Source organism: Mytilus galloprovincialis, chromosome 6 (assembly GCF_965363235.1).
Source record: "Mytilus galloprovincialis chromosome 6, xbMytGall1.hap1.1, whole genome shotgun sequence".
NCBI classification, from domain to species: domain Eukaryota; kingdom Metazoa; phylum Mollusca; class Bivalvia; order Mytilida; family Mytilidae; genus Mytilus; species Mytilus galloprovincialis.
The window spans coordinates 16,441,622-16,513,710 of NC_134843.1; the positions used below are offsets into that span (position 1 = coordinate 16,441,622).

At 31.9% G+C, this 72,089-nt stretch overlaps 3 protein-coding genes and 1 long non-coding RNA gene across 5 annotated transcripts; 3 read left to right on the forward strand and 1 right to left on the reverse strand.

Moving 5' to 3' along the window:
* Nucleotides 1-5,467: 5,467 nt before the first annotated feature.
* LOC143079064 (uncharacterized) lies at nt 5,468-29,297 on the forward strand. The gene is made up of 5 exons (XM_076254218.1): nt 5,468-5,592; nt 6,278-6,430; nt 7,016-7,456; nt 22,600-22,668; nt 26,183-29,297. The coding sequence occupies exons 1-5, from the start codon at nt 5,535-5,537 to the stop codon at nt 28,705-28,707; spliced, it is 3,246 nt and encodes a 1,081-aa protein (XP_076110333.1). The 5' UTR covers nt 5,468-5,534; the 3' UTR covers nt 28,708-29,297.
* Nucleotides 29,298-34,296: 4,999 nt separating this feature from the next.
* On the reverse strand, nt 34,297-37,502 carry LOC143078007 (uncharacterized). Its single transcript, XR_012978989.1, has 2 exons — nt 37,366-37,502; nt 34,297-34,508 (listed from the first exon to the last, which is right to left on the reverse strand). It is a non-coding gene; the product is annotated as an uncharacterized LOC143078007 (long non-coding RNA).
* A 1,957-nt stretch (nt 37,503-39,459) lies between these two features.
* LOC143079065 (uncharacterized) lies at nt 39,460-47,652 on the forward strand. Of its 2 annotated transcripts, XM_076254219.1 has the most exons (3): nt 39,460-39,571; nt 42,113-42,178; nt 44,484-47,652. In XM_076254219.1, exons 1-3 carry the CDS (start codon nt 39,520-39,522, stop codon nt 46,685-46,687), a joined length of 2,322 nt encoding a protein of 773 aa, XP_076110334.1. In that variant the 5' UTR covers nt 39,460-39,519; the 3' UTR covers nt 46,688-47,652. The 2 variants fall into 2 exon arrangements, with proteins under 2 accessions (XP_076110334.1, XP_076110335.1); XM_076254220.1 differs by lacking the exon at nt 42,113-42,178 and having other exon boundaries at nt 44,484-47,651.
* An 11,451-nt stretch (nt 47,653-59,103) lies between these two features.
* On the forward strand, nt 59,104-62,815 carry LOC143079066 (uncharacterized). Its single transcript, XM_076254221.1, has 2 exons — nt 59,104-59,249; nt 60,914-62,815. The coding sequence occupies exons 1-2, from the start codon at nt 59,192-59,194 to the stop codon at nt 62,572-62,574; spliced, it is 1,719 nt and encodes a 572-aa protein (XP_076110336.1). The 5' UTR covers nt 59,104-59,191; the 3' UTR covers nt 62,575-62,815.
* Nucleotides 62,816-72,089: the final 9,274 nt, after the last annotated feature.

A 72,089-nucleotide genomic window follows, 5' to 3' on the forward strand; every position in this document is an offset into this window, starting at 1 on the left:
ATATTTGATCAGAAATCAACTTTTAATTTTTGAAACAGTGTTTATGTTCCAGACCATATGAGTATTTTTACTGACGCGTACGGTCCGGACTGTATACGTATACTCGCATGGTTCGACCATACGCGTACGGTCGGACTGTATGAGTATACGCGTATGGTTCAGTATTAGCTGACTATACATGTGATTGGATCATATGTGGGTTATATTTAAACAATATATCACAATCTTTATTTTTAGTTTTACAAATTGTTATTATTACAATTGGACAAACTGAAAAAACGAATAATTGAAATAAACATTTGTTTAATTGTATATCTGAATCCTATTTTGTTACACTCGCCCAACGTGACACTTGCTACAACAAGTAGCGTTATATTTTTTACATTTAAAAATGTACTTGTTTGCAGTTCATGTATGTTCCTTTGCATTTGTATTTTTTGTAAAGTTGCTAAACATTCTAACACAACTGTCCTCCCATATTGTGTTTAATTCAGATATCTTCAATTTCAGTGATCATATTTGAATTGATGTATAACTGATCAACATGCAATACAAGAGATTAACAGTTGATTAGCGTGATTTTTTTAAAAATAGTGAGAATATAAAGTTTTTATATTAATTAAAACTTAACTTTTTTATATTAATTTGAGAGTAAAGTTATGTTGATCTGTAATATGCATTTGTATCTAATAAACTTGATCAACTTATTAAAATTAGTCAGACCGTATGCGTACGGTCCAACCTAAGTATTTTTAAAAAGTACCCATACGGTTGAGACCGTACGCGTACGGTCCAAATACTCGTACGGTCTGGAACATTTATACTCATGATATATTATCACATTAAAAATGTATTATTGATATTGAAATTGAATAATTACAACACCACGTACAGTTTTGTGAGTCCTTATTTAGTATTGGGATAGGTGATAGATTTCTCTTGGAAGAAATTTAAGGGTCCCAGTAAATAAACTACACAGGGACAATAGCTATTTTATTTGTTTGATGTGACAAAAGAATTTACAAAAGTTTACTGGACAGGTAACTTGCAGGTGAACCTGTGGAAAAGTATATGATTGGGTTCGCAATAAATGAACTGAATTTATCATAAATTTCACGCGTTCGAGCGCTCTAAAGGATAAACATCCACCAAGAACGCTTTAATTCAAACATTGAACGACAACGAATGTATAGGAAATACATTTGTGATGTTCCTTTGGTCTAAAAGACCTACAAAATAGCACGATTTCTTTAAGGTCAAAATATCCTTACATGTTAATTCCATAAAACATTCAAAACATAAAAATGATGAAACAATACATCAAAATTGTCTTCAACAGAATATAGCACTGAAAAAAAATGATTTAATGAAAATATGCCGTTGAATTCATATTCACATGTTTTATCAAATATACCAAAAAAGATAGATGTAAGCATTTCACATTTCGACGAACAATGTACGGCATTAAAAAAATAGTGAAAACCATACTACATGCTTAAATCATAAAGGACTACGACATTACAAAATGTTTAATAATTCAAATTAGAAAATCCAGCTTCCAGACTTATAGTGTCTCTTTCTATGTTGTGTGATGGTAAACGAGGGTATTACCACCCCAGTAGCCAGTAATTCGGTACTGGCATGATAATACGGATTTTTTGTTTTATAAAGATTTACTGTTACAAATTATTAGAAATTATTATAAATTAAGGAACGTATCTCCCTCATGCAAAGCTCTGATTTCTTTTACTGATTTGGCTATACTTTTTTGACCTTTTAGATTATAGCTCTTCATCTTTTATATAAGCTTTGGATTTCAATTATTTTGACCACGAGCATCACTGAAGAGACATGTATTGTCGAAATGCGCATCTGGTGCAGAAAAATTGGTACCTTTCATGTTATTACTACTACTGGGTCGATGCCTCTGCTGGTGGACTGTTAGTCTCCGAGGGTATCACCAGCCCAGTAGCCAGTACTTCGGTACTGGTATGAAAATACGGATTTTTTGTTTTATAAAGATTGACTGTTACAAATTGTTAGAAATTATTATAAATTAAGGAATGTATCTCCCTCATGCAAAGCTCTGATTCCTTTCACGGATTTGGCTATACTTTTTGGACCTTTTGGATTATAGCTCTTCATCTTTTATATAAGCTTTTGATTTCAAATGTTTTGGCCACGAGCATCACTGAAGAGACATGTATTTTCGAATGTGCATCTGGTGCAGGAAAATTGGTACCGTTCATGTTGTTACACTATTGTTGCAGATATAAGGAGGCGGTTTGGGAAAACGTTAAACCCCGCTGCAATTGTTTGCACCTGTCTTAAGTCAATTTGATGTGCATTAGTTTTCATTTGTTGGTGTGGTTCATAAGTGTTTCTCGTTTCTTTTTTTAATATAGATAAGACCGTTGTTTTTCCCGTTTGAATGTTTTTACACTAGTATTTTTTTTTAGCCCTTTGCAGCTTGCTGTTCGGTGTGAGCCAAGGCTACGTGTTGAAGACCGTACCTTGACCTAAAATGGATAACTTTCAAAAATTGTGACTCGGATAGAGATCTGTCTTATTGGCACTCAAACAACATATATATAACTATATCTATTAAGTCCAAAACAACAAACGAAAAACAAATATGATATACAGTATCAAACGACAAACACTGAAAAACAGGATCCTCTCTTGACTCATACATAATGTAGAGGGGATAAACATTATTACGGGCGCTTAACTCTCTACGCAACAGTGTCAATGGTGAAAAATAACATAAGAAGAACAACTCATAAAAACGAGTTGAAAAGGTATTGACTTATTATTTCCGACCGTTGATTTTACATGGTTTACATGTTATATGACATTAAAAACATGTTACATAAAAAGCAATACTATTAGTAAATATAATATCAATTTAAATTTGCATTGTACGTGCTATTAATCACATACATTCTAAATCAAAGTTTGGAAACCGAATATTGTACAAAGGAAAATGATTTATATTGATAAATTCTCTTGGATCATTTTTCCCTTTTCGACTGAGTGCGACAACAGCTTCAAGGTTTATGACAAACTCCGTGCAGGGATCGTTTCATTTTCGGAACTATTTTTCTGTACTCTATTAGTTTAGCGAAGTTTGCGAAGTATACAATTGTTTTGTTTTTTTTCGTGTTTGAAATACTAAAATAATCAAACTGCTCTTACTTAGTAATGTGGTTTTATAAATAGGTCTTCAAATCTATAATCGAAACTAATTCAATCATATCTAGTCAGATGTGCTAAGATGTTGCAGTATGTAAGTCCTGCATGTCTGAAGTATGTTGCTTATGCATAGCGATACTTCCAGATATTGAAGAAGGATGGGTATCACTTAGAGAAGAACTGAATGAGAATACTTTTATATAATAGTTTAATGTTTACGGCATAAGAAAAAGATTTTGCCCATGAAATGGAGAAATAAAAATATAAACTAGTGCAAGCCTCTCACATTTATAAATAGAATAAAAAACTTATAAAATATGGAGAAATAGAAATATAAACTAGTGCAAGCCTCTCACATTTATAATAAGAATTAAAAACTTATAACATATGGAGAAATAAAGATATAAACTAGTGCAAGCCTCTCACATTTATAATAAGAATTAAAAACTTATAAAAATTAATATAAAATATGTAAAAATGAACTATGTACTTAAATCTGAAATTTTGTAGGAAATGGTAACTTTTGACGTCATATACATGTCGAAATTTACATATTTCACCTAAAATAGATATTCCACGTTTAAAGTTTTTGGAAATGAACAGTATCATTACAAAACAAAACAATTACACACATTTCCATATTTATAAAGTATAGTTTGTAGCAAAATTTCGTTTTGATCATATCTTGCTAAAAAAAAAGGTTTAATCCACCCTTTTCTTCACCAAAATATGCCTGCACCAAGTCAGGAAAATACGAAATTCGTTTAATGTGTTTGAAGGAATCAGAGCTTGTCATGAGGAAGATATATTCCCTAATTCTAAATAATTTCAAAAACTTTTGTTATAGAAAATTTCAATAACACATAATTAGTACTTTCATGTCAAAACCATAGTACTGGCTTCTGGGCTTGTGATACCCTAGGGGACTATCAGTCCACTAGCAGAGATATCGACCCAGTGATAGTAATAACATAACATAGAGGTGAAAGATATCAAAGAAATATTCATAACTTATAGGCGAAAACAGACAGACTATTTCATAAAGAAAATGAGGAAAACCAAAAAACATGAATTTCGTCAAGAATCGACTATGATCTCAGGTGGTCCAGAAGAGTAAGAAAATCTTGCTCTACATATGGCACCTATTGTTTGTTCATGCAAGTACAAACTTGGTAATAAGTTTTAATCAGTAGGTCATATTTGGGAAAAAGAAGACAACAATTGAAACATATCCGGGGTCATCTGTGAAACACTGAGGCCTAGGTGGTAGAGTGGTAGAAATAGTACAACTAATGTATAACTATCAATAGATATAGGAAGTTGTGGTGTGAGTGCCAATTAGACAACTCTCCATCCAAATAAAAATTTTAAAAAAGTAAACCATTAGAGGTCAATGTACGGCCTTCAACACGGAGCCTTAGTACAAGCTGTAAAGGGCTCCAAAATTACTAGTGTAAAACCATTCAAACGGGAAAACCAACGGTCTAATCTATATAAAAAACGAGAAACGAGAAACGTTTATAAATTACATAAACGGACGACAACTTCTGTATATCAGATTCCTGGCTTAGGACAGGTGCAAACATTTGCAGCGGGATTAAACGATTTAATGGTACCAAACCTTCTCCCTTTTTCAGGATCACCTCAGATCGCCCCCTTTTTTAAGGATTTATGTTGCTTAGTTGTTAGTTTTGTATGTTATGTCGTGTGTACTTTAATTGTCTGTTAGTCTTTTTTTATTTTTTAGCCATGGCTTTGTTAGTTAATGTTCGATCATGAGTTTGACTGTCCCTTTAGTATCTTTGCCCCCTTTTGAATATTAATCTGTCCTTAAAGTCTTATCATGCACAATCGTTATGTTATAAATGAGATATTTAAACAACCTGTGGTGTGGCAGATGTTATTTCACTAATGATAAATTAGACTTTAAATAGACGTAAGAGTGCACGTTGCACCATTAGACCGTTCTGCATCCGGCACGAAAGGTATTATGTAATCCTTAATGCTGTCGGCTTCCTTCTTACACACAGATGACAAACACTTTGACTCTTCAAAGGCTATATTAATGACACGGTGAATCTATTTTTTGTTTAAACTGATAATGATGTAAATAATGTACCTTGTCACTTAAAGTCTTGTAAAAAGAATATATAGATAGCTTATTAAACCAAAAACTCTAATTTCCTAATAATGGATTCATGTTCCGAACAAAAACAAACAAACAATTGTCAGAATAAATTAATATAATCATTTCAATGAAAACAATTGATGTATGTGGCCCTTTTGATAACTATTGTATTGTATAATACCAGTTAAAAGTTAGAACAGAGAAGGCCACGATGACAGGTTGGAGTGATTTCCTTCTCCTGTGCTTTTTGTTTAATCCAACATGGACTCGTATGTATTTTTTACTTTTATATTTTTTTAATGGTTATTTTATTTGTAGACAAACTATGTCCATTTCAAACGAACTATAAAAATTATTATCTTTTTATTATTTTCTGGTATTTTTATAGTTTTGATTTTTGTTTTGTCTATTTCAATAGTATTTCTGTGTTATTTGTCAAATCTTAACAGCATTGCTTAATCAACAATGTGGATTCATTTTATTCTTTCGATACCAATATTTCTAAATTTGGTTATAAAGTTAAACAACCAACGTATATTTTCGTCACAAAGTATACACATTTTCCATAGGTATTTATGTTAAGTAAAACTATGAAACAAAATGTCAATGGAATTATATTTGTTCCTTAAACTACGAGAAGTAATATCTACGAAAACAAATGAATCCACAGTTATAAAGAAATATATTCTATTGGCGTTTCAGTTGATATTGGACGTAGGATTAAATAAATGTCCCGTTGGTATCTTTTGCTTCTCTTTTGTATCGTTTTCGTAGGTTTTTTTTTAATCTTAAGCTGTTACAATAAGCTAATGGCTACAGCTTTCACGAACAATTTACCATGATATATTAGTAATTTAAGAACAGAGTGACTTAAAGATAAGTTTACTTTTTGAGTGTTAGTTAATCACAGAATTTAAAAAATACACATATAAATGCCAAATTTGTAATTAAAAGGTTTCGTAGTTAATCGAAATGCTAGAGACTTCATAGTTGATCCTAATGCTAGAAGAGGAATTCAAAGCGATGTGTACATTGTCAGCAATAGGGCCAACATTAGAATTCACCATGATGGAGATAGATACAAAGTCAGGAGAAGATTAACACCAGGTATGTTATATTCAACTATAATGACGGTTGCTGCATATTCATATCAAGATCGATGCAAATCTTTCATGTATTTATTATCATTACTTTTTCGGCGTATTATTCTCTTCATTACCTTCCTATTTATCATTGCGGTTTGTATATATATTTTCATATATGAGATTCGAGTAGCCTTTTTTCAAACGGTAGCAATTACTGATTGTAGTTCGATTGGATAACATCAGATAAAACAGCATGCTATGTAAAGTGGATAATTGATACAATTTTTAAATTCAAAGAGAAACAATTGATCATTTAAATGAACATTATCATTAGAATAGAAAATCCATAAGAAGGTTCAAAATAAAAAGTAAAACAAGTGTTCATGCAACTATTAAATTTAGGAAAAACAAAATTTTAAAAACCAACATCGCGTTATAACTTTGTGATTAATGAATTGGAACATTAAAATGGAATTAAAAAATCTGTTATACAGTGAAAGGGAAAAAAGCCAATATTCGCTGAATATTTCTGTGGAATGTTTCATTTTACTGTGCCAATTGCTTTCATTGATTGGTTTTATTCTTTTTTATATTTTTTATTTTCTAGACGGGCTAAGACCTTCTCTTTCTGCAGCTGGAAAAACAGATGTCACAAAAGTTGCCCTCTCAGGAGATGGAAGTATAGGTACCTATAATCAACGAAGGTTAAATGGGGGAAATAGGAACGAACAACCCATCCCAAATGACAGAAACATGGATGTTCAAATCGTTTCAAATGACGACTTTATCAAAAGGAAAACTAATAATAAAGGGAGAAGTGACATTGAACAGCCTGTAGTAGATGACCAGTTGGGTTCTAATAATGTCGCAAATGGTGAAAGTAACGTAATTCAGTCTGCTCTTAAAAATGGTACTGTCAACGGCCATCAGGCGGCTAATATTAATGATATCGTTAGCCAGTCTACTTTTGATGGTAGTTCTGTCAACGAACAGTCAGTTTCAAATGGTGGAACGGATAATGGACTTCAAATTAAGATTAAACAACCAGGTAAGGGGTCTTTAAACTCGTAAATTAAAATATATATATACATGTATTTGGATCAATGGATAGAAATTCCGTATTCATTCATACTTTTAAAACCTTTGCAATAACTACAGTTATTCTCCTGTTAACATTCGTTCGCCGGAATGTTCATATTTTTGGCTGTCCGTTACACAATATGTTGCATGTTTTTCAACAGCCAGTCTCATCTGGTAATTCCATATCATGTGATCAGTTTTTAGTTCCTATTATGGTCTCATTTCATTTTGGTTAAAACTTAAATATTTGAAATGTCACTTAGTCAACATCATTGACGGGGATATAATTGTTAAACACTAGTCCCAAGTACATCTTGTTGTTGGTAAATAATTGCGGTCAATCTTGTACTATGGTAGTTACCACAATGTCCTGGTGCATATTTCACAAGGGTAAAAAACGAAACTCATTTATATATAAAAATAATGAAATATTGGGGAATATTTTACAAGTTATCGTGACTAGCATTATATTAAACACTTTTTACAACGAGGAAACATTTTGCCCTGAATGTCCATTTACCGTCATAACTAACTATGTTTACTTTTTGTAAAAGCTTGTGTCACTTTTAAGACAGACAATGTATGAACTATTGATCAACTTGTTAAAATAACGTGTTATGTCAAAGGTCAACGTCGATTTGTATGACAGGTGTCTTAAGTTCATTCATTTGCAATTTTGATATGGAATTTTAATATGTTTAAAGATGTAAAGTAATCACCAACATGACAGCTATCACTCAAATATAAATGAAAATTAGATATTTGATAAATCTGAATGATTTTTTAAATATAATAATCAAAAGAAACAGGTGACGTCTTAAACTTACGGTGAGAGTTGTATTAGTCCGTTTTGAAGTCCTCACTGTTTCATTGCTACTTGTCTGGTCTTAGCTGTGCATGTACTGATTTTGTGTCGTGAATTGATAACCATAGCATTTGTTAAGGGGGCTCCTGGGTATAAATCTTTTTATTTTCCTAATATAGGATTTCGCTATATTTTTTTTATAAATGAACTTTATCATATACTTAAAAGAAAAATGAAATGAAAAAATGGGGTAACCGTTCATTTAAGCTCACAATCTGCCTCCGGAAAAAGCATACATTTTTGTTAATGTCCTTTGTTTCTGTTGAACTAATAGGAGAAATAGAGGTAATATCGAAATAAAAAGATAACCTAATTACAGAAATCGTTTAAATTTTACAATTATTTAGTTTATGTACAGCTTATTTGAAGACAATAATAAAAAATATAGGTCACCGATGAGTTAAAAAAGATATCTCAAATTTAATGTAAAAAAAATGGCATTTGTGTACCAAAGGGAGATAATTTGGAGCTTTGTCAATGATATAAACATTTTAAAAGTCATCTGGAGCCAACTTGAATCGATTTTTGGGGTTGATTTTTGTACCATATCATAAAGTAATAACTAATAGTGTAATAAATAAAATTTGTAATGAAAAAATAAAAGTTTAATTTTTTGCTGAAATTTTTGTACCCACGAGCCACCTTAATTTAAAAAAAGAAGGCAGTACTTAACTTATAAACTCATCGTAGATACAAGAATTGAAAAAAAGACTCATCAACCAATTGATAAAAATCATACAATCCCTAACTATCGTATTCATGCAGGTTATACGATAGCAGGAGACTTATACTCTGTCGACGAGTTCGGTTTCACTTCTTATGAAGATACATTTGTACCTTCAGTTTTTGTTTCCTTTGTATATTCTTCGTCAATTAATAACACTTGAAAATCGGTTAACTAATGTTGCCTTATATATGAATATAATACTATATATATAATAATAATAAACTAGTACAGTGATGATTAAAATAAAACAGTGTGATAATATCAAATACTGACAAGTTCATATAGGTTATTTTCTATAAATGTAGTTAATTGGTTATCCTTTGTAAAACCTGTCAGATTAAAACTTTCAGTACAAATGCCTTATTTTGTTTACGTGAATCAACGCAAAGATGGACAAATTAGTTCACCTAATTTAAGTACAGCTCTTTGTAAGAGCCAGGCAGAGTGCGATACATGAAGGTTTCAGATTTTATCTATAATTGGCCTAGTAGAAGCAGTAAATGAATACTGCTCAAAAAATAATTTTAAGTGGGAAAATATGAGTGGTTGCCATGGTAAAGGACACTCTATTTTTTGGTCGTTAAGTGTGATAAAATCTTTTAAAAGTCAGCTAAATCACCACAATTCAGAGCCTGATTATGAATACAATCATGGATTTTTTTTTATTAATGACCATATGTAACAACTTGGTTTAAGCTTCATTTTAGTTAAGATTGCATGTCAACCAAATTTGCAAATTGTTTGAAAAATTTTCCTAAAAAATGCATATTTTCAATTATTCTGAAATTTGGATTTTTGCGAATTATCAAATTTTCTCTGGCGTCTTTCAGAAAAGTCCGATTGTGTACAGAATAGTAAGCACTGTAGTTATGAAGTTAGGATACTACCTCACCAAATTAAATAGAAAAATCCGTGGGATTTTCTTTAGTTTTATCACCATAGCAACCAATTTTTTCCTTGGAAACGGACTTTTTATTTGTAGAATATTGCCGTTTAAAAACCTCCAGAAAATTGAGGATCACTCTTTGATGTTGGTGGTGTTTCTTTTGTTCAGTCTTTCATGTAGTCTTTGTTAATTGTTTGTCTTTTTTTTAACGAAACCGAAACGCACGTCTTGAGTAAATAGTTTGATCCTGGTATCTCTGATAAATTTAAATAACAAATAGTAGTAATTTGATAAAATATGACAACGGATGTGCTACAATTATCATAACCGCAACCATGTCCATGCCTGAAGGTGGCCTACCGAATTAGACTTTAACTGGGATTATTCTTATATCAACACACGAGGGTGCCATTTGCGAAGTATGATTTGCTAACCCGTCCAGCACACCTGAGATCAACTCCAGTTTTATTGGGTTTATGTTGTTCTGTCTATTTTTTCTGTGTTGTTTTTTGTGTGCAGTTGGCTGTTGTTTGGTGTTTTACTTTTTATATAATGGCGTTGTAAATTTATTTTCAACTTATGAGATTAAATGTCCTTTTACGTTTTTTACCTCTCTTTTAAATGGTATAAGCCTTTAAATCGCAAGTTTTTTTTTATCTTTTACTTATCTATTTAGCCACGGTGCCTTTAAAGATACACAATAACTTTCGAAGTTCCAATCAAATTGTCTCAATTAAATTAATTTACTAAACCTATAACGCTCCTCAATAAAGTCGATTCCGTTGAGCGTTGATCACATAAATCACCGATAATAATATTATTTTTTTTGTTCTCCTTTATATAAGAAACTCTCAATTCTATAACCTATTTTAAAAATGTTACACAACAGAAGTAAGTTCTGGTTGATCACTCAGGTTCTATTTTCTGAAATAGATAATAGAATTAAAAAGGACTTACGGAAAAGAAAACAAAATATATAGGGAAGTTTAGCATTATGGATATTCGATGCACGCTATTTACAATTATAATGCTTCTAGATCTAGGTTGATACACATTGCTGGATGATACGCTAATGGGGAAGAGGAGGTATCGTTCTATATGAAGGTATACTGTGGATTCATTAATGTTCGTTGGACCCAATTTTCGGGTATTTCGTGGTATCATATGAACTCTGAATTTAAAGTTTTAACGAAGTACAAAATTTCTGTTGTTTTGAATGCAAACTTTGAAAAAACAACGAAATCAAATACTCAAAATTCCCAAAGTACAATGTTTCCTCAAACCACGACAATTGTTACCCACGAAATTAAATGAATCCGCACTATACAAGTATAGGATAACTATTTTAAATAATCAAATATATCAAAGGGCTGAAATTTCAACAGAAAATATAATGAATTTAGATATAAATGCATCAATGGGTCTTAACTTTGTACTTTATTTGGCCTTTTAAACATTTTTTTTATTCGAGCGTCACTGATGAGAGTCTTTTTAAGACGAAACGCGCGCCTGGCGTAAATATAAAATTTTGATCCTGGTATCTATGATGAGTTTATCTTAAAACAACATCGTCTTTAACAAGTATATCTGCTGATCTTTTTAGTAAGGCAATGGTTGTCAGATAGCTAAGAAACATATCAATTTGTAATTATTTTCCTATGCAATGTGTTTATGAGAAGGGACTTTTAGATGAATCAATATTTGATGTTCTTAAACACGATTGGTTTCCCCTAAAAAACACAAAAACTGGCACAATTTTGATACTGTGAAGCACTCCTACCTTTTCAGAAAGGTTTAACATATAATGTGCAATATTTAGTTTAAATTCTTATTATGGGGATAACAGTAGAAAATTCAATAATAAAAAAAAAATAATCGGGAAACTTTTCCCGATATTTTCATTGTACTAATAAACTCAAAATCGTATTACTAATTCATTTTTAAAAATTGTTTGTTATAAAAAAAAAACCGCTACCTGATGACAGCGTTTCTTTGTTTACATTGAATATGACGTCATAATTTAAATAACGTCACAACTAAAATCCCTAACAACAGAACCAAAATCGGAAACGTTAGTTCTTTGTTTACATTGAATATGACGTCATAACGTCACAACTAAATCCCTAACAACAGAACCAAAATCGGAAACGTTACGGTATTTCCGTTTCTCTTTTTAACATGTTTGATTTATAAAAAAAAATCACACAGACTTCGTCCCCATTCACAGGTTATACCTGCCTCATATAAAATGACAAAGCAAATGGCAAAAGTAAGATACTAGTAACAAAGTACCCAATTTAAAGGTAAATTCAAAACGGAAAGTCCCTTTAAGTTAACAAACGGTGAAATCTAAAGATCAAACACGTTTAAAAGAATGGAAAACAACTCATTATTCTTGACATGGTACAAGCATTTCCTTATGTACAAAATGGTGGTTTAAACCTCGTATTATTTTTGTAGTCAACATCATTAAAATTAATGCAAGTCTTAATCATATTTGTTTTACACTGACAAGAACAATTACAGTGAGTCATAAAATCAAGATTAATGTAATATGAATACATAAAGGCAACAGTAGTAAATAAACTTGTCGAGTATGATACATGAATATTAGAGTACAGTTCCGATCTTTTGTTGAGTAGGTTCGGAAATTGACAATAGAATGGTAATGAAAAAGTAAAAGTCGAGAATAGTGTTATAAATTTATACAACACAAACGGAATATATCATAATAAATAGAATACATTATTTAATAATAAAAGAAGTATGGCTATCAATTGGGGATAAAATTCATTCAATAGAACAGACATATTTTGGTAGTGCTGATGACAGCTGGCCTTCTCTGCAGAGGTCACCACATTCGTCATTATCAAAAACACAAACAGCCTTTATATTGAAATAATTTTTTAAAAAATGTGATTTTCATGATTTTGTAGAATTGCTACATGAATCTCTGACAATATTCTCAACAACAACTTCCTCTATTAGACAATATATCATTTTTAACACAAACGTCAATGGTAATTTTCATAATGACTTCAGCAGCATGCATATCAGCTCGAATGAGCGGGCTTGCCAGTTTTTCTTGCTGAGAACGTCCGAATTAAAAACAATTAGGCAAAATAATTACAAGCTTTTGAAATGTACAAAATATGTATACATAACGTTATTACTGTTTTAAAGATATTGAATACAACGTATTGTGAAAGGAAAGACAACTTATAATATAAGTATCACCATTATTAAGTTCAACATATTTAGCAATGAAGCTATTTAAGTATTATAAGCGTCCCAAGGAAGCTATATACGAACAACTTGTATTGCATTATCATTTAACAATACAGTTTATTTTGACCTCACGTGTGTGAATTTGTTTTTGTTCTCTAGTATATAGTATTCATGCTAAAGAGCATTTTTACAATACGACTGTTAGAAGAAAAGAAAAGACTTGAAGAGATGTTTGAATTGAAAGAAAATAGTTCTACAAAGATTGCATATTTAAAAAAACATTACTCATTTGAAAATATCAAAAATGCATATTCTTTAGTGTGATGATCGGATATGGTCACTTGCTAACGCGTCAGAAACATATTTACAAATAAGCATAACAAATTATAGGAAAACAATAAATCTGTAACGACTCGGTTAAAACTAATTTATATCTATAACATTGTATCTGGTACTAGTAGTATGATGTTAGATAGATATATATATTTCTTGTTTGCATTGTTTTACATTTGTCATTTCGGAACCTTTTAAAGCTGACTAAGAGAAAACCAATCATGTTTCAAGCTAAAACCGATGCAACTGTTTGACATGCTCTTGCTTCACGTGAAATTTTACATAAAAGGTACATATGTCATTACGATAAAATAATTGGTGCTAAGATGTCATGAAGCGAGAGATATTTACCTTTTTTTTCGTTTTACATGAACTCGTGTAATCAAGGTTAAAAAAATACCAATTACTCGTGCTACTATCTAACGATAAGTAGATGATAGTTGTGTATGAATCAATAACTCTCTTATGCTCAAAATAGGACTACTAGTATGGAGAAAAAAGACGTTACAACAAACATACATATACTAGTTTGGTAATAAGTGTTAGAAACGCCAATAAATGCAATTAATAGTGAGTTTCCAGAACACATAATGGGTCACTTAGTGATCTCTTACAATGCTCAAAAACATATACTGTATATTAAGCTTTAAAGGACACTGATAAAATGAAAAACTAACCAAAAGAGAAAACATAACTGTCTCATTTATACTTCGTAAACGAAAAACTCCAATTTATACACAAATAGTTCTTAAACGAAAAACTACACAAAGCAAAATGCATCCGATTGGATTCATTTTCTTGGTTTTGGACATGTATATAAAGAGTATAGCGGGTTATAACATATTTGTGTTCACTCAACCATCTTGGTAAAATTAAAATCACCCCTTCGTTAATTGTACGGACGCCATCACAAGTTTGTTGACCGTTATGAGATATCCTTTTCACAGATGATACCGTTCCCTTTTCACGATTGTGACCTACCGAATTAGACTATTTACCGGGTTTGTAATCACATGAGCATTACGACAGGTGCCACATGTGTAGCAGGATCTACTTACACTTCTGGAATGTGATATCACACCCCCCCCCCCAGTTTTGGTTGGGTTCGTGTTGCTAAGTTTTTAATTCTCAATGGCTCTTTTGTACTTTTATTTGTCTGTTTGTTTTTTCTTTTTTAGCCATGGTGTTTTCAGTTTATTTTCAATCTATGAGTTTGACTGTCTCTGCTATCTTTCGCTCCCCTTTTTTCAACCCTCTATGTAGCCTGGTATGGTAGGTTAACACCACAAAATAATAATTTACCGTAATAGTAAGAGATTGGGTCATCTGATAGGTACAAAGGCACAACAATAATAAACAAAAAGTTAAAGCAAATGACAGTGTATGCGTCGACTTGTACTTGACTTTACAGAAGCCTTTCAGATCCCAGTTGCGATGACTAAACATTTTTTGCAGCCTTATTATGTCAAGCAAAAATAACAGCGACAGTTTTGGTGTACATACTTCATAACTAGACCTTGTGGAATGCTTGAAGAAAATTGCTAAATCGATGTGCTACGTTAGTCTAAGATGACAAACTGCAGTGTTCATTTTTGAAGGAGTTTATGTTGTTTAGTCTTCAATTGGGATCTATAAATTTAAAGATATAGTATGAGATAATTTTCCAAATATACGACACCTCACGCCCCGATACTGTTAACACAGCCAAAAAGGGACCGACTTGAGAAATGTTAAGAAACGTCGCAAGATACTGGTGTCACCTAACGTTACACACTGGAAGACGTTATCCAAAATAAAAACGTTAGAATGCACGTTTTTCATATGGCTTTCTAAAATTAACGGATATTATGAGCAAAATTTATGAACTTTAGATCAATGTTTTCTTAGATAATATACTAAGCTTTTTATTAACAAATAAAAAATAAAAATTGAATTGAAACTATTTGTTTTTAATAAACACTGCTAACATGGATAATGCACGCATTTATACACTGCAAAATGTCGAGGCGAATGGTCTACGGTATATATAGTATGACAGTGCCATTAAGTTCTGCACAAATATATAGAATTAACAAAGGAATCTGCGGGAACAATAGCTGTTTTCTTTTCTATGATTTTGTATTGTAGCGGATCGGCCTGTCGATCATTATAAATTCCGGAAAACACTTCATGCAGTTCCGCGAGGAATTATTGCCCCTTCCCATGGATCGGTATTGAGCTTTTACTTCATTTGAAGTTTTCTCAAGAAACAACAAAAATTACCTGTATTCTGAAACGTCTGTGAAAACCGCAATAATGACAATTGACGTAAATTTTGTATATTTTGTTACATCACGTTAAAATCGTATGTGGGGACATTGTATCGGACATTATAGTTTTATCCGATATCTCGTATTTTAGATTAAATTTATGAGAATTTACTATCAAAATAGAGATACCTTTTTGTACTTTTTTTCCCTTATATTTTATTTTATGTAGCGAACAGTACTGTATTAAATAAATATCACGAAAAAACAGAAAAACGTAACCCTACGTCAATTTGGTTTGGAAGGGACAAATTGTCGGACATTGATATTCGACTCGAATAAAAAGAATTTGTTATTAAAATCCCTGATTATTGCATGAGGCGAAAGTGTGAGCTTTGTACAAAATACTAGTGTAATAATTATTTACTTATGACATGGTGATTGCTCTGGTGTCCCTTTTTAATAGGACAATTTAGAAAAAAGACGGCATTTTTTTTAGGACACATAATTTGTATCATCTAGATCTTTTTTTCTCGAAATTCCGTCTTTTCAAAGAAAAAACCGACATTACATCATCGACCAATTATGTCGTGCTTGTTCTAGACAGACTTTTATATCGTTTGGTGGAATCTTTTAGATGCTTTTTACAATTTTCCGAATTTCCCAAACTTAAAGTGTAACGCGGGACAAGGAAATAATATTAAAAAATGAAGGTTTAATTGATTTTTACTTAATGAAAGAAGTCTGTTACATATACAAAATTGCAATATTCTGAAAGTAGAATTTAAAAGCTTTAAAATGATATATAACACTTTAGAAGATCACTTTTAATGTTTATTAATTAATGACTTGAATGTGTCTTGTCCGCGATTTCACTAAAATAAAACCAGTATCGTGCGACGTTTCTTAACATTCAAAGCAAAATTCTAACGATATTATTTATTTCTAAAATAATGTAATGGCACAAACAGAATTTTGGCAGGGTTCAGAATAGTTACGGGCTCCATATCCGTGACCAACAGTGTAACATAACAAAACATAACCATTGTAAACAGTAGTGGGAGTGATTGAGTTTTCAAGTAATTTACTGATTGTGATTCTTTCATTCAGTGTTTCTAATACCGTTGGTGTAAATACTTCTTACTACAATTTGAAAATAGTCCTCATTCAATTATATAAAAAAAATCCTGTTTAAAGGATCGGTTCGAACTTTTGCCATCAACCGACACTTATCGATGTATTTGTTTTATATCTTTTAAATCACGTTTTTTTTCTTACATTATTTCATGCATCCTTTAGTAATTGTTTTTATTTTTAATCTTATTGATGTCTTCATTGTGAGAAAAGATAAATTTTCTTGTCTATTTGTCTTCATGATACAACGTGATATTCAAACTGTATTCGTTTAGATGTAAATATAGACATGTATCCTTCAATGCGGAAAGTTATACAACATCACGGTAACATAATGAACTTCTTCAAACATGGGAACGCATGCTTTTGTTCTTTACTTATTATTCTCATGCTTCTGCGTTTCTGCTTCAAGTGAGTATTGATTATGTTTTATATCTTACTATTTTGATAAGGTCTTTTTATAAATTATGTTTTTAACAATAATCAAAACTATACACACATAAATAATATTTTTACCTACAAATACTTATGAGAATAGTAGAATTAAAATCATTCTTGTTTTTCTTATGATTATTATCTTTCTGTTTGAGTTATCTCTCCAGCATTAAAATGGTTAATAAGGATTAAACACATGCATTGTTATATGAAGAGGGTAACTAAATATTAGATTTAGTCCATAACTAAATGTAATATCAGTATCTAATTACATATGATCTTAGCAATTTGTTGAATCTTTTTGAAATTACAACCTTTCTAAATTAGACTGAGGTGTGCGATTATGCAGAAAAAGAGTAATTGTAAGAGAATGAACTAAATTGTTAAAAACAATCAAGTATAAATTTTGCTATGTTTGAATATAGATACAGCTTTTTACACGAGATATTTCCCTAAAAAAGCATCCTAGAGTTTATTAAGTATCCATAACTCGGAAAATATATGTCGGTTCCTATGTTGTTCCGATTGGACTGCTTAAATTATGACCGTTATGAAGGTCACAGTCATCGTGACATTTTCGTTTATAGACTTGTTTTTTTATGAAAAATACAAAATAAGCTAAAGGTAAAATTTCTCTAATATTTGTTACGCTGTGCAGACCTACATGAAAACTGAGCGAACATTGAATAAGAAATATTAATTGCAAAATTCGTATGAGGTGCAATAAAATTAACAGGTAATCAAATAAAAAAGTCACCCTATCACACTCATTTACATTACACCCCTACCCCATCCCCTTTTCCATTTCCCCAATACAAATATTTAGCATCCATTTACAGTAGAAATCAAAAGGGAACATGGATTTAAAAAGTACAACAAACAAACATGATAACGCACTCTTAGAAAAGCCATAAGGGCACTTCCAACCATCCCGTTTATACGGTAACTTTTAAACCAAACAATTTTAAGTTTCTGCAGATAAATCCTGTAACAATAGCTTATTCACACACACAGGAAAATCAAATAGCCTTTAAATTGTTAAATTGTTCCTTATTTCATGAAGATGATGAATGTTCATTATGTGTACCACCGTATATCATTAACTAACTAGTTAATGATATTATACATTTATACCAGACTGAACACATGTTTTTTTATGTCCCTATAAGAAACATACATTTATCAACTATGATTTTATAATTTAAAAAACACCGTTGTTTACTTATGATTTATATTGTGTACATGATGTGCAGACATGTATGTGTTGTGCTTATTGGGATATCCAATATGTATGTAAAATCCATATCCAAATGAATATTATACGTTTATATTCCATTCTGGTTCTTAAAGAAATTTAGAATTGAAGTTTTATTTTTTACACTTTTTATTTGAATGAGAAACCTTGGTACCTGTCCACAATGTTTTTTAAGTGCGATCTAGTGGTTTGATGGTTATTTAAAAATTTCTAAATAATATTTCCCTTTTGCCTTTTTGTATATTATGTGTTATTCAACTGATTGATATAAGAGGTTGATTATCATAAATAACTGCATAGTTGCACAGAATGGAACAAATTTTAGAGATTTATTTCATATTTTTGCGTTTAAATATTAGAGTGTTTGTTAGAAGTATTGGATTATTTTATTTTTGCTTTTTGCTTTTAAGCGTTTAAAAATTCAAATTTGACAAAAATTAATTCTAAGATCTATATCATTGTAACAACATTTGAGAAACGTATCGCTAAAGGGAATGTGTCATTATGTCAATGAAGGAACTTTTCTGTTGAGTTTATTTAAAGGGAATAGATGTGGTTAAATAAGAAAGCGATGGAAGTTAATGTGTATACCCAATGTCGGAAACTGTTTTTGGTAACATAATTCTCATTTTTGATTACGTGTACGTTTTTTAATTTGAATTTTGTTCAGTAGTCATTAACACATAATATATGTTTATTGTCTGCTGCCTTATCATGATAAAACTGACTTCTAAAAAAAATTACCTACAAACAACGACATAGATCAAAGAAAAACTCATAGTTCAGATAACTTGACATAGAACACTCACATTAAGATTAAGACTATATGTTGTAAAGCTCAAATCAAAAACACACAATCAGAAACCTGTAAAAACAGCAGCTCACTCGGTGTGCACTTACTTGGATTTATTATCAAATAGTTCGTTTCTATGTATTTTGTCTATTTTTCTTTGTAGCAGTTCAGTGTTTCTGATGTTACAACGTTTTCCTCCTATTGTTGATGTGTTTCCCTCAGCATTGTTTTGTTACCCGGAATTTTTCTCGCTTAATTAAAGGCAATAGTACAAATGTTTACCGGTGTTCAAAAGTCATACATCGATTGAGAGAAAACAAATTCGGGTTATTTACTAACACCGATGGAAACACATCAACTATTAGAAGGGGGAAGGAACAGAAGGGACACTGAAGTGCAGCAAAAACAAACGTTAGCATACATAAAAACGAACTACCTGAAAACAATGTCATATTCCTGATTTGGTACAGGACATTTTTTAGAAACAGTAGTGGGTTATACCTGATGTAATGGCTAGCCAAACCGCCAGCTTACATATATATGGCAAAAAGCGAAATAAAGTATCGGCAAAAATAAGTTGGTTTACAGTATTCAATTATCATCCATTTATCAACGGTAATTACATCATAAAGATGTCTGCTTTTCTCTATAAAATCTATTCTGTAAGCAGTCTATATTTCCCCTATTCAGCACTTTCAAATGAAAGAAATTCCGTGCCGTAAAAAAGGATCTTTAATAAGATTATATCATCTAATTACATAAAGTCAACATAGAAAATATTACCCTAAAAAAACAAAGATTGTCAAGTAAGTTTGAATGATGCTTAATTGTGACTGCACAATTCCAGGACATGATGCGAATCTATTAGCTGTCTTAGATATTGAATTGAAACTATTACGTTATAAACCGTAACTTAGATCTGATTAAGGTTCTTGTGATGGATGATAGAAATGAGAATACTTTTTCGAAAAGGAAAAGATCTGTTGTACGATTTGTAACATTATGGGTATCCTGGAACTGATTGCTGAATTATATTGCTATAGGATCGCGATGAATACATGCGAGGTGATGGATCTCTTCTAATATAAAGGCTTACAAGTACGACCCGCTGATATTGGAAACTTTTTCAAAATGTCAAATATATTAATAAACTGAATTTTTACTATAATCGTATATCAATGGCTAAAATATGTATGTCAATGGATAATACCGTTTATCTTCTGTACCGTTTTATGTAAACACTATGCAATTATATTTTTACATAATTATTGTAATTATTTGTGTTGTATACATCTAGTTCAGATGTCAATTGTATGTTAAATAGCTGGGAATATATGAATGGTGAATATTTTCCTATGACATGTATGTTTAATAATTTTCGAACCACCATCAATTTAAGTCGGTTTTTAAAACACAGTCGGATTTCTGTACCAAATTCCTTTTCCTTAAATATAATACTAAAACTAACATAGTTGTGATACCACGAAGCTCTAGATCTCCTCAACCTTTTAGAAACGTCAACTTGTATCTTTTATAATCATGATAATAGAGAAAGTTTGTGTTTTATTGAAGCATAAGTAGTTTACCTATATTCTATTATAGACCCGACTAATCATACGGCTATTCAATTTGTTACTCAAATTGACTGTTAATCAGATTATTAATTACAGCAAATTAGAAAAGTCAGGTAATATTCGTATGTATTCAATTCACGTTTTAAATCCAATTTTAACATAACTATTTTGTCCAGGCAAATTTCTTTCATCACTTTGTACTCTACAATCTAATGACAATTATATTGCAAGCGTACCATATCTTCTTCTTTTTTAATTTTACAAATGACATGACTTATATTCAATAAATAACAGATCATGAGAAGAATATAAGTTATCTTAGAGATGATATACTTATTGAATTTGGAAAAAACAAAGTTGTCTATTACAACTCAGATATGTATTTTTTATACTAAGGAGGTGTTTTATTATTACATTTCAAAGACACGTGTTCTTTTTGTTATATTGAATAAAAAATATTGTAAAGTTTATACAGCGATAGATCACCCAAACTATAACATTTTCCGAATCTATCATACTTGGCATTTGACATGATATTTAAGCACAGGATATTATCATTCAAGTGAACTATTCTCTTATTCAATTATCGTGACCACGAAATAATTTGGATGTGGCAAATTTTACCTAAGGTAGAAAACTGATCAAAAACATTTTCATCAGTGTCAAAGGCATCGGTTTGGAACATTTCTAGCAGAGCTACAATTGGATTCTTAAAATATATTTCTGGCCTACTATCGAAACATCGATGAGCATTTATTTTAATGATGCAGTAAGGTTTGTTTGGAGAATTCGTCAGACCATGAATTTTCGTACTGTACAATATTTAAAATTGTAAAACAATTATTTGCATAAACTGCTGCTCTTATGAATGAATTTTCGATTCCATATATATCAGCGTTATAAGTATATCGCATGCCGCAATATGATAATTTGAGCTTACTTACAGTTATTATATAGTGTATTCGATTGTTTTTTAACAGATCTTTTGAGGGGTGTAAATTGATTTTACCTAGAGAACCTTGCAGTCCGTAAATTATTTTAGTTTGTATTGCGTATATATGGATTTAAAAAGAGCAAACTTTGATGTACTTTGAAATTTATGGGAAGAACTAACATTTCCTTGTGGTCTGTATATGTTGAAACTTTACATACAGTACATTATATGCCTGTTTGTGAACATAGTTTGTATCTGTCAAAGTGAAATATTGCAACTATGAAAAAAAAGGTTGGGAAATTTTGAAATGCATTCTGTTTACAAATTTCCTTGTTCCGTCAAAGAATATTAAATAATTAAGTGTTTGCGGAAAACACCAGCTTGTCAATGTATGCCTGTTGCTCTAATAACGATATGACTAATTATGTATTGTCCGAAGAAAAAAGTAATAGTCGATGTACGATCCTTGGACGGTGTGAAATTTCCACTTATAACATACATAAAACCTTCATGCACCACCTAAAATTGTAGCATGCACTATAACTCATTACATTGTTTAAACAAATATGTTTATACAATTATCAATAAAATGAATAGCATACCAACTAAATGCAAATGTTTCTCTGTTATCAATGCTTGCAATTAAAGTTTCTTCTTATCATACAACATGGGAATACATTTGATGTATTTTTTTCTTTCAGTTATAGATACTACTCACCGCAGACTTAAGTCCAGAGTAGAACAAGGGGATGTCCTTATCAGTAGGAAAGGTAATATATTTATATATACATACATAAATGCTAGTCAAATGCGTTTTGTTAAAATATACTTTTTTACTTTTTTTGTTTTGTTTTTTTGGAAAATGTTACTTGTGCTGTATTTAAATCCCTCTTCCAAGAGATTTATTTTGCATAAAACGTATATTAAATTGCTGATTATCTAACGCAATCATAGGTTTGAACTGTGTTTACAATTAAGACTTTGTTGTACATATATAACTATATAATTTAAAAACTTATAGTAAATTGAAAAGTCATTAGTCTACCGATTTTCAAAACTCGGATAACAATTTAAAAAAGACAACTTAAGATAATAAATAAAACCGAAGGGAATCACATGTACATTAAGAGGAACAAAAACTGGTGGAGTTGACAGAGTAAGATTATTCTTCTTTGTATGTATCAACTGTCATTTAAGAAATAACTGTATTGTATTTGAAGCTTTAAGGACGTCCATCGGTAGTTTTATTGTCGCAAATTTAGTTTACCTGGCGACGCGGAGCGGAGACAGGTAAACGGGTATTTGCGACAGTAAAACTACCGATGGACGTCCGCAAAGCTTCAAATACAATACAGTTATCTCTATTCTAATGCAAAACAAGTTCATAATTAAATTTCAATCATAATTTCAGTGTAAAATGTTCATTAAAGAAAATTCCGCGAAAAGATGTTAAAACGCGCGTCTGGCGTACTAAATTATAATCCTGGTACCTTTGATAACTATTTACACCACTGGGTCGATGCCACTGCTGGTGGACGTTTCGTCCCCGAGGGTATCACCAGCCCAGTAGTCAACACTTCGGTGTTGACATGAATATCAATAATGTGGTCATTTTTATAAATTTCCTGTATACAAAACTTTGAACTTTTTGAAAAACTAAGGATTTTCTTATCCCAGGCATAGATTACCTTAGCCGTATTTGGCACAACTTTTTGGAATTTTGGATCCTCAATGCTCTTCAACTTTGTACTTGTTTGGGTTTATAAATATTTTTTATTTTGAGCGTCACTGATGAGTCTTATGTAGACGAAACGCGCGTCTGGCGTACTAAATTATAATCCTGGTACCTTTGATAACTATTTACACCACTGGGTCGATGCCACTGCTGGTGGACGTTTCGTCCCCGAGGGTATTACCAGCCCAGTAGTCAACACTTCGGTGTTGACATGAATATCAATAATGTGGTCATTTTTATAAATTTCCTGTATACAAAACTTTGAACTTTTTGAAAAACTAAGGATTTTCTTATCCCAGGCATAGATTACCTTAGCCGTATTTGGCACAACTTTTTGGAATTTTGGATCCTCAATGCTCTTCAACTTTGTACTTGTTTGGGTTTATAAATATTTTTGATTTAAACAACGGGCGTTTTCTGGCTTCTGTGCCGCTTCAGAATGTAATAAAATTTCATAAAAAGAAGATTTTTAGGCGCAAGAAGTGAGTTTATTGTTTATTATTGTAGAAATAACATGTCAATACATTCCGAAATTCAAAATGTCGGCTTCCTTAGTTACAGACAAGGAGATAGAGAATTTTACGCTTGCTGTCATCCAATCAGAACAATTGTTACAAAATAATTGCATTAGAATTATCAACCCCTCCACATTCTATAACTGCCTGTCCCAAATCTGGAGCCTGTAATTATTTCAAATTTACATTCAGACACAACGTCTCATTCGGAAATACTGTGGAACTATTTATTTTCGTGAGTACCAATTTTCGTGGATTAAGGAAAGTTTCATTTTTGTAGAAATATGAATTTTCGGTTTTTTAAAAGTCTGCATATAAACATACAGCAAATTTGTAATTCGTTGAACATTTAAATTCGGGGTTTTCTTGTACCCACGAAATCCACGAAAAATTTATTATACAACGAATAATATTGAGTCCACTGTATTATACAATCGGCAAAACTGTCTGTCATTCGACAATACCTGTATCTAAAGATTTAAGACCACAAAAACATATCGCTAGTGATTTGAGACACCGGCTTCAAACGTATGATAATAAAATAGAAAAGATATGACATGTGATATTCTTTCATGTCATATAGACACATCAAAAGCACAAAAAGAAAAAGCAGCGCTATTAATGCTGTTTTTCATTTCAGAGTCACAATACATATCTCAGTCTGTCCAAACCTGCACCTCCTGAAAAAAACTTCCATCATGGTACCAAATGATTAGATAGCCAAATACTGAATCATTTAATCATAGGCGACAATATACCATTCACAAGTATTTGTTATCGTCCATTAAATTCCGTTTGAGTTCTATATATCTTTAAACTGAATTGTCGGAAATCAAAATGTTTTCTAAGGGTTTGCTAAATTTGTATCATATTACTTTTGTATTGGTACACAATTTTCGACAGAATTTCGATAAAGACGCTCAACAGAACTCGTGTTTATTTCAACAACCAAAACATACAGCGGGAGATACACCTTTTAATCACAACATTAATCAAGGGTCATTAACACTTTAAGTAACTGTAATGCAAATGATAGACGCTTGACAATAAGAAACTTTTATATTTTAATAAGGTTGAGAGTTGTGTATGAATTTCCTTACCAAATCATAATGAATTCATTAACTCAGTTATTCTTTGTTATATATTCGGATAAGCGATGAGCAATGATGGATATTTTATTTTTAGTATTGTAAGAAGTCAGTTATGTATTGTCAGAGATCGTAAATTACAAAGAAAGCAATACACTGTAAAAAAAAAAACAACTTATATAAGTTACTTGATTTTTGATAGTTGTTTTTAAAGATTTTTAGTGAATGAAAATACCAACTTCTGAATTTGATGCTTGAAAAATATTGTTTTACATTTTCTTTGGAATACTCAGAACAAAATATTTGAAAACCAAGAAAAACGTAAGATGCTCCATGTACTAAAAGGAATTAAAAAGTAAAATAACAAAAAAATACCGAACTCTAAGGAAATTCGAAACGGGGACCCTTATACTAGTAATATGGCTATATCAAACGAATGCAAATAATATAAAATAGAAGGCATTCATCATATTCCTGACTTGCTAGATGCATTTCCCAATATAAATATTATTAGATTAAACCTGGTTTTATAGTTGGCTAAACATGTCACTTGTATTGGCAGCAATCTGAGAGTAAACAATCTGACATACATAGGTGAAATAGGTGAAATGTCTAAAATAAGAGTATTTATCGCTAATTTGTGCATTTTTCCTTTGATCTTATTTTGTGATAATTTTTCATATCATGCTTCTCGCTTGAGATGGAAAATTATCGCTAAATAACTAAGATCGCACGTGGCGTTGGTAATGAAATTGACATGAAATTGACAACATCGTCATAGGTAAAATAGCGAAAGATAGATTATCTTTGATCATCTCAACTCGATTGCTTTTCTCGTTGAGATGATCAACGAAAATCTATAAATATTCACTATAAAAACTTTAGAAAAAGAAAAATTCATTTAATGTTATAATATTAAGTATAATTATCATCATTATTATTTTAGACAATGGTCAACAATTCTCCATCAGAAATGGTCAGGCAAATGGTAACACAGGTATGGGAAGTCAACTAAGGGAACAAATGGTGGGAGGAAGTGATGGAAGAGTTTCTTTAATCGGTCTCAATTTGCAGAATCAGGGCCAAAACATAAATGATGGTGAAAATGGCCAAACGGCTGTAACAACGCCTGCCCAAAATCAAGATCAAAATGGTATGCAATTTGACAACACGAACAGCGGAAATGGTCAAAACGGTATGCAATCTGAAAACGTTAACAGTGGAAATGGTCAAGACGGTCAAAACGGTATGCAATTTGACAACGTGGACAGCGGAAATGGTCAAAACGGTATGCAATCTGAAAACGTTAATGGTGGAAATGGTCAAGACGGTCAAAACGGTATGCAATTAGACAACGTTAACGATGAAAATGGTCAAAATGGTCAAAACGGTATGCAATTTGATAACGTTAACATTGGAAATGGTCAAGACGGTCAAGACGGTATGAAATCTGACAACCTTAATAGTGGAAATGACCAAAATGGTGCACAAGTCGGAAATGACCAATTTGGATCACAATTTGAAACGGACGAAACTGGACCACAAAATAGAAATGGCCAAACTGGTTCACAAAATGGAAATGAACAAATTGGATCAGAAAAAGGTATTGGTCAGTTCGCTACAAGCACAGAAACAATTCAAACAAGTCCACAGGAAAATTTTAATCCAGATGTCGAGCAACAGGGTACTGACGAAACCAGTACGGAACCTTCTACTTTTTCTACTGAGTTTAGAGAGGGTGGAGGAGGAGAAGCAATACCAACAACACCTCCAACTACCCCGGCAGTTCCAACAGACGTGGAAACTACGTTTATGCCTGTAACCGGTGAACAGGAACAAGAGGAAACACGTGTTACCCCAATTGATGGAGTGGGCGTAACAACCACACCTCAAGACGAAACAGGGGTCGGTAAAACTAGGAGACCAAGACAACATAGAGGGGGAGGAAGAGAAGAAGGTGAATCTAGGGAAACAATTGAACGAGGAAAACCTGTCGAAGAGGAAGGAGGAAGGGAAGTTGATTCTAGGGATTCAAAAAAATATTTAAAAAAACGTCATGACGGTCAAAGAACATTTGCAAGGGATGAAGATGATGACTGGTGGGATAGCGACAGATGGGATAGCGACAGATGGGATAGCGACATATGGGAAAGCGACAGTTGGGAGGTCAACAGCTGGGATAGTGATTCATCGGACAGAAATGTTCTGTCAGGAGATAGACACAGGAAAGTGAACGCAGTTCAACCCTTTAGGCCGTATTTTACTTTAAGGAGAGAAAACAAACTTAAACGGTCGGATGAAAGTGATAGCAGCGATTGGGATAGTGAAATATATTCAAAGGAAGACACAAAGACCGATAATTATGACACACGAAAAAAACAGGTTTTGAAAGAAGAAGGAGAAAAAAGAAATATAAGAATGAAGAAAAGAGTAAATTATGAATCAAGCAGCGATGATTCGTTTTGGGATTCCTTCGAGGACAGCGACAGTGATAGTGAAGATAGGCTGATTAAACCAGTTAAAACTAAATTGATAGACGAGAACCAAACTAACGATGAACAACCGACTGGTTTACGGAAACAAGTTAGAAGGAGCAGAAAGGAATATCCTAGCGATAGTACAGAGTCTGATTTTTCCGATGGGGTACATAGTTATAAAGATAATGCTCAGATAAAACAATCTAAGTTTCAGGAATGGGGGGTTATGTATGACGATAGTGACAGCTGGGATGATTCCGATAGCGGATACTGGGAAGATTCAGAGAGTGGTCAGAAAAGATTTAACAAACCGGCGATAGTGAAATCAAAACCAAAATCTAATGTTATATATGATCGTAGGTCTGACGATGATGATAGCTGGTATAGCGACAGCTGGGAAGATAGCAGTGAACCTCGTCGTACATCAAATAATGTTAGAGATGTCAAATCGAGATTAACGGGTAGTTCTTCGACTAATGTTAAAACCGATAATGAAAGAAAAGATTATAACACTAATAGGTTAAGACGTGGTGACAATGATTTTAGCTGGGAGAGTGATTCTTCCTGGGAAAACGATGATTGGGAATACTATGATGATCCAGATGAGTATGAAAGTAAAGCCAAGACACAGCTGGAACCAGCAGTCACTGCTGCACCTGTTGGTAAAAATGAGATTCGGAGAAAGCAATCGTTTGTCAAACAATATGATGATGATTCAGACAACGGCAATATAAGACTTAGATTTCAAACAGTGAGAAGGAGCAATCGAGTTCTTGATGAACCTACTCGTTCAGATAGCAAAAGAAGACTTCATTTTAAATTGTCAGGTCGTGTACTTCTAAATAGACCAAATAAGAAAGCAAACGATCTATTTGATGATTATGAAACCAGCGAAAACGAGTCGGAATTTGTTCGACCATTAAAAAAATCAAGAAGGAAATCAAGTAGGAAATCGAGTAGGAATCAATTGTTTCTCTTAGACACAACAAAATAAAAAGATTGTTAAATTATTGTTTTGGATCATATTGCATACTATGTATTGAATGTACCTTTTGGTATCTTTCGCCTATCTTTCACTTTAAGCCATATAATTACAAATTGTATGTATTAAAATGTTACAATGATGACTCACACATAAAAACAAAAGTATTTAATAATATGCAAACAAGTATGTTAATTAACACTTCATCGGGATTGAGATTAAGTAGGTTATGCAATATTTAATCTGTAAGAACAATGGTTGGAACATATTTTATACAATTCAAAGTAATATTCAATGAAATTGGAGGTTACAATATCAATGTATTTGTGTGTAGAAAAAAAAATATTAGTAAAACATAACCATTAAGTAGTAATAAGAGTGGTATGTGTGCCAATGAGACAAACTTATAAGAAAATTGTTCTTCGTATGACGTAGTTGATGTTATTGAATACACACTGGTATTTAATGTATTATATGATAGCAAGTGTGAAATGCAATGCTTTTAATATAGAAGCTAAAGGTAAACAATTCATATTTAGTTTTGCTTGATCATGTTACGTTACATCATTTTACTGAAGTAGAATAAATCATTTATTTTTAAACAGTTTTTGTTTTCTTCGAATATACTAGAACCTAACTATTCCTATTCCTCTTATTATTTCTAATTTGCTCAATTGAAATTCTTCTATTTGTCTTGATTCGACATGTCGGTATATTTGGTATTCCTGATTCAAATCCAGAAATATGAAGTCCTATAAACGATGAAAAAAAATAGAAAGAAATGAAATTACACCGTTAATATCAAAACGATGCAACATGTAAATGATATTATAATATCATATATTGGAAGTGGTCTTAGTTGCATTTAAGTAAAAGGATTTTCTGCATTGATGTTCAAACGTTAAAAAACAGCCGCCGACAACTCTTAGAAGACACAAAGCTTGGTACGAAAGACACACGTTTTGTCTACATAAGAATCATAAATGTCGCTCAAATCAAACAGTTGTAGGGCAGACTCAAAAATAAAAAGGTAGAAATTTTGGAAACTTTTGTCAAATACGGCAAAGGGAAAACAATATATATTGGATCATTTTATAAACAGTTAATTTATAGATATTAAATATAAACTCATCAAAGATACCAGGAATAAATTTTGTATTAACGTCTGACGAGCGTTTCGCCTACACAAGACTCATCAGTGACGCTCGAATCCACAAAAGTTGAAGAGGCCATATAAATTAGGTAGTTGAAGAGCATTGCAGAAAAAGATTCTCTTCCTAAAACTTTTACTAAGTACAAATTAAGTAATCTATTTCTGGGGTAGAATTCCTTAGTATTTCAAAAATTCAAAAGTTTTTTAAACAGTTAATTTATAAATATGACCATATCAATGATAATTCATATCAGCACAGAAGTGCTGACTACTATACTAGTGATACCTTCGGGGAATTAAAACTCCACCAGCAGTGGCATCGAACTAGTGGTTGTAAATAAACTCATCATAAATACTAGGATTAAAAAAAATATATTTACGCCAGACGTGCGTTTCGTCTACACAAGACTCATCAAAGATGATGAAATCAATATGCGCTGTTTAAACCAAACGCTAAATCACAAATCAAAACATATCTGGAGGTCAATATAAAGATTGCATGTTCTTACATCTAACTTGCATTTCCGGATAACATATCTTGAATTGAAACTGTAAACATAAAATATCTTGCCTATATAAAAGCAAACTAAATACCACTCAATTAAGAAGTCGGAAATGCAGCCTTGTGTTAGGAATGATATATCAATTTTGATTTAATCATTGGAGGCTTAATTACATTTTACTATTTTTTCAGATTTTATGTCATTTTTAGTATATATGTCGGTCTTGTTTTTTTTTTTTTTTTTTTTTTTGTCTGTGTAACTTTGAAATTGACGTGAAAATTTCTTGTTACTTCATAGGGTTGATGAAAATTGTTATGTTTTTTAATGAATTACTTAAAAGACTGTTTAAAATATTTTCTATCTTTCATCTAACAATATATACTGCTTTTCTGTATTTTCGGTTTTTATGGTTTTATATTTGACTATAGAATTTAAATCTTCTATTGAGATCCAGGACTTTATTCAAAAAGATAAGCAAGTTAAGTTCTATCTTTCTGAAAAAAATGAATAGTACAAATGTGAAAAAAGTGCTATAAAATTTGTTGTTTTATTTCCTATGTATTATCATATTTTTTTGCAATTAAAAATAATATTCTGTTTTTAACTGATAAACATATCAATTATTTCTTTCAGCGAAAAATACAAATATATAGTTATTGGTGTACAGGGACAAAACCTTCGTCATTAATCTCCAAATTATATGTGCCGATACGGAGGAATTACTAGCTTCAGTATTGGCTGTAGAAAACGCTTTGGACGTTTTGAATTTGACGGCTAAGCATCTGGTCCTGCTTCTTCATTCCCGAAACTAGAAAAATTGTATATATTAGCTGTAGTGATCTGCGTCAACACATTTTAGACTGCATCATGTACTGAAGTTCAAATTTAATCCTTCGTAGAATATTCATTTAAATTATTCCCGCTGTTATTGCTGTATTAGAAAGCTATGACATTCGCTGCTTAAAACGATTTATGAATCACATTCTGATGGTGCGATCATGACAATAGTTGATAACATCTCCACCCTTATTCTAACTTTGAATTTCTGGAGGTGATTCTAACATTTTTCGGTCAAATGTGTGTCAGTCTTTTTCATGTTTATCTTATAGTTTAGTTGCAGGGTTTATCTTCGATATGTATTTAGATTGTCCCTTTGGTATCTTTCGCCTCTTTTGTGTGATGCGCACTCATTCAATAGCAGCAACATGATGGCGATTTCAGTTTCTACAACATGTGTTACTAGAAATATATTTTACGTTAGGAAAATATGCAAAAAATGTAGAATATTATGTCGTTCATACCAAGGGGTCCTCTTTCTTAGGATTACAGTCAATCTTGTCTCAGTTTCGAGTTTGAATACAGTTTCATACAACAATCCATGGCACATATGAAATACCTAATGCATATTAAAATAATTCCAAATTAAGAGCATTTTTAAATCTTCAAGAAACCATAAATTTAACAGTAAGATAAAAAAAAATATGATGAATTTAAAGGATGAAATCTAAATATAAAAAGCTATAAGCTCATCAAAATAGACGATTTGAGTAGCTGAATCGCTCACCTGACAAAAATGCAACAATGAAACCCTTAGCAACAAGTGAGCCCGCGACAAACATATAATTATATGAAAAAGAAGATGTGGTATGATTGCCAATGACACAACTCATCACAAGAGACAAAATGACACAGAAATTAACAACTATACGATACCGTATGACATTCAACAATGGGCAAAGCCTACACTGCATGGTACGTTATAAAAGTCCTCGAAATGTCAAATTGAAAACATTTTAAAAGAGAAAACTAACGACCAAACTTCTGTACAAAAAGAAACGATCGAAAAACAAATATCTAACACAGCAACAAAGGACCACCACTGAATTAAATGTTCCTAATTTGGGACAGGCACACTCGAAATGTGGCAGGGTTTAACTAGTTTGAAATATCCAACCATTCCCCCAACCCGGGATATTAGTGTAACATTACAACAGAATAACAAACTATACAATCATTTGAAAAGGTGTAATTAGATGGATACAAATAGAAATACATTTTACGTTTCAAATTGTGATTTGGATGGAGCGTTGTATCTTTGATACTCATACCACATCTTCTTATACCTAATTTAACAAAACCACAGAGTGGACGCGGCCAGGTACCACTACAGATAACGTTCGAGCTTCAGTAATTTATATAACTCATAGCATACTATATGTAACTACAGGTAATCGTTGACTTTCAACAATGAACACAACTCATAGCATACTATATGCAACTACAGGTAATCGTTGACTTTCAACAATGAACAAAACTTATATCTTTAATAAACTATAAGCAATTGTTTGTTGTTCAACCATTAACACAATCCTCCACTATGATAAACTATCTATTAGTTTTTCAACAATGAACAAAACGTCATGTCGATAATGGTTGGATTTGTGTTTTGTTTGTTTGTTTGGTTTTAATTGCAGTTTCAAATTATTATACTAGGTTTTGATATTGTATTATCTCCCTTAAGATTGTAAGTTTACGATTTTCTTGTTTACCTACCATGAATACACGTTGAAACGCATGATAACTTCTAATTCCTGCAGCCAACTCCCTATTGTGCAAACAACGTTATATGGTGTCAGATGTTCAAGCAAATGATTGAAATTAGTCTACAAAATTGATTTGTTATGCATTCCATCTTCGTCAATGAACTTGGACAGTTCAAACCATCCATGGAAAAAAAATAATGGGAATGAAAAACTTAGTCTAGAAAAAGCAATTCATTTTAACTAGAGTTTTGAAAACTTATAGGAACAATTTGAACCTATGTTACCTATAAGATGGAATAATTTTTCAAAATGGGCATACATTTGCATCAAAATTTGACAATTCTTGTGTACACCTTGAGCCACGTAACCTACTTTCAAGTTTAATTTTAGAGTAGAGCTCATAGAAAATGTGTTGAATGCAGAAATATAATTTGTAAAATAAGAATGTCGATTATACAAAATAAGCAATTATCATAAATAGTACACTGTCACTCGAAGGAGATCACACGATACCATAGAAAAATAAAAACAAAAACAAACAAATGTTAACAAAACAACACAAAGAAAACTAAATTGATGGATCTTTATCGGGCTGTATTTTTTTTGTCTACTTATATATGATGATCACATCAAAAATATGTCTGTATGCTTTAAATTTCATACTTCATCGGCATTGGTTAAACTTTCCACCAGGATTTAATATCACAATATGACTTTTGTGTTGTACTGCAATCAACCACTGCGATGGTTTTTTGAACACCGGTATATTACTGTTGCCTTTTTTTCCAATTTGATATCAATGTAAAAAAAAAAGACTTTAAAATCAGTTATATATATATAAAAAAGGAGATATGGTATGATTTCAAATGAGACATATATCCACTAAATTTCAAATGAATTGGATGTAACCAATTATAGGCAACTGTACGGCCTTTAAGAGTGAGAAAAAATCATACCATATAAATTGCCCCAACATGAAAAATGTGAAAAACTAATAACGGTCTGCCAGTTTGCCATCAACCATGATGTATTTAAACAAATCCAGATTACATATTAATTTAACACATCAACTATAAGAGGGGGAAAAAGGAACAACAGGAACACTAAGTGCAGCAAAAACAAACCGTCAACATACATAGAAACGGACTATTTGATAAAAACTACCATATTTCTGACTTGGTACAGGACATTTTAAGAAATCACGGTGGGTTGAACTTGGTTTTATGACTAGCAAAACCTCCAGCTCATATGGCAAGTTTCGCTATGACAGTTAAATAAATTTATAAGTGGTAATGTACAACCGAGAGAACGATGTAAACTTTGTATTCGCAGATTGCCTGTGTTTAAATATCTTTTGTTTTACACCTGTAGCGGCAAATAATAAATGTATATCATAATAATGTAGGCATATTTAATTAAATTTCATATTTCTTTATAGTGTTCACTTCTTCCATTCAAATAAATTCCATTCTTCCATATCAACATTCTCTTCTTGTTCATCAAATTCATTTGAATTCCATTCTGTAAAGAAATCTCGGCGTTCTCTATGCAAAAAATTTGTTGCGCTCTTTTTATTCAGTTCAACAGTCGATAAACCTCCTCTTTTGGTCTTATCTGCAATTATTTCAATAGTACCCAAACACGAACATGTTAATTCATTCATAGACAATTTTAGCTCCACTGAAATTCACCTGAAACGAGCTTGAATATGAAACTCACCTAATTTATCACATGAATTTCATGTGAACGGAGATTGTGAATTTTTCTGATGAATTTCATATGAATTTCACCCCAAAATGTTTTTTTAATCAAATTTGTAAATCTAGATGGTATTTTATCATAAATTTAATTTCACATAAAAAATGCATGTGATTTTGACGTGAGTTACACGCTATATTCATATGAATTGCATCAAGAAGGTACAAGGATTAAAATGTGTTTCGTTAACAAAGATGATCAGTGACGCTCAATAAAAAATGTTATAAAGGCCAAATTAAGTAAGCGAATAAAGAGTATTAAGGACCCAAAATGCCGAAAGGTTTTGCCAAATACAGCTATACGTAAAGTATTTTCTTCCTCGGGTAGAACTTCATCGGGTGTTTTCAAAAAAATTCAAAGTGGTTCAAATAATTAATCTGTAAGTATGATAATATCAATTTTAGTTCATGTCAACACAGATTTGGTGTGTAAAAAGAGAGAAACAAACTTAAACTTGCAAATACAAATAAACTCATCATAGATATGGATTTAATAAATATCCTTCTTCTTCTTACTCTTCTTATTATTATACTTATTTTTCTTAGATATCAGAATTAAAATTGTGTGTTTACGCCAGACGCGCTTTTTGTCTACAAAAGACTCATCAGTGACGCTCGTAGAAAAGCCTAAGTATTTAAAACAAAAATCATAGTTTTGTAAACCGTAAAAAGACTGGTATAAATGCATACATACAAATGTTTTGAACATTTCTCATTTTCATTTTGTCATTTAATATTTCTCGTCCAAGTTGAAATTTTCCCGTCCAATTGACTTTTCTAAGTTTTGAATTAATTATTTTACCTTTTATTCTATTATTCTAGGCTGTAGACAGGGGGAATCACTATCACCGTACCTTTTCATATTATGTGCAGAGATTTTGGCAACAAAGGTTAGAGGTAATATGAAAATACAGGGTATTATCATTAGAACATAAACTATCTCAGTTTGCAGATGACACTTCACTGATTTTGGATGGAGGTGAAGAATCTATGGAAGAAGCTTTATTAGAGCTAGATTGGTATGCACAATTTTCTGGACTAAGAATAAATTTTACAAAAACTCAAGTAGTAAGGATTGGAAGTAAAAAATAGAGTAGAGAAATGTTATGTCAGAACAGAGATTTATCATGCTGAGATGATTAAGAAAATTATATAATGATATTTATTACTGTCTGTGGAACTCACCAGTTCATAGAGTTAAAAAAAAAAAGAAGTGTTACACTTGGATTATAAGAATGGTGGTTTAAAGATTATGACTACTAATCTATTTATGATAGCTTTAAAATGTACATGGATTTATTTACAAATATAGATAAATAAAAATTGTTCAAACTAGGAAATAGTTACACAACAAACACTATTTCAAATGTTAAAAACAAATTTCAGATTTATGTATTCAAAGCGTGGCAATATTTTGTAGATAAAGATATAAATTTTACATGGGAATATTTTCTTGCTAGTCCATTATGGATGAATAAGGAAATAAATATCAACAACAAACATGTATTTTATAGAAGTTAGCATAATAAAGGTATTAATTTTGTAAATGATGTGATTAATAATAGTGGAAAGTTTCTCTCCTATGGGGAAATAAAAGACAAATTTGATATTTCTGAGAATATAATGATGTATAATAGAATCATTTCAGCATTAAATCAGACAAAGAAGCTGTATTCAAGGGGAGATAATAAGCTCACAGAACCTTTTATTCCCTCTTTTGTTCAAACCATTTTAAAAAGAAAAAAAGTAACTAAAAATATATATTAGATGTTAATATGTTAATAGATGTGGTTCCTAATGGGCAGAAAAAGTGGAATGAAATTTTGGAACTTAACGAATTAGAATGCAGAGAAATTTTCATACTTCCTTTTGCAGTTACTAATAACACAAAATTACAATGGTTACAGATTAGAGTAAATCATAGAATATTAGCTACAAACAAATTTTTGTGTAAAATTAATGTCATTAATAGTCAACTATGTATTTTTTGTAAGGAAGAAATAGAAACAGTAACTATAGAACATGTACTACGGAATTGTGAAAATGTCCAGAATTTATTAAAAGAAATAGATATATGGTTTTTATCTAACGGTTTAAGTATCTCATTCATTAAAAAAAAAATTTTTGTTTGATGATGTCTCACATGTATAAAAGGGTGAAATTTCAAACCTGATTTTTCTGTGTCTTAAACAATATATGATAGTATGGCTAACAGTTATATTATCAGGAAAGAATAAAATGACCAAATTTAATGAAAACTCTCCAATTCATATTGTTGCCTAGACAAGGAAATTTTGTTATGGAAGAAATCGTTTTATAAAATTACAGGAATTGATGTATTTTTTCTTTTTAGTAGGAAAGGGATAGGAGGGGGTTACAACATTGAATTTTCCCAATAATTTCGCATCTTTCAATACAGTCATATAAGTAGCATGAAAATGTACCACAATATAAAAAGAAATCCTATTTATATTGTCGATTCATTATGATTAGGATTTAGAAATTATTAATGCACTTGTGAAATTAAAAAAAAGACTGAATAATGTTAATATATAATGAAAAATGAAAGTAATAAATAAATGTTTTGTCAAATTAACATGTTTCAAAATATTGATACTCGTATATAGTAACGAAACAAAATCAAAAATAAAATCGTAAAAAATAGGATTTCATTATGTAAAAACAAATATGTGTCTTATAAATCAGTAACTAACCTGCCATTGGTAATGACTGCACAAATGCTGCCAATATCAAAATAACATAAAATGCAACACAAAGTTTAGAAGCCATTGTTAGTCTACTTGATGCTTTTGTTGGCAATGATCTCTTGTTTGAGGTTCAATATTCTAGTTGATGACACTGAGGAAAAGGTTATTCTATGTAGCTATTATCATTTTAAATGTTGGAGGTGAAATTTTCAAAATTATGACAATTTTTTTAAGGTTATATACATCACTTACTAGTATCTCTGAAGTTAAATACGTTTGATTACAGTAAATGGTGTCTGACATTTAAAGTGTTCATGGTCACGATGATGATACAACTATCAATATTGGTGCTACGACCTTAAAGATAGTTTGCAAAGTGTAGAGTCAGAAGCGATTATCTTAGACCATTAACAAGAACCGGTTTAAAGCGGAATATTTGAGAGCCAATGATGTATAATATGAACCGGAACTATGAAGAAATAACATAAAAAATTTGGTGCACACTGAATAACTCGCGTAGCGGGTTATTTCACAGTGTGCACCACGTTTTTTTATGTTATTTCGAATAGACAGAAAAAATATTACAGTCATTTCTTATAATTTAATTCAAAATTCCATTTTAAACCGTAGAAAACAATGAAAAAACGTTGATGACGTCTCGGTCACATGTCTAAATTATGGCTATGGGCTGATAACAAAATAACGTCAGCCAATCAGAAGACGCGTTACATCCAAAATTAAATTACAATCAGAAAGACATAATAAAATTAAATAAACAACTCCTTCAAAGGTCATTTTTCTTCTATAGGGTTGTAAAAGCATCGATCGTGCGCACATTTTAGAATAGAGCGCGTTCGCGCTTCATACAAAATGTACTTCGGACAACGCTTTTACACCCCAATACATTTACAAAAAGAAGTATTGAGTTCTGAAGTAATACCCATAGAGGAGCAGGAACCGCCTTCCCATCCGGAGCAACTGTACTCACTCTGAATTCATGACCATCGATAAGAACGTAGAGAATGTATCGGGGTTCTCCTACTAAGTGAGGGAACAACACAACAAATGACATATAATATTTTATCACGTGAAATATATTCTAAACATACAATTCTAATTGGTAAACTAGCCTTACTATGCCAATTTTAAGTTGTATTTTCAATTATTGATGCTGGTTGGTTAGTGACCAAAGAATTGTGCTGAACATACCCTGTGTGTCGTGAGTTTTTCAATGCACGTTCAGTTACTGTGGAAGATGAACCTTCCATTTTTATTAATATGCTTACGGTTTAGTTTTATTCTGTAAAAATCGTGGTTTAGCCATATTTACTCATTCACATGATTGTTCAAAAGTCTATTATTTTTGAATATTAATAAGAAATTATGACAACGGATAATGTCCTGATACTGACCTTCATGCTGTACTGAAATTTGCTTGTATCAAATATTGTAAACAGATGAAATTTTAAACATATGAATCCTATGATTATGATATAGGGGATTTGGGGTATACGTCATTCAAAAGGTAACACAGGGACACAAATAAATCAAAAGGTATGTAGGAATTAATTTGTACTTGAATCATGATTGACAAGTGTTAAAATTTACCTGATTTAAATCAATATTACAAACAAATATTTCTTTATTTTTATTGTGCCATCAAAGATATACTTGCTACTTGGTTTTATTTTTTTAATGCAATTATCTATGTATTCTAAATGAGTTCTTTTAGATAAATACAAGGTGAGAATGATGTACATGTTAGGAATGGTTTAATATGCATTTTAGATGATGTTACGATCATGTTTGCCGTTTCGATGATTGTCATACTTTAAAACGCCAAATATTGTAAAAAAAAACTTCAACTATTTAAAAATTATATTCTAAATAAGACCACTTTGATAGAATACAATCTGAGAAAAATGAGCATGGTCGTCATGCCGATGTGAAAATAATGTGACTTTTGTTACATATGATTTTTTTTATCCTAGGTAAGGTCCGGTGATCAAGAGGTTGTCAGCCTGTTCATTTACTGTCATGATACAACGTAGTTGTCATCTTTTATACATTAAATATAAATATAAACAACGAAAGTATCATTCGGACTTGTGAGATTAAATACAATAAAAATTACACAGTGAAATCTCTTAAACCCTAAGGATGCAGGCTATTTGTCTCCTTTTAATAGCATGGTTTTGCGTTTCAGTTTCAGGTAAGAATCGATAATGTCTTCTCAAATTATCTTGAAATCTTGAAAAAGTCTCTTCTTCGATTATCTAAGATAAAAACAATTATTCACAAAGTTAAGAAAATAAATCTGTTTTGTTTCTTTGTCGAAGACTTTTAGTTAGAATTTTCAATAATGTTTATTTATAGCATGCATAAAATTGAGAATGGAAATGGACAATGTGTCAAAGAGACAAAAAAAAACAACAGCAGAAGGTCACCAACAGGTCTTCAATGTAACGATAAATTCCCGCACCCGTCCTTCAGCTGGCCCCTAAACAAATATATACTAGTTCAGTGATAATGAACGCCATACTAATTTCCAAATTGTACACAAGAAACTAAAATTAATATTAAAGTAATACAAGACTTTACATCACTTTGAGAGTTCAAATCAATCATACTTAATATATTGTTGTTGTTGTTTTTGTTGTTGTGATATATATAAGATATCAATAATGATAAAGACAAGAGAATGAAGTTAACTTAATATCAGACTGGCAACAGGTTGGTCAACTCAGGGTTTCAGGATTTTTTATTCTGATATTAAAAACAAAAATACTCTAATCTAATAGATAATAATATATCAAAATGTCGGTCTTTCTTCATCCCTTACTTTTTTTAGTATTGTTAAGTATTGTTTAGTAATATTTATGTTGTTTTACTTTATATCATATAATGCAAGTTGACATTCAATTTGTATGGTTTCAATATTGTATTGTGGAAGAATACTTTATAATAGATATATGAGAAGATATGGTATGAGTGCCAATGAGTAAAGTAAACCATTATAATGAAAGTGCGGTCTTCAACACGGAGCCTTGACTCACACAGAACAGCAAGCTATAAAGGGCCTCAATAATAACTAGTGTTAACCCATTCAAACGGGGAAAATCAACAATGACAAAACGAACACGTTTACAAAACAAGATACATATAAAACTAAAGACTGAGTAACACGAACACAACCTGGATGAATTGAAGTGCTCTGGCAGGTATACGGTAACCTATAGTACTGTTGGAGAGTTGTCTCGTTTGCAACCATAATTATCACCTCTTCTTGATTTTATATTGTTTTAAAGTTTAAGAAGCTTTCCTTTATAATACCATGTTGTACTCAAGTACAGAGTCAGAACAGAATGACATTGTTGTACTCAAGTACAGAGTCAGAACAGAATGACATTGTTTTACTCAAATACAGAGTCAGAACAGTATGACATCGTTGTACTCAAATACAGAGTCAGACAAGTATGACATTGTTGTACTCAAATACAGTCAGAACAGTATGACATTGTTGTACTCAAATACAGAGTCAGAACAGTATGACATTGTTGTACTCAAATACAGAGTCAGAACAGTATGACATCGTTGTATTAAAATACAGAGTCAGACTAGTATGACATTGTTGTACTCAAATACAGAGTCAGACAAGTATGACATCGTTGTACTCAAATACAGAGTCAGAACAGTATGATATCATTGTACTCAAGTACAGAGTCCGACCAGTATGATATCTTTGTACTCAAATACAGATTCAGACCAGTATGACATTGTTGTACTCAAATACAGAGTCAGAACAACATGACATCGTTTTTCTCAAATCTATGGTAGTACTGTTGTAAAACTCCCAAAAAAACAAAAAAAGTGGCAAATTTGAGTTTTTTTTCTCGTCCTGAATATGATTGAAATATTTGACACTTAACACTGAACGATTCCATTAAGGATATTGTTTGAACACAAAACTATCTTGTAAAATCAGAACTACCAATTAGCAAGATTTAGTGTAATGACGTCAACATTAGTATTGAACACATATTCTGGTTAATTGCGTTAGTACCCAGATTTTTATTTATCCGGATATAACTTATGAAGACCAAAATAAACAATAATGCAAGATAGGTTTTGTCCAATAAATTTGTCAAAACTGATAGATTGGCTTTTGCAGTAAAATCAACAGTAAACATAGTTGGTTTAAACTAACTGCCAGTAACTGCGAATACTCTATGGTTTTGTATCAATCTGACGATCAAGTTCAGTCTTTCGACCGATTTTTAAAGTCTGTTCTTATGTAAGATGTTATTCCACTGTTAAGGGAGGGTTGGCGCCTTTAAACGTCAAATCAAATGTAATTCTGTGGTTGCCGTTTTGTTGCTGCGTAACATATTTGTTTTTCGTTCATTATTATGTTAATAAATTAGGCCGTTCGTTTTCTCGTTAGAATTGTTTTAGCTTTGTAATTTCAGGTGCTTTTATGCAAATAGCTAACCATTGAAGACAAACAGGGACCTATAGTTTTTAATTTCGGTGTCATTTGCTCTCTTGTGAAAAGTTGTTTCATTGGCAATCATACCACATCTTCCTATTTTTATATCTACCATAAGTATAAAAAAGAACAACAACAATGAGCAAAGTCCATACCACATAGTCAGCTATAAAAGTGCATGTGTCCTTAATCGTTTTCCTTAAAATCTGGAGAGTGTACGTTTCTTACGACATTGGGCTAAATCAAATACATTTATTTGTTTAGGTGGTAGACAGTCCGGATTACAAAATTCCTTGTTACAGCATGGGGATGTTGTTTCCAGTAGATTAGGTAAACATTTATTTTTTTGGAAAAAAACCTGTGACGAAGATAAAACTATTTTTTTTTTCTTAAATATGTGACAAAAATTTGATTTTAATGGTGTTTAGGTCGGACGTTTAACTTCCCAATGATATGCATGCCGCGTGACGTCATTTTCGGCTGCTATACTTAGAAATAATAGCAAATAATAAAACGTGTGTTGAAAATGTTCGAAATAAAGTTATTAAGTATTTATGTGATTTTTTTTTATATCTCATATCTAATACTAGTTTTACCTTCCAAAACAATCTATAAAAAATAAACAAATGTTCTAGAAATGTGTCTGCGGTCTTTTACTGTAGCCTGTGAAGCTGACATCCTGGTCATGAAGTCACATGACTGTCATATGCGTTAGTTGTAATACTTAAAGATTTTTTTAAAACAGAGTTGTGCATGACCCTTACAGCTTTTTAATGAAAAAAATAAAATATCAATTCAATTTAATTTTAAAGTTACAGAAACAATAGTCTGTTACAGACAATACCCATCAACCTAACTTCGATTCACAATACCTTTATTAAAGTGTTAAACAAAACCTGACTGTATACCAGATCATACGAGACACAAGACTTGCACCAAAGTGCCTCATGTGAAATGTGTACAACTAGTCAAATAAATATGCTAAAATAATATTTTATATCTTATAGTTGTATATGTAACTATTATTAAGTCATAAGTTTAATCGCCTCTAACACTTTAACTATTTAAATATAAACTTTGGCATCAAATAATAACCAATTCCGTATTTGTACCCGTTTCTTAGGTAGCAACCATTTGATTTTCGGGGTGGGGGCGGGGGTGGTTGAGCTATGGATTTTTTTTTTTTTTTTGAAAAAAAGTTTTTGGAGAAAAAAATAATGTTTGTTTCACCCTCAGCTCCAACTATATGTAATGCTAAAATTGAAAGAGAAAACAAGTTTTAGACTTGTCGACCCCAAAAATGATTGTTTTTTCCGGGAAAAAATCCATAGAGCCCCCACCCCCCGAAAATCAAATGATTGCTGTCTTAGTTATATCGAAAATACAAGACGTTACTTTTTGTCAACAAAGGTGAAATGGATCTAGTCAACTCAAAAAAAATTATGAAAATTAAGATCAGATATAATACAGAGAGAATTATATTATGTTATACTGGATTTTTTTTGTGTTATTAAAATTTGCTGTTACAAAATGATAGAAATTGTTATAAATTAAGGAATGTATCTCCCTCATGCAAAGCTCTGATTCCTTTCACGGATTTGGCTATACTTTTTTGGACCTTTTGGATTATAGCTCTTCATCTTTTAAATAAGCTTTGGATTTCAAATATTTTGGCCACGAGCATCACTGAAGAGACATGTATTGTCGAAATGCGCATCTGGTGCAAGAAAATTGATACCGTTAATTTTATTACTATCACTGGGTCGATGCCTCTGCTGGTGGACTATTAGTCCCCGAGGGTATCACCAGCCTAGTAGACAGTACTTCGGTACTGGCATGAAAATACGGATTTTTTTTGTGTTATTAAAATTTGCTGTTACAAAATGATAGAAATTGTTATAAATTAAGGAATGTATCTCCCTCATGCAAAGCTCTGATTCCTTTCACGGATTTGGCTATACTTTTTTGGACCTTTTGGATTATAGCTCTTCATCTTTTATATAAGCTTTGGATTTCAAATATTTTGGCCACGAGCATCACTGAAGAGACATGTATTGTCGAAATGCGCATCTGGTGCAAGAAAATTGATACCGTTAATTTTATTACTATCACTGGGTCGATGCCTCTGCTGGTGGACTATTAGTCCCCGAGGGTATCACCAGCCCAGTAGACAGTACTTCGGTACTGGCATGAAAATACGGATTTTTTTTGTGTTATTAAAATTTGCTGTTACAAAATGATAGAAATTGTTATAAATTAAGGAATGTATCTCCCTCATGCAAAGCTCTGATTCCTTTCACGGATTTGGCTATACTTTTTTGGACCTTTTGGATTATAGCTCTTCATCTTTTATATAAGCTTTGGATTTCAAATATTTTGGCCACGAGCATCACTGAAGAGACATGTATTGTCAAATTGCGCATCTGGTGCAAGAAAATTGATACCGTTAATTTTATTATTTTTATACTAGTGTCTCTAAAAAAATTATCAGGTATCTCTATGTTATTGTTCAAACATATAAAAGGAAAATTCTTAAATTGTGTTAGTAGATCCAAAACACAATACACGAGGATAACAATCTCTCCCTAAAAACAGAAAAAACATCTATAAAAATATATTTGTTTTTATTACATAGATGGTCAACAATTACCTGATCAAAATGGTGGTCAACAGTTTTCTGATCAAAATGGAGGTCAAGGTCAACAGTTTCCTGATCAAAATGGTGCTCAACAGTTTCCTGATCAAAATGGTGGTCAACAGTTTCCTGATCAAAATGGTGGTCAACAGTTTCCTGACCAAAATGCTGACCAACAGTTTTCTGATCAAAATGGAGGTCAACAGTTTCCTGATCAAAACGGAGGACAACAGTTCCCTGTTCAAAACGGAGGACAAGGATTACCTGATCAAAATGGAGGACAACAGTTTCCTGGTCAAAACGGAGGACAACAGTTTCCAGATCAAAATGGAGGACAAGGGTTTCCTGATCAAAATGGAGGACAAGGGTTTCCTGATGAAAATGGAGGACAAGGGTTTCCTAATAAAAATGGAGGACAAGGGTTTCCAGATCAAAATGGAGGACAAGGGTTTCCTGATCAAAATGGAGGACAAGGGTTTCCTAATAAAAATGGAGGACAAGGGTTTCCAGATCAAAATGGAGGACAAGGGTTTCCTGATCAAAATGGAGGACAAGGGTTTCCTGATCAAAACGGAAAACAAGGGTTTCCTGATCAAAATAGAGGACAAGGGTTTCCTGATGCAAATGGAGGACAAGGGTTTCCTGATAAAAACGGAGGACAAGGGTTTCCTGATCAAAATGGAGGACAAGGGTTTCCTGATCAAAATAGTGGACAACAGTTTCCTGACCAAAATGGTGGTCAAAGTGGTGGAGGTGGTGGTGGTGGTCAACAGTTTCCTGACCAAAATGGTGGTCAAGGAGGTGGAGGTGGTCAACCGTTTCCTGATGAAAATGGTGGTCAAGGTCAACAGTTTCCTGACCAAAATGACGGTCAAGGTGGTGGAGTTGGTAAACAGTTTCCTAACCAAAATGGGGGAAACCAAAATAGGAAAGTCGATGATGAAATTAGAAAAAGAAACAATGAAAGAGATGACGATTCAGAATGGTGGGGTAGTGATTCCTCTGAAGGAAATTATATGTCCGAATTAGAGGCATGGAAAGTTAATAGAAAAAATCTGTTTGAAAAACACCATTGGCCGTTTTATAATCGAGATTCGTCAGACGAAAGTGATAGCAGCGATTGGCATAGCGACATATATACCAAAGAGCACACCGATAAGCTTGGCAAACGTAAAGATCGAATTACAACAAGAGTATATTACGATTCAAGTAGCGATGATTCGTATTGGGATTCATTTGAGGACAGGGACAACACTTACCCTGACCGGAACCTCATTATGGTGGGAAAACCACATAGAAAAAACAGAAGGGAATCTTCAAGCGACAGCCGAGATTGGGATAACAGCATGTATTCTAAAGAAAATACAAAAACTAATAAGCTTGGCATACATAAAGATAACGTAAGAAAAAGAGTAACTTACGATTCAAGTAGCGACGATTCGTATTGGGATTCATTTGAGGACAGGGACAGAGTTTATCTTGACCGGAAGGTCATTGTAGTAACAAAACCACATAGAAAAAATAGACGGCAAGATTCTAGCGATAGCGATAGTGATAGCATCTATTGGGATAGCAAGATAAATTTTAAAGAAAACACAAAAAACAGTAACCATGGCATATATAGAAGTAATATTAGAATCAGATTAAATTACCATAAAAGTAGCGATGACTCGTTTTGGGATTCATTTGAAGACATGGGCATAGCACGTGCTGACCGGAAGCTAATTATGAGAAGAAAACCACACAGAAAGACCAGAATGCAATATTCTAGCGATAGCAGTCAGTACGATGATTTCGATGAGGGTAACAACTATGCTTTTTATAATCATAACAAACAATCTATATTTAATAAACGGGGAAGGATAAACGATGATATCGATAGCTGGGACGATTCTTCTAGTTCATTTTGGGAAGATTCAGAGAGTGATGAAAGAGGATATTATAAATCAGCACGTAGTAAATCCAATTTAATAAATAGGCGAAATTCTTACGATGGTGATAGTTTTTACAGCGATAGCTGGGAAGATAGTAGCGAACCTCGTCCTATTAGAAACCGCAACGAAAGAACACATTTTAAGAACAATCGTGGAAAGAATGGAAAGAGTTATGACTGGGAGAGCGATTCTTGGGAAAGTGATATTTGGGATTATCGAAGTAAATTGAGAGACATTCCGAGAAGAAAAAGTATTTTTAGGCTGAAATAAAATCAAAATGGATGATGAGAAGTACAATGTATACTGTTGTCGAACAATACTGTACAACGATTATTTTAAGATGGCGGCGATAACCGCAAAATGAAAAACATATTATATACAGGAAAACTTGCTTGATATGAAACTACAAATTTGATTTGAAAGCTAAAACAGTTTTTCATTTTAAGATGTTAGGTCTTGTTATTACAAAAATATAAAGACAATGGCGACAAAAAAAAACATAAAATTTATCACAGATTAAAAACAGTTAAAATATTAAATGATAAAGAATGTAAAATATCTTGTCTACTACATAAACTTTTATTAGTCAATTTTACTATGTATGGATATGAAAACAAGTGGCTTGTTTATATAAAAAATATTCTAGACAGCTGTGGAATGTCAAACATATGGAATATGCAATTTGCTGATGAATGGGTATCAAAAGGTGTTGAACTAAAATCACAAGACCAATATAAACAGTCATGTTTGTCAGAAATAGATGTTTCACCAAATTATAGAATGATGTTATAGAATTTTTAATTTTTAAGACTGATATAAGTTTGAGAAATATTTTTATGTTTTGTCAAATAACCACTGAGCCAATTGTATACATTATGTAAATCAAGATGTGGTAGTCACTGATTACCGGTTGAAACGGAAAGATGGCAGGGTCTTGAAGAGACAATAGAGTATGCCATCTTTGTGACTCAACTGACATTGGTGATGAATACCACAACATTATGACTTGCGAAGCACTGAAAACAGGTAGAACAAAATTGTTATCTGACTATTTCTGGAAAATTCCAAACACATACAAATTCTATGTTTTATTCAACTCTACAAATACTGTACAATTAGAAAAATTGTGTAAATTCATTAAAATTATTAATGTGAAAGTATGTCCTCCCAGTTAAACTATGGAACTTACATGTAGTATTTCACACATGCATATATTTATTCTATTTATGTATATATATATATATATGTACCATTCTCTGTAACTTTGTATTTAGTTTATGAGAATAAAAGATTCATTCATTCATTCAGATTATATGAAAATCTATATTCGATTTAATAGCTGAAGCGGATTTTCATTTTAAAATATCAGCTTTACATTTAATATATGCCCAAATTAAATCTTGATAAGAATAAGAATTTGTTATATTCGCAAGAAAAAAATCAACGCGTTCAATACTTAGGTATGGCAAGCTGTTCTCGTCAAAACTATAATGTTTAAACCCTTTTTTCGAAGAAAAAAAATACACACTGAGATTTAAAAACAAAAAAATAACACACTGAGAAATCGAAATTACACAATGAGATTTAAAAAAATAAAAACACACACTGAGATTTTAAAAAGACTCACTGAGATGAATTAAATTGAAAAACACACACTGTGAATTGTTAATTACACACTGAGATTTCAAAAATACACACTGAGATTAATATGCAAATTACTAATGAATATTCATGAGATGAATTATTCAACATACTATCTTGATCTCAAGAACTCTTGTCATTATAATAAAATGCGATTCCTTCAACCAACATTCGTAATAAATTTCAAGACTTAACATCGCTCATATTCATAAGTTTGTTGCCTATAATTCAGATCATTACTACAAGTGTGTCGGGATTTTTTTTTTACTTAAAACGGTTTAAGCATGGGTCCCTTTTCAAATGTCTTCCAACTATTACCCTGATTTTGGAAGGTAATCTTTTATATTTTTGTTACGTTTATATGCTATAATAGACACTTGAGTAAAAGTTTTGCATTCTTTGTTTTTTTGCAGATTGTTCCAATGTTTTCTTATAATTTCAATAAAGTTTTTACCATTTGGTTATATTTTGTAATAAGAGTAAGTGGGTATTTTTCTTGTTCTTGTAAATCTAAAGTTTTTTTTATAAATAATTTGGAACCAAATCGAAGGACTAAATTCTCAGTGTATGTTTTCAGTTTATTTAGTCTCAGTGTGTCTTTTTGAAATCTCAGTGTGTAATTTTCAATTCTCAGTGTGTTTTTTTCATCTTAATTTGTAATCTCAGTGCGTCTTTATGAAATCTCAGTGTGTAATTTTTAATTCTCAGTGCCGCGTAATTTTTAATTCTCAGTGTGTGTTTTGAAGTTTTAAAATCTCACAGTGCTTTGTTGTAATTCTCAGTGTGTAAATTTTTCGAAAAATGGTTTAAACATAGTTTTGACGAGAACGGCTTGCAATACTTATGCTACTACATACAGTGCAATCCTTATTGTTTAAAAATAAACAATAATTTTAATGAACGACGACTAAAGCGATTATGAATTGATGTATGTTCGAATAAAGGATAAGTATAGAAAGAAAATGTATGAAAAACTATCATTTTTATTCTTCTTTTTTTGCATGTTAATTAAAGCAAATTACGAACGATTGCATATTTCATGTAAAACAAATTGTTTCGTTATTTATTGATAAATGGTTACATTTGCTTCGTGGCATCAGATGAAAGTTTTATAGCGGTCAAAATGTTGAAATCTCAGTGTGTAATTATCAATTCTCAGTGTGTGTTTTTCATTTTAATTTGTAATCTCAGTGCGTCTTTTTGAAATCTCAGTGTGTAATTTTTGATTCTCAGTGCGTAATTTTTAATTCTCAGTGTGTGTTTTGAAGTTTTAAAATCTCACTGTGCTTTGTTGTAATTCTCAGTGTGTAAATTTTTCGAAAAATGGTTTAAACATAGTTTTGACGAGAACGGCTTGCCATACTTAGGCTACTACATACAGTGCAATCCTTATTGTTTAAAAATAAACAATAATTTTAATGAACGACTACTAAAGCGATTATGAATTGATGTATGTTCGAATAAAGGATAAGTATAGAAAGAAAATGTATGAAAAGCTATCATTTTTATTCTTTTTTTTTTGTATGTTAATTAAAGCAAATGACGAACGATTACACATTTCATGTAAAACAAATTGTTTCGTTATTTATTGATAAATGGTTACATTTGCTTCGGGGCATCAGATGAAAGTTTTATAGCGGTCAAAATGTCAGAAAGATAGTGTGTCGTGTATATTTTTGACAAATGTGTGTAAATACCTTACAAATTAGATTATTTACACATATATAACGATTTTATTTTACAAAATCTAGCTTAAGACTTCTAGAATTGTTTTTAACTTATAAGGATGTACACCTGTGAAGAGCCAAACATTACTAGTATTAAACTTTATTTCTTTACCTGATTTTGGGGTTTATACGACAATCACTGTAAAAAAACAATTGCTAAAGAAAAAATATGTGGTGGTATACTCCCTTTTTTGATACGGACATTTTAAAGTACCCAATTCTGATGATTTTCACATTTGTCATCAATTTTTACCTTTTTTTTTTTTACTATTATCATGAAGAAAAAAAACAGTTTCACAATTTAACTTTTTTCCATACTTTCGATAAAGATGAAGTGAAACAATCTGAAAAAAAAATCACTAAAAAAAGCTATAGATAAGTAATGATATACGAAAGTTTTATTAAATGTGTTGCTTTTTTCTATCAAGTTGACCATGCTGTCAATTTTGTAAATATGGGATTTTTCTTTTTTTTAAGAACAAAAAGCATATTATTTCAACTTCTTTGTAATAATTGATTGAAAAACTACATATCTAAGAAGTTTGAAATGAAAAAAAAAAATGAGATGTATATGTTTCTGGTAAAATCATTTCTTGTAACCCTCGCCCATTTTCTCAACACTTTGGCTTCTGCGACTGACTTGATTATTAAATAATATTTGAAAAATGTATTACTCAAAAACTACCAATTATGAATACACAATTTTTTTACATAGTTATTTCTATCACATGTTTTGAAAATAATTTTTGAACGAGATTTTAACGAGAATAAAACGTCAGAACAAGCTCCAGGAAGTAGTGTTAATGAATGGCTATTTTTTATTTTGAATTTATTGACCCATAAAATTAATTTTTGACTTTTCACATTTAATAATCCGCAAAGCGGATTATGTAAAATGTGAAGAGTCCAAAATTAAATTTATGGGTCAATAAATTCATAATAAATTATTGCCATTCATTATAAATAAATTTCTATAAAAAATAAGGCTCAATGAACTTTTTATATTATTTATATTAACAATAACAACGTACACATATGTTGGCGTATGAATACACAACGTCAGAGTAGGCGTGTCGCCATAAAAATTGACAACATTGAAAATAAAACTAATACTTTTAACCAATGAGAAAACAGAAAATACACCAAATTTATTTATATTCGTGTAACGTAGTTTGCACCTTTGATACATTTTTTTTATAACACGATTATCATGAACATGTTTTGCAAACTTTTTGTAATATTGAAATTCCAGTGAGATAAAAACATATTTGATATTGCGTCATCAGGTTTGGTCATGATTTTATTTTGAAAAATAGAATTTTAACTTACAACTCTAAAACAGTTAGTTTTTTTTTCATCATGTCTGCACTCATTTTATTTGCCTCTCTTTGCAAACCATTTTCCCTGTTAGAAGTAATCTTCGACAAAATAAATTTCAATTAATCGGTAGTAACGTTTATGATTTATATTAAATCTTTATTTTTAGCTACATTGAAATTGTGTCTGTCGGAAGTGGATGAATATTGTAGTCAAAGGGGTCGGCGTTTTACGTTTCCGCAAATTGGCATTACTTTTCCGGAAAAAAAAAAAGATGACGTTTCCGGAAAAAAAAGTTTACGTTTCCGCAAATAAATATCAAACTCCCCGGCAGTTCCAGTTCCGATCCGCATACGGGCCCGAATACTACTCTACACTAATGTAGATGATGGAGTAAAGGAAAACAGTTCCGGAACGGAAACGATCACTGTCCGGAGTTTGAATAAATATCTTACTTTTCCGGAAAAAAGTAACTATTCCAGAAAAAATAAATTATTGCTTTTCCGCAAATAATTGAGGAATACCTGTTGATCGAAAGCAAAGCCATAATATAAAATAAATATTAAGTAAGTCAAAGGTCATCATAATATGCAAGTGAACTTCATCATTTAAATCTATGAAAACGTATGTTCAAACGTCAGCACTAATCAGAAATATCTTGATATGAGTTCATAAGTCAGTTCTGGCAGAATATTTGTAGCCAACACGCCGCACAAAGTCCACAGTAGTACATTCACGGTTTACAAGTTTTGTATTTTGTTCAAGAACATAAGGAAGTCCATCTTCTCCTTTTCACATTTCCAAACGGGTGCTTTTACAGTTAGAGGTCTCATCTTTATGTAAGATGTTGTTTGCAGTTTCAATAACACATCGATAAAAACAAACAAAAAATGTTAGGATGGCTAGCGTAAAACTGCTCGTTCAAGTGGGCATGAAAAGACTCGGCACTATTCGTGTTTTCGTAACAGCAGTATGCATTACACATTCAAAGTCATTATGAACTACCTCTGGCTGGAGAGTTATTCTTCGGGTAGTGCACACATCAATAAACCGATCCAACAGTTTCGTGTAACATTCCTCGGATTTAAGTGGAAGTAACGCAAATACAAGACGAATGTAGTTACCATTTTTACATCCATGTATCGAATAAACTGGGTTGGTAGAAGAATTTCGGACAGGATTTAAATGTGCCATCTATGAAAATATCAGTCATTTCATTACATAGACATACCTAGTTGGTGAAACATGAAAGTATAACGATTCCCGAATCAAAATCATTGACTAATTAAAAGTTAAAATAAGTTTCAATTTTGTTCGTGTTCAAATCTATTTGTCTTAATGTCTCGTGAATTTCTAATCTACATTGGGTAATTTTGGAAACTGCTTTCGCCTGTCTCTGTATAAGGACATAGCAACATTTTTCAAGTCAATATATATTCAATTATTTATAATTTACCAGGTAAATTTCCGGAAAAGTGATAAATACAAATTGCGGAAACGTATACTTTAAATTTGCGGAAACGTACCATTGGGACTTTGAGAAAAAGAGGTAAAAAGTAAAATCACAAAAATACTGAACTTAGAGGAAAATCAATTCGGAAAGTCCATAATCACATGGCAAAATCAAATAACAAAACGCATCAAAAACGAATGGACAAGAACTGTCATATTCCTGACTTGGTATAGGCATTTTCAAATGTAGAAAATGGTGGATTGAGCCTGGTTTTATAGCTAGCTAAACCTCTCACTTGTATGACAGTCGCATCAAATTTCATTATATTGTCACCGATGCGTGAACAAAACAAACAGACACAATAGGTAAAAATGTCAAAAATAGGGGTACAGCAGTCAACATTGTGTTAATATCATCTTAATCACTATAAAAACAACAAATGTAACGAAGAAGCACAAAAAGGCATAATCTGTTTCTCTAATGATTAAATTTTAGATGCCTGGCAGTGCATGGTTTCGAACAGATATAGCGTCAAATTCTACGAGACATATTTTTCTTCTGTGACTGTGTATTTTTCCCAGATTGCCTTTGGTTTGACAATTTTTAGTTTGTTTCACTTGATTCCTTTATTTCTCAAACGGTTAAGATGGTTGAGTTCAATGAATTCGATATTTAAGAGATTTTATGCATTTGATCTATCTTCAAAATTATACAAGAGTTTAGATTTGTATCGAAAATGAGTTGTTAGACGACTCCGCTAATTAGCGCTTCAATAGTGTGTTATAATTTTGAAAATTTTACACAAGGAATAACTCCACTTATTCATAGCCCATTTGTATTATGTATTAAGTTTAAATAAAGTGATAGTCATTTCCTGTCAAAACGATACCTACATGTCAGCCTCGGTTTTGCTAAAACAAATCAGCATACCTTAAATTAGTGGAATTTGATAGCGCAACTTGAAGTCTGGTAGTACAAAAACATGTACTTCCGATCTGAGAAATGGCACAAATATGCCCTTTTATTTCAATTTCATGCAGCTTTTTTTATCAATAGTGCTAAAACAATCTTTCAACAAAGATGCAATAACAATCCCGTGACCTTAGGCTTTCATTTTATACACGTTTTAAAGTTACAGATTTGTGTTGGAACTTTTTTGTGTTATATGTGTATATGAAGAGGAAGTAAATTAATGTCAACATGCTGAACCTGTTGGGCTAGACAATTTTATAAATCTCTTTTATATAATATATATATTATGTTTTATTAAATAATCAGCCACATTTGCATTGTGTTATAAAAACCTACGCTGCTTCAATATTTACTTGAGAAAAATATTGATAGCATTATTTTATTTTATTTATTTTATTTGTCCTAATCTGATTTTATAATGTTACTGTCATGTCAAATGTTTATGTCTTTCGGGCTCTTTATATGAAATAAAAATAAATTTTTCTTCATTTGCTTCTTGAACGTCTCCCCTGTTTAGAAAAATAATGAGATGTGGTGTAATTATAACCCCGTGAAATTCCGGCATAAGTCCGTGAACTTCAGCACGGGTTACATTAAGTCTGTAGGTCTATAATTGACACTATGGCTGCTTTAAACGCAAGACCGTATAAAAATATATACAAATTTATTAACACAAGTTTACAGTTCAAAAGCTAGGGGAAGACTGCCCCAGCAACAGTTTACAAAACATAAATTAAGTCCAAGATAAGGGTATTAAAACATTATAAAAGGTTCTCATAAAATATAAATATAATTATTGTCCAATCTTATGTAATAATAAGCTGATCATTGTCCTCCGGCTTAACTTTATAAAATAGCGATAATTGCTTTTGTAGTTCGAGTGTAAGATACATGTATTATCTCTCACACTTTTGACAGCCATCGGATTAAGTTGTAAAATAGTAAATCTATAATCTCTTTGGATATTTGAAATAAGAAACATTATATTTAATAATGAAACAAGAAATATTCAGCTAAAACTAAAAGGAGAAATATTCAATTTAAAACTAAAACGAGAGTTCATAGAAATATCAAATCTTAAACGATAGAAATATCAAATCTTAAACGAGAGTTCATATCAATATTCAATCTAAAATGGGAGTTCATAAAAAGCACTTTTCGAATTATGGTAAAAGTTCCCAACGTCACTTTTCTTCCGGTTATACGTATAATTGCTAATGAGACAAATATCCACCAAAGTTCAAATGAAGAGAATGCAAGCAATTATTGGGCAAACGTACAGACTTGAAAATCGAAAACCTCGCACCGTATAATCGGCTGTTAAGGACCCCTACATGAAAAATATGAATCCATTCAATCGATTAAATTACAGCCTTAATTCATAACAAAACAATTTACGGAAAACAAAATGGCAGATATGCACCACTGAACTACAGGCTCCTGAATTGGGACATAAAAACGACAACCATATGGCAGAACTTGTTTCATCCATTAAATTACTGTGCATGCGCAGAATCTGCTTACCCTTCCGGAGCACCTGAGATCACCCCTAGTTTTTGGTGGGGTTCGTGTTGTTTATTCTTTAGTTTTCTATGTTGTGTCATGTGTACTATTGTTTTTCTGTTTGTCTTTTTCATTTTTAGCCATGGTGTTGTCAGTTTGTTTTAGATTTATGAGTTTGACTGTCCCTTTGGTATCTTTCGTCCCTCTTTTGTCACAATTACTTGTATTTAGTAATTATTGTTATAGAACAAAATTTTGAGAATTGAGATATTATCCATTTATTTTGAAGCCTTTGATAATTTTCAAATCGAAATTATCTTAGGCCTTAATCCCCTAACCTAGGGCAGTATGTCATTGTTCCAATAACTATTTTGGTAGAGTCAAAAAACATCTGCGGAATTGAAAACATTCATTTGTATTTAACCGGATTGAATTACAACACAAATAGTATATAAGTACAAGGAATATCAAAATATGACTTGTAAACACAAGCACGTATTTTTTATATCCCTGGCTTTCAAAAGTCTACGCTGGTTATTTTAAAGTGTGCACCTCATTTTTTGTTTGTTATTTCGAATAGACAGAAAAAATATTACAGTTATTTCTTATAATTTAAAGATACTTAGTTCCATTTTAATCCGGAGTAAATCATAAAAAAAAACGTTGATGACGTCACGGTCACATGGCAAAATTATGTCTATGAGCTGATAGATAATACGCTGTCAGGCAATCAGAAGACGCGTTACATCCAAAAATTGAATTATTTGAGAAGGTACAGAAAAACGCTTCAGACGCACAAAATGCATAAAGTGTAATAATATATCATTTTTTTAACGTAAGAAACAACATAACACAATAGAAAATAATACTTCACAAAATACAACTGTGCAAACTAAAGCAAAAACAACAAAAATAAATCTTGAAAAATTTTGATTTCCTTTATATATTTTTTTTTTTAATCAAGCAGCTATTGCCCAAACGCTCCGATTTCCATCAGAAATATGATTGGATGTTACAAAAAAGAACTTACTTCAAATTGACCTGGCCGTTGACTTCAATCGCATGGTCTTCAACAATGAGTAAAGACCGTACGTAGTCCGCCTTACGTATGACAAAATAACAGCAAAATAAAGGCATTGATTTATTATAATTCAGAGCTAGACATTTTGTATATACACGTATTGCTAAAGACTGTTTGTCGCCCTCTATATGTGTTTGTATTGTTGTGTTGGTGTCCAATCTAATTAAAAACCGATCTCTCATCGCTCCTGTTTCTGATATGTCGCGTGGGAGATCTAACGAAACCCGCTTTGAGGTCACATGTGAGTGACCTCGTAGGTGTGTCTTTTTCGACCAATGAAATGGAGTCTTCCACGATCTTGGAAGTTTAACGTAAGGCAAAGGGATGTAACTCATTTTATTTACGACGAAATCGTCAGTCAAAATAATTCATAAACTTTTTTGATTGGCTTATTAATAGGTCTTCAACTCATTTGCATATCTTTATAAATTCATAACTTTTAGTTCACTCACATGTGACCTCAAAGCCGGTTTCGTTAGATCTCCCACGCGACATATCAGAAACAGGAGCGATGAGAGATCGGTTTTTAATTAGATTGGTTGGTGTCCCGATTGACATGTAATTGTACCCAACCTTTGCATTTGTTCATAGATTAATGTCTATTGAGATTATATATTCAGATAACTTTAAACTATTTAATTATATTAATAATCTCTTTGACCCATGGAACATATCCACATGTAGTAGTCAGTACATTAGTTCTTGCGTGGTTTGTATAATATTAACAAGGGGGAAAACGCGCTAATGGTCTCTTTGAATTTTATAGCTGACTATGTGGTATGGGCTTTGCTCATTATTGAAGGCCGTACGGTGACCTATAGTTTTTAATGTCTGTGTCATTTTGGTCTTTTGTGGATAGTTGTCTCATTGGCAATCATACCACATCTTCTTTTTTATATCTTCCTTCAGTACTATAGATATTCACTATATCAATTTTGCAATAGTATTAAGGCTGCATGTAATTAACTTTTTTTATAACATGTGTTCTGATAATCAACAAAAAAGCTTGGTTCTGGGGGAAATCCAGTACAGAATATCTATAGGAAAAAGTAAGACACTAGCTATGATCCAAGATCTCTCCGATCTACCGGCTCAATCTTTGAAATGAGACTCAAAAGAGTCTTTTGTGTATGCACTAGTCGTCGGGAAAAAATCTAGAAAGTATATTCACCATATCATGTTGCAATATACATCATTATTCAGTACATTGAGTATGCCATCTGACATTTGACAGATCCGCAATCTTGCTACTTAGATTTGAAAAAGACAGCTATACACAGGTTATTCCAGTGGGAGCGTACTTATTGGTATTGTAGCTCGGGAAACATGATTTAATTCATTTATTAATTGTCATTGGCTTTGAATTATATTTTAATGAGTGCTGGCACTCTAAGGTAGGTATTGTGCGTTTTTAGTCATTTGTTAGTTGTTTATTATAAAGTCGTTTCGTGTAGTTTTAACATGAATATCATTTTCTATGGAAGTAAAATTTCGCTCCTTAAGTTATAGCTTTGGACTAAAAATAACGAAAACAAACTGCGGACATGATTGCTATTAGAGAGTGTATTATACTATTTGTATATTTCGTTTTATTTATCGCAGTGTACTAAAAATGTATACGATATGATTTATGCACCATTTTTTGTTATGTCTGTACGTTGACCTTTGTTTGTTTTATCCTCGTCCTATACATGCTATAGTTTTTATAATAAATAATTGTCTCATTTGGCAATCCTATACACGTGTCCCTATCGTATCAACTTCCGGGAACAAAATCTATTTATTAACATTTATATGTACACATTTTACTATAAAAAGCGTCACTCTTTGTCATAAATATGACAAATCACGTTTGGAGCATGTATTGGAGCTGCGTAGTAACTGCATTCTGTTCTTGTAACTATTTGACACACATTTTTCAATTTAAAAAAACCCACATGAGATTTGGCGTCGATAATTTTTTCATATTAGTCTTTGTGGAGTTTAATTTCTTCGCATTAAAAATAAAATCTTAGTTGTATTTCATTCAATAATCTTTTCTGTAAAATAAGAAAAGTTTATTCAAAATAAAAATAAGAAGATGTGGCAATGAGATAACTCCCCATATGAAACCGAATGACACATAAATTAACAAATCAAATCAAATCAAATATTTTATTGTCATATAAACTTTACAGTTTGTGACCAACATATATTAATACAATAAACACAATAAACATAAATACATACATATTAAACATACAAAATATCAACAGCATTAAAATTTATAACAACAAACAAGTTGTTAAGAGTCCCCTGCCCTCAGTTCTAATGACTTTTTCAAATAGGATCCTAACTTATTTGTTTGTAAAGGTTATGATGGATTAACAACTACAGGTTTCAACAATAAACAAACCACATAACGCATAGTCAGCTATAAAAGGCCCCAAAAACGACAAATGTAAACCAATTCAAACGATCAAACTTACGATTTTTTACTTTTCGATTGAAAAAAGCCGGGTTTTTTTTCTAATAAAGTCAATAATTATTCCCGATTTTGTGACATCGTGTGAACATATCTATCACCTAAACGTGTATTTCCCGCGCAAAAAGTCGCGTCCCTTTACGTACATTTATTATTTACGTTTAACCTACAAATGATTTCGATTAATCATTATCATTATATACATTCTCAATTGAAGAGATTCATAAAGAGAAAATGTACTAAGAAAAACCAATATGGAATAAGTGGTTTAATTGACTTTTATAAAGCTTATATTCACTTCGGCATTGAAACCTCATAATTATTATTATATCAAAAGGTACTGTAACATGACATATACGTAACAATAGATGACTGTCGTGGTAAGAAACTCCTGCACCCGCAACTCGTGATGTTGATAACAATAGTTTACAAATAATAAGGTAAGGTCTGGTGATCGAGAGATTGTCCGCCTGGTCATTTGCTGTCATGCTCAAATATTATTGTCATAATTTATACATAAGATATAAATAAAACACGACATAAATATCATTTGATACGGACTTGTAAGATTAATTTGAAGAAGAAACAAAAATGACATTGTGAAACTTTATCAAACATGGATGTGCAGGCAGTTGTTGTGCTCTTGTTCGCATGGTTTTGCATATCAGTAGCAAGTAAGTATCAAATATCTGTTATTGGAAATATTTCATTGATTAAACCATATTGATAAAGTCTGCTGATCAGTGTTTTCAGATTAAAACAATCATCAACACGTAAAAAATTTAACCATAAAAACGTAAAATTTTAAACAATCATTCACTTATTTGATTTTTTTTTTTAAATAAAGGCTTAGACTTTCTCGTTATCAATGAAAATACCTGACTGTATTATCTAATATTTGTTTCCGAAATTGATTTACTCTTCTTCTTTTTTTCGCATTGTAAACAAAATCTAAGGTATAGGATATCAACATCAAATACGATTGTAAAATTGAAATTGTGAACCGATTGAACTTTGGAGTAGGTTCAGTAAGACCCCTTTTTGGCCTCAAAATATAGCAGTTTTACAAAATTGTGAAAATGGAATATTTTAGTTATTTACTGGAAAGTGGAATGCTTCTGCTACATAAATATGGGCGGTTTTTGACAATACAATACACATATATCGGGTACTAGCATCATTAAGTCATGCTAATTTACTGAAATCTTCAAAATTTTAGCATTTTAGTTAAATTTTAGACGGTTTCCGTCTTAAATGAAAGTGGTCACATTCGTGTTCATTCATAATATTGAAATGAAAGTTGTATTTGATGATAATAAATAACATATATAAAGGTTGAGGATGAACACTGATGCGGCCACTTTCATTTTTGACAAAAACCATCCGAAAAGTAACGTTTTTTGGCATATTTAATAGATTTTTCATATTTCAGCTTGAATCGGAGCGTTTCTAAGGACTAAATTAGTTAAAATCTTTTATATAAACTAATTGAATCAATTGAAATAGACACTAAAGTGTCTTACAAGAGTTAGATGAACCTGAAATTTGAGGCCAAAATCGGCCCTTACCGGACCTACTCCTTTAAATGATAAAAAGTAGTAATTTGATAAAATATGACAACGGATGTGTTACAATTATCGTAACCGCAATCATGCCCACTCCTGAAGGTGGCCTACCGAATTAAACTTTGACTGGGATCATTCTGATATCAGAAACACGAGGGTGCCATTTGCGGCATGATCTGACAACCCGTCCAGCACAATAGTAATCAAACTGAAGGTGGTACCAAACACATTAACTAAAATTAATTTGGCTTAAAATTTTGACATCTATTTATTTTGACATTTTGACAATGTGTTATGTTTCACCTTAATGAATAGAAAAAATATTACAGCTGCATGTTTGGAAAATAATACACACATTTGAAAGAGCTTGGTAAATCTTTTCACATAAGTTTCAATTCCAATTCAACCGCTAAAACTCAGTCAAATGGGTTTCCTTGCGTTTATTACAAAAATGTCAGATTTGGTAAACATCGTTTAACTAAATAGACAATCTGCGTTAAACACTTCCAATCTGTGTGTGAGACTCATTTATCTCTCCACGTAGTTATTCAGGTAAATATCCATAATAGTAATATAATATAGCTTTACATGCTTGTTCAAACCTTCTTTTAATGATGTGCAATGCTTAATATATTGACAAAATCATTCATTTGTATTAACATTCATCTGAGAAATGAATGCGTCTTTTTTATGAATCTATTTTAGTGCAAAAGCGTTAAACGAAACCCGACAATAATCCTTACTTTACACACATTTTTTGTTATATTTAACAGATCCAGTAAAACACTCACCTGGTGGCTCACAAACTAGTCGAGGAACAAACACAGAACATGTGGGAAGAGGACATATTGGTCTAGCGGGGTCGCTAGCAAATAAGATACTTGTACCGGGAAAGAAATTTTCAGGGATAAAACTATTAGAAACATCACATTTTTCAGGCACTGCAGATCCATTCGATGGGAATGTGCTGCCATCTCAAAACGATTTAGGGTTAGATAACTCTTTCTTAACATCTACACACAATAGTGTACTGAGAGACTCAAGGAATAACAAAAGAAGTCACGACTTTGATGATTGGGATTCTTGGGAAAGTTCTGATGAGCATAGTCATAGACTAGGAAATGAAATTCGTAGAGATCATTCCGATTGGGACAGTTGGGAATGGGATTCTAGTGAGTTTCATTCAAAAGAAAGATCAGTAAAAAATCATAATATACGTGGTGGTTGGACTGATACAGATGATTGGGATGATTGGGATTCAGATATATCCTCAGAGGAAATGTATGATCGAGGGAATCTCAAAACCAGACCTATAGAACCACATAGAGGGTTGAAAAGAACGGTCGATGATTGGGACGACGAGTGGGATTTGAAAAGTTCTTCAGAGGATATAGAATATCGAAGTAGACTCAAAATCAGACAACCATTATTAAATAACGGAAAGAAAGGAACATTCGATGATTGGGATGACTGGAATTCAGGTATATCTTCAATTAAAACAGATGATTGGAAAAAAGTCAGAAAAAATTTGCCAAATAACAGAAGGAAAGGAACTGTCCATGATTGGGATGACTGGGATTTAGATACATCTTCATGGGAAACAGATGATCGAAGAAAATTCCAAATCAGAACAATAATGCCAAATAACAGAAGGAGAGGAATAGTCCATGATCGGGATGACTGGGATTCAGATACATCTTCATGGGAAACAGATGATCGGCGAAAACTCAGAAAGGTTTTGCCAAATAACAGAAGGAAAGGAACTGTCCATGATCGGGATGATTGGGATTCAGATACATCTTCATGGGAAACAGATGATCGGAGAAAATTCCAAAGTAGAACAATAATGTCAAATAACAGAAGGAAAGGAATAGTCCATGATCGAGAGGACTGGGATTCTGATTTCTCTGATGAAAATAGGGATAGGGCACATAACCAAGTGAACTCAAGGACAAACAATGGACTAAAAAGAAAGTTGAACTATCAAAGTGATAGTAGTGATTGGTTTGATGATTGGTCGGATGAAAGGTTCGAACAAAGCAATGGTAATATTCGGAAGCCACATATTAGAATGTTCTCTTCCAGGAAAGATGACAAAGACGACTTCTTTGGTGATTGGTCAAGCGAACAAAGTGAAAGGACACATAGGAGAGTAGGCAGAAATAATAAAAGAACATTGCATGGCAATAACAGGTCAAATACGTCAAACAAAGATAACTTATATTTCGAAAGTGATGAAAATGAAATGTGGGACAATGATAATGAAATAAGAAGACGAAACAATCGACGTCAGAACATAAATGATCCATTTCTGAAACGTGCGCAAAACGCTTTTTCATTAGACCTGGATGATATCGAAGACTTTAATAAAATGCCAGTGATGAGTAAAACCAGCTTACCAAAAGGAATCCAGTTCATTGGAAGATATAAATGAGACCACATAGAATTAATTAACAATAGATTTTCGGTTTAAAAATCCGATTTGAAATTTTCTGTTTAACAACAATGTCTGGTGTAAAAAAGCGAAATACAAACGACATGAACAATGGAATGTATGATCCTGGTTCCGATAAAATATGCCTTTGTCCTGCTCCTTTGTTAAACATTTTATAGACTTTTATAAGGATGATCTCTACTGAGTTTTATAGTCGGTTAATACAAGTATTGTTATCAAATTTGCTTTTGTCTACTTTTTGATATTCATAAAAAATATTTTATGGACCTTCACTTATCCTTTGCAACGATGTTATATTTCAATTCTTGTGATTTTAGTGCGTTGTTGCATTTGATTTGTCACTGGGGTTCACTAACCATTTTGTTCAATAAGTAAAAAACTTTTATATTGGTTGATTGATAATTTTCTATTTGGTAAATGTCCAACAACTAATATGACGACGTTAACGGGGCACTAGCTACGAGATATATTAAAAATATAAAAAAAAAATTTCAATCGTTAATGAAGGTGAAATAGTAAAATAATATGAATTTTGTCAAAATAAGCTATGAAACATTGATGATGAATTATTCACTTACAAGTGAATAATTCGATCTCATTGAATCCGTATTCTTGTGAACTTTAATTGTAACCCCTTTGCTGAGATGGATACCGCATGAATTGTGCGTGATCAATTATCTAAAGGAAAAGAATGTCAACAATGAAAGTGAAACAAACGTACATCATTTAATTGACGGATTCGATCAACAAAAAAATTATTCTTATACAGGTGAAAACGATGAGTAACGCATATTTTTAATCTATAATATGAAATGAAACAGACATAGAAAAATCCAAATGCATGAGTCTGGTATCTATTTGTATCTATATTTACGTTTATATCGCTCATATAGTAATCGGAGGTCTTCGGGGCCAACTCGACAGTTAATAAGATGGCGTATAAACTAAAATACACACGAAACAAAGCTACATTTTATCGAGCCCATGCCACTTATATTGTTAATTTCATACTATTTATAATTTGGATAAATGATTGTTGAAAATCAAATATCAGAATTTGAGTCAAATCGGTGAACATGAATGTGACAGCTAATGCCCTTTGGCATGAGAATTAAATATAAGTATATCTTGCTTTGTGCAGATTTTTACGAGTTATCCTCAACGGCTATAGTCTAGAAAGCCACAGTATCCTACCTAAACGCATTATTATTTCGGCCTTTACAACAGGTCTATGTTCCACTTCTAAATGTTAGGTGATGGACATGACTCTCCGGTTTTGAATAGCAAAATGCTGTAATCTTTTGCATTCAATGCTCTTCAACTCCCCTCTACATGTTTCGATTTAAGTGACACTGATGAACCTCATGTAGACGATACAAATTAAAAGTCTGATTTTTACAACCCTTGGGTAGATGCCACTGCCGGTGGACAGTTGTCCCTTGGGTATCACCTGCACAGTAGTCAATTCTTTTTAGCTTGCATGAGATATCATTGATCATTTAATTTCTGTTAATTTACTTTTACTAGAAGTATTCGAAACCGAATGAATTTCTACATTGAAACAATACATAGCCGTATGTAGCAAACATTTCAGAAATTTGAGGGCTTCAATGCTCTTGAACTTTGTATCAGATTTTGCCTTCAAACTATTTTTGATTCGAACGCAACTGACTAAATGGTGACAAAAAAAACGGGCCAGGCTTACTAGATGATAAGGTTGATATTATTGACGAGGGGTTACACAAACTTGGTGTATGCCAAGGCTGGCGGACATTTAATTCCCAAGAGTATCACCAATTCAGTTGTCGGCCCTTTCAATTTTGATATTTGATCTTAAATTTCCTGTAAATATTTCGAAACACATATATTGTTCTACTACTAGTCATTGAAAGCCAAAGCCGTATTTGATTGAAATTGATTTTTTTTTACTTTCAAACTCTTCAACTTTCGAGTGCCTCTGATAAGCATTTTGTAGACGAAACGTTGCTAATATTCTAACAATAAGTCGGATGGATAGGAGGATATTTTGTATAGATTCTTATGATTTGAACTAGCTGTCAATAGATTCGCAATTCCTTCACTCTTTTGGTTTCAACCTTGTGTAAAGAAATTTGATATACACTATAGTTTACAAATTTCTATTATTTGTACAATGCATATAAACTCAATCAAGGTAACGACAGTAAGGTTCAATATTATAAAGCATTTTCTATGATGCTTGAAGAATCTGGGTATGTCTTTTTCGCCCAATCACTGGTGTTCCATTTCAGTGTGCCCATATTTACATTTTTCTTTCCGTTCATTTTGTCTGTTTGTTTAAATATACATTGGTATCATTGTATATGAATTCATTACACCAGATACCATTTAAGAATAAAAGTTTATTTATGAAAAACAAAAAATGGTAAATAATCTATAGGCGAAAGGACTCTGTGGGCAAACGGTTGGGCAAATATTATATTTGTCAAAAAAAAACATTCCATGGAATTAAGTAAGGTGTAATATTTTTACTTTTTGGATCACTGTCCAGTCCGATATGCGGTTTAATTAGAACAAAAGAATTCGACCTCTTGTGTTTAGAAGGTAGAAAAGTGAAACAAACTTTGTATACGGTTGTCAAGATGTCACAAAAGTTACTTTCCGTAAAGTCATTATAAATATTTGCATTCACGTTGTTTAATTTTTATATTGTACAATTGTTAACAATGCAACCTGCAAACAATCGTTTTTAAAACGACCATAAATCAAGCTGTTACGTCATTTAGGGGGTCTCCTTAAAAACTGCTACGTTTTTTTGCCCGACATAGAAAAAATCTGGGGAAAATTACAAAAATTGAGAAATGAATTGTCAATCGTTTAAGACCATCCCCAAAGTGGCACACCTAAAATTGACATTTGGACGCAATTTCAAAGTTGGATGTTATATGAGGGGGTTTTGTTAATAAATTTACGCATCGAACACACCCGTCCTATATATGTAACATCACATGACTTTTAAGTGATTAAAACTAATTTATTTTAAATAATATTTGCATGTTTGACATGTTTTTTTCTTAAACAATTACATTTACACCGACAGTCATAATTTCTGTATTATTTAAAAAAGTTTTGTTACACATTTTATTACATCTTAGTTATACAGTAACCCGGATTGGTTGATCATTGTGAAGTTGCATAATATATTTATATCGTTGTATTCCTTTTGTTTGTGTTAACCAATTGTCGCTCGGAATTATTTTTTATACATCATTTATTGATCTTGTAATTTAGTTTGCGTCTTATTTCTTTGGTGTCATATTTTGGCTATGTTTGTGTTCGATCATACAGTATAATAAGTCGGTAGTTGCCCGCGAATGGATTTTTTTTTTATACCCCCGCTTTAAAAAAGGGGGGGTATACTGTTTTACCTCTGTCTGTCAGTCCGTCCGTCAGTCCGTCCGTCCGTCCATCAGTCCGTCAGTCAGTCCGTCCCATGAAACTTTCGTCACATTTTTCTCAGGAACTACACATCCACCCTTTCTGTAATTTGGTATCAACATTTATATATGTCAGCCATACCGTGTGATGCGTTTTCAGATTCATCACTTGACAACTTCCTGTTTATCGAACACTTGTCTGATTTTACACATGACAGCCAAATTGAAAATTTTCGTCACATTTTTCTCAGGAACTACAATACAAGGATTTCTGAAATTTGGTTTCAGGATTTATATAAGTCAGCTATACCGTGTGATGCGTTTTCAGATTCATCACTCGACAACTTCCTGTTTACCGAACACTTGTATGATTTTACACATGATAGCCAAGTTGAAAATTTTCGTCACATTTTTCTCAGGAACTACAATACAAGGATTTCTGAAATTTGGTTTCAGGATTTATATAAGTCAGCTATACCGTGTGATGCGTTTTCAGATTCATCACTCGACAACTTCCTGTTTACCGAACACTTGTATGATTTTACACATGATAACCAAGTTAAAAATTTTCGTCATATTTTTCTCAGGAACTACAATACAAGGATTTCTGAAATTTGGTTTCAGGATTTTTATAAGTCAGCTATACCGTGTGATGCGTTTTCAGATTCATCACTCGACAACTTCCTGTTTACCGAACACTTGCATATTTTTACACTATTAATATTATCCACTTGCGGCGGGGGTATCATCAGTGAGCAGTAGCTCGCAGTTTCACTTGTTTAATTTCTTGTGACTCTTTGCGTCTTATTTGTTGATTGCAGTTGGTTTTTGTTTTGTGTCATGTGGAGATATGGTGTGATTTTGTTTTTCGTTTGATGTGTTTGCATCTTAGATTGGGATTGCACTGAGTTATTTCATGATTTCTTTTGTGCTATATTTTCGATACATTTTTATTGCCCCACCTACGATAGTAGAGAGGCAGTATGTTTTCTGGTCTGTGCGTCCGATCGTTCGTTCGTTCGTTCGTCCCGATTCAGGTTAAAGTTTTTGGTCAAGGTAGTTTTTGATGAAGTTGAAGTCCAATCAACATGATCAACTTGAAACTTAGTAAACATGTTCCCTATGATATGGTCTTTCTAATTTTAACGCCAAATTAAAGTATTGACCCCAATTTTACGGTCCACTGAACATGTAAAATGATAGTGCGAGTGGGGCATCCGTGTACTATGGACACATTCTTGTTAGTTTATCTTATAGCATCTTACAATTGGCTCACTCTATTTTTCTCATACATGCTCACTATTACAAGTCAAGTACTATAGTAGTACACCGGTGTCTTCATATTTCATGTACTACACATGCGTATATATATTACTCGGATGTGAATAATGCAACAATACTCTACCAAAGCAAGCCAGGAAACAATCCATCAACAAGGAATTAAGTTATTCATTTAACTTTAAAGGGGGTATGGTTTTCTTGTCTGAGCGCGACCATTTATTGTCCGCCTCCACCATGAATAAAATATTTTTTTCTTTCAAAACTTAACACTTTAAAGTTTAAGAAGATCAGAATTCATACTATTTTTTCTGGTTTTAAATTTTGCCCGACAACAATATTTTTTCGAACGAATTTTGGATCAGACGATATTTTTTTTGAATGAATCTTACCCCTCACTCTTTTTCACAATTTGAAGTTAAATTTTCGTTCCCGTATGTAAATAACCAGCACAAAGACTCATTTTTTTTTTATACATTTGAAGACTTCCATCGCACTGTTCAAACCAATATTCAGTGGCGGATCTAGAATTTTACATTAGGAGGGAGGGGGGGGGTGACTGAGCTAAGGGGAGCTCGCTCCAGTCATGCTTTAGTGATTCCCTATGTTTAATCAAACATATTTTCCCGACGAATTATGTATATAAAAAAAACCAAGTTCCTTTTGTGGCATAACTTTATTCATATAGATTATTTCTCCTACATATCTTTATATATTGCTTTCTTTAGTTCAAATTGGAATCTCAGATAAGCATCTGGTACTTTAAAACCTCTCCTCTCTGTTCTATGCCTCTGATCGACATGTGTACTTCAGAATAATTCCTAACTGTCGGATGTATAGCAGAACTTTCACATAACTTCTTGATAAAACTGTTGTCTATCTCCCTTTTCGACACTGCAAACATAAAAATCGAACAGGCAATTAAAGAGGGGGTTGCAATCACATGTTCCCCGTACAAACGGATCGGAACTAAGAGCTCTTTCCCGGATCTGACACTGGATTTATATATCAGATGCATCACAAAATATAAACATGTTATTAAATATACTAGAATATGAAATAAAGAAAATTGAAAATATTAATCGAAAATGTTGAATTATAATTTATGTCTACGAAACCCAAAGTTCCTACTTAATTGGCCTTGTTTTCAAATCATATCAAATGTTTTCATTGGTCTTCACATGTTAGAATAATGTAGGTTATTGCATAATCTTCAGAGCTGTATCTTCAACTAATGAATTGAAAAAGAGGGGATGGATATACGTACTAAACATTAATTTTGTCTGTATTTTCAACATATCTAACAAACATGTAAGAAAAATTAGTTTTAGAATACGAAATATCTCTCTCATTCTGTAAACAGATATTGTAGGATTGTTAAGGTATTTTGGTGTTTTTGACCCCCCCACCCCCTTTTTTTTTTGTGTAATGTACACCACAAAAAAACATTTAGTTAGGATAAAGAACTAATAAACGATAGTCCTATAATGTAAGGCTTCAGAGTTTCATTTCCTTTCCATTCAACATGTTTATCGGATTTTTTTTATATCAATGTTGAACCGTTATTTTTTATCGGTTTTTTTTTTAACTACCAATGTCGAACCGTTGAACCTTTCAACATTGATAGTAAACAAAAGTTCGATAAAAAATGTTGAATGTAAATGATATGAACCTCCGGTCTTATATTAGAAGACTTCTGAGATTCATATCATTTACATTCAACGGTTTTATCGGATTTTTTTTTTATTACTTTGAACCGTTCAACATTGATCAATAGTAAAAAAAAAATCCGATATAAAAACGTTGAATATAAGAGATATGAACCTCCGAAGTCTTATGTAATAGCACTACGGTAAATAGAATAATTGAAATTCAGTTAATTGAGTGTGGGAGGCTATTTTAATCCACTTTATGAGTGTGTATTATATAATGTTACAATGACATTAGACATTAGACATTATTTTATTAGACCAATCATGGGCCCTTGTCGGGCAAGATACAAAAACATCATACAATGATTATATAAACATTAGTGAAATACACAATATTATAAGTAATACACAAATAATAAATTGATGATATGAGCAATGTAGGATATAATTAAGGTAAGAGGCATTGAGTGCAACGAGGTCGATTTAATATTAAAAGAATATGATATAAAGTTTATTAATACGGAAACAAAAAGTAAAAATAGAACCAGGAATATAGTGTCTCATTCTGCAGTAGTTCTCCTCATGACCAGTGCACAGCAGTGAGGGACTTTTACATCACAACAATGCAAAGGTCATCAAGGGGAGATCCTTCAGAACTAGCTACAGATATATGAGATTACTCCAATAGTGATTCTCCTCATGATTAATGCACAGCAGCAAGGGTTGACATTGCTACTGGGCAATATTCATCAAGGGACGGTGCTCTAGAACTCACTATAGAGAAAATATAAAGTTCAATTTACAAGTAGTAGAGGGAGATAAATCCCATTAACACTTTTCATATTTCTTAATGAACATGCATAATTCTGTTAATAAATTCTCGTCTTCATTATTCATTAACCATATCAGTTTTTGGTTAAGGTCAAGATTTTTAAAATTCTTGCAGCAATTATTTATCATTGTTATCATGTCTTTCCTTTGGTCCGATAAACTATCACAGTTGAAAAGAAAATGTGTTTCATCTTCGACCTCATTACTACCACATCTCTTACAAATTCTATTGTGTCGGGGAGTATTACTATATCTACCTCTCTCTATAAGTAAATGGTGAGCAGATATGCGAAATCTTGTTAGACTCAGTCTATCTTCAAATTTTTTAACAATATTAAGATATTTTTCACAACCAAAATTTGATTTAAAGGTAACATATGTGCATAGTTTTCCTTCTGAGTGAGTTTTGAGATTTTTTTCCCAATTTTTCAACATGGCATTTCTTAGTTTTCCGTTGTCAATTGGTTTAGCCGTGTCTGAGGATATTTGATAATTATTAATCAGTGAAAGAAGTTTTTCAGATGACATATACCACGACGGTTTATTTGACTCGTACAATTTTTTTGATTCTATAAATGCATTATATAACAATGGAAAGTTAGTGTCTGATTTTTCTAGTCTATAATAGTATTTAGTCATTGCTTTAATCATGTTAAAATATATTGGTAGTCTTCCCAACTCAGTTAATACTGCAAAATTGGTGCTTTTTTTTTGGAGCTCCAAGAATAAATTTACAGAATTTAGTATGAAGTTTTTCAGCAGGTAATTTAGAGTAAATATGGTCAAATGAAAAAATTCCATTTCTATATTTAGATGACATTGGATTAAAGGCACCCCATATCTCACAGCTGTATAATAGGATGGGTTTGATGGTATGATCAAAAACATGCATGCTTGTTTTGACTGAAGGATGCAAGGATAAAAAATCTTTAGATAACTTAAAATAGGCTTTTAGTGCCTTTTTATACAATTCATCCTGGGCTACTGTAAAGGAGCCAGATGCACAAAAATGTATACCCAAATATTTATATGAATTAACACACTCTAGTTTTATACCATTTAGCATAAAATCATATTTGTTAATCAATCTACAATGTAACAAACCTATCGAACACACCGTGAAAAATAACATTATCTCCCCTGGAAATGCTTAACAACAAGATACAAAAAGCTGCTACCTTTTTTTGCCCTATATCACATGATTATGAAAACACATTACATAGATAGGGAATACTGTGCTTGTGTACACGTTTGAATGTGTAGGTGGCACACTCAGAACGATTGTCTCTAGATTTTTTTTTTTAATTCGTCCCGGCCTTTCCGGGTTCACGTAGCAACACGTTTCTTTCCTTTCCAGCTATTCCTGATTATGAATAAATCCAAAACATGAATTTATCCCAAATCAACAACTATTAAACAACTCACCTTTACAAATGGTGATCGTCTAATTCCTAGCTGATTCCTTTAATCGTACCTTTCTTGACGACACCCATCGTTGTAGCGTCTACCATTGGAGGTAGCGAAATTACATGATTTGACAGGAGAGCGAAATAAACAAGGGGAGCAATTTTATCGAACCGCATTCCGGACTGTGTCGAATTAAATGTACAAGGATTTAAAATTATTTTAAATGAACATATGATATATCAAATAAAGACAATTGGTAGATCCTGCAATAGTTGGTCGACCAGTAAAAAAGACGTGAAATTAGGAATCCTACTGGAAATTGAGGATTGAATATTTCGACAAATACAAATAAGGTAATGTATAAAGGCAACAGTACGTAGCATACCGCGGTTCAAAAAGAATAAATTGATTGAAAGAAAAAAATAACGGATTACAAATTAAAACAGAGGAAAACACAGAAACAACAGGAACACTGAAATGTAACAAAAAACAAACGCCCAACATACATAAAAACGAACTATTTGATAACAACTGTCATATTCCTGACTTGGTACAGGTTATCTTAAGAACAAATAGTGGTTTTGATCAGATTTTATGGATAGCCAAACCTACTGCTTATGTGACAATGTTAAAAAAAACTTGCTAAAATGACAACACTACGTGACATAAATTCAACAAAAACACACGCAAGAACACTTATCACAAGGAAAAGCTCAAACAAGTAATATTATAGTCGACACAACATGCAAACCGCAGAACAACAACGATAAGTCAACTCAGAAGATGTAACCTCCGTCAGCAGTGTCATCGACCCAGTAACTCCGACTTTTGCCTTTAACAGCCTACCCAAGATCAAAGGTTTCCTGTTCTTTTCAATAGCCAGTATTATTCTAAATGTGCAGAGATATCA

Excerpts from the sequence above, each read along its gene's own strand:
- LOC143079065 (XM_076254219.1), top strand. The coding sequence starts at position 39,520 with ATGCAGGCTATTTGTCTCCTTTTAATAGCATGGTTTTGCGTTTCAGTT. Across the intron at positions 39,572-42,112 it reads GTTTTGCGTTTCAGTTTCAG|GTGGTAGACAGTCCGGATTA; the intron begins GTAAGAATCGAT and ends TTATTTGTTTAG. Across the intron at positions 42,179-44,483 it reads TGTTGTTTCCAGTAGATTAG|ATGGTCAACAATTACCTGAT; the intron begins GTAAACATTTAT and ends TTTATTACATAG.
- LOC143079064 (XM_076254218.1), top strand. The coding sequence starts at position 5,535 with ATGACAGGTTGGAGTGATTTCCTTCTCCTGTGCTTTTTGTTTAATCCA. Across the intron at positions 5,593-6,277 it reads GTTTAATCCAACATGGACTC|GTTTCGTAGTTAATCGAAAT; the intron begins GTATGTATTTTT and ends TGTAATTAAAAG. Across the intron at positions 7,457-22,599 it reads AATTAAGATTAAACAACCAG|TTATAGATACTACTCACCGC; the intron begins GTAAGGGGTCTT and ends TTTTTCTTTCAG.
- LOC143079066 (XM_076254221.1), top strand. The coding sequence starts at position 59,192 with ATGGATGTGCAGGCAGTTGTTGTGCTCTTGTTCGCATGGTTTTGCATA. Across the intron at positions 59,250-60,913 it reads GTTTTGCATATCAGTAGCAA|ATCCAGTAAAACACTCACCT; the intron begins GTAAGTATCAAA and ends TATATTTAACAG.